General features: G+C 37.6%; 6 protein-coding genes across 15 annotated transcripts in view; 4 read left to right on the top strand and 2 right to left on the bottom strand.

Annotated features, from left to right (window-relative positions):
- Positions 1-15,171: 15,171 nt before the first annotated feature.
- Positions 15,172-16,587, top strand: LOC140814085 (dolichol-phosphate mannose synthase subunit 2). 2 transcript variants are annotated; one of them, XM_073172950.1, is made up of 4 exons: positions 15,199-15,335; positions 15,791-15,874; positions 16,033-16,139; positions 16,256-16,587. In XM_073172950.1, exons 3-4 carry the CDS (start codon positions 16,050-16,052, stop codon positions 16,406-16,408), a joined length of 243 nt encoding a protein of 80 aa, XP_073029051.1. In that variant the 5' UTR covers positions 15,199-15,335; positions 15,791-15,874; positions 16,033-16,049; the 3' UTR covers positions 16,409-16,587. The 2 variants fall into 2 exon arrangements, with proteins under 2 accessions (XP_073029050.1, XP_073029051.1); XM_073172949.1 differs by lacking the exon at positions 15,791-15,874 and having other exon boundaries at positions 15,172-15,335.
- A 6,470-nt stretch (positions 16,588-23,057) lies between these two features.
- LOC140814048 (cytochrome b5 domain-containing protein RLF) lies at positions 23,058-27,748 on the top strand. Of its 3 annotated transcripts, XM_073172911.1 has the most exons (7): positions 23,064-23,283; positions 23,385-23,431; positions 23,597-23,680; positions 24,038-24,398; positions 25,247-25,381; positions 27,250-27,300; positions 27,403-27,748. In XM_073172911.1, the coding sequence occupies exons 3-7, from the start codon at positions 23,648-23,650 to the stop codon at positions 27,477-27,479; spliced, it is 657 nt and encodes a 218-aa protein (XP_073029012.1). In that variant the 5' UTR covers positions 23,064-23,283; positions 23,385-23,431; positions 23,597-23,647; the 3' UTR covers positions 27,480-27,748. The 3 variants fall into 3 exon arrangements, with proteins under 3 accessions (XP_073029010.1, XP_073029012.1, XP_073029011.1); XM_073172909.1 differs by lacking the exon at positions 23,385-23,431 and having other exon boundaries at positions 23,058-23,237; XM_073172910.1 differs by lacking the exon at positions 23,385-23,431 and having other exon boundaries at positions 23,064-23,285; positions 23,599-23,680.
- Positions 27,749-27,903: 155 nt separating this feature from the next.
- On the bottom strand, positions 27,904-34,877 carry LOC140814047 (putative zinc transporter At3g08650). Of its 6 annotated transcripts, none has more exons than XM_073172907.1 (6): positions 34,763-34,877; positions 33,276-34,089; positions 31,867-32,151; positions 30,787-30,915; positions 29,009-29,106; positions 27,904-28,757 (listed from the first exon to the last, which is right to left on the bottom strand). In XM_073172907.1, exons 2-6 carry the CDS (start codon positions 33,738-33,740, stop codon positions 27,944-27,946), a joined length of 1,791 nt encoding a protein of 596 aa, XP_073029008.1. In that variant the 5' UTR covers positions 33,741-34,089; positions 34,763-34,877; the 3' UTR covers positions 27,904-27,943. The 6 variants fall into 6 exon arrangements, with proteins under 6 accessions (XP_073029008.1, XP_073029003.1, XP_073029004.1 ...); XM_073172902.1 differs by having other exon boundaries at positions 34,184-34,858; XM_073172903.1 differs by having other exon boundaries at positions 34,380-34,858.
- Positions 34,878-43,184: 8,307 nt separating this feature from the next.
- LOC140815404 (uncharacterized) lies at positions 43,185-44,927 on the top strand. Its single transcript, XM_073174526.1, has one exon. It carries the CDS (start codon positions 43,185-43,187, stop codon positions 44,925-44,927), a length of 1,743 nt encoding a protein of 580 aa, XP_073030627.1.
- A 1,609-nt stretch (positions 44,928-46,536) lies between these two features.
- On the top strand, positions 46,537-48,162 carry LOC140815403 (uncharacterized). The gene has a single exon (XM_073174525.1). It carries the CDS (start codon positions 46,537-46,539, stop codon positions 48,160-48,162), a length of 1,626 nt encoding a protein of 541 aa, XP_073030626.1.
- Positions 48,163-68,536: 20,374 nt separating this feature from the next.
- The window catches only part of LOC140814833 (protein OBERON 4-like), a 5,544-nt gene continuing 2,201 nt past the window's right edge, over positions 68,537-71,879 (bottom strand). For both annotated transcript variants that reach the window (XM_073173924.1, XM_073173926.1), the window contains 2 exons: positions 70,535-71,879; positions 68,537-69,431 (listed from right to left, as the gene is read on the bottom strand). The exon at positions 70,535-71,879 is cut by the window's right edge. In XM_073173924.1, coding sequence (XP_073030025.1) covers positions 68,860-69,431; positions 70,535-71,879 — 1,917 coding nt within the window. In that variant the 3' untranslated portion in view covers positions 68,537-68,859. The remainder of the gene's footprint in view (positions 69,432-70,534) is intronic.

The following is a 71,879-nucleotide window of genomic DNA, read 5'->3' as shown; positions in this document are numbered from 1 at the left end:
CTCAACTGAATTCAAGAATGATGAAACAACACTTGGTTGTTTGACTTATGAACACATTCTTTTTTGTCATGTAGATTTAATAAACAATCCAAACAATTCACATAACACTCAACAAGAACGATTTACGTGGTTCGGCACTGAATTGCCTACATCCACAAAAAACCACCACCTTTTATTAATCTTGATTAATCATAAAGAGTTTACAATACAAGATAATATAAGACTCAAGAAATTAAAACCAATTTTCTTCCCTTGATCTATAGTTTCTGTCTCGATTTCCCTCTTTGTTTCTTTTATTATGTCTTTTCTCAGTGTTTAAAATTATGAGAATCTCTTTATTGTTTTCTAGGACTCCCATCGGTATTTATTTGTAGCTCTGATAGATCCAGCAAACTTTCTGTTTTGCTAGTAAACCAACCATTTCCAACATTATTATTTTTTGAGTTAGGAGAAGAGATTGTTACAATTAAGTCTTGAATCATAGACTTTGTCTCAAACTTAAAACCTTGGTGTCAGATGAGCTACAAGTCATCAACATCATGATTACTTCTTAAAATCGTCATTTTGTTAGTAAAATTTTATTTTTTAAAAATTATGTGTGGTGTCTAATGCCTCGGTTATAATGGTTTTATTTGGTATACTCTATTTGCATTATATAAAATAATATTGAGTACCGTTTTGAAATAAATTTTTTGGGATAAAAACTTATGTGAGATGGTCTCACGGGTCGTATTTTGTGAGACGGCTCTCTTATTGGGTCATCCATGAGAATGTATTACTTTTTATGCTAAAAGTATTACTTTTTATTGTGAATATCGGTAGGGTTGACCCGAGACCGTCTCACAAGAGATCTACTCAATTTTTGGACTCGCATCATCATAAAAGTTTAAATCATATTTTTCTATACAGAGTTAAACAATATTTAATTAATCGGGAAATTTGGGTTCAGTCCCCAGCCGTCATTTTTTTTTGTGTTCAGTCCCTAGATACTTTTTTAGTACCACATTTCCACATGAAGTGTACCACATTTTGTATGACATAGTACCACAATTTTGTGGGTAGAGAGTGAAGCCAAAGAAATTTTTTGATTGGGGATTTTTCAATAACTTCCCCTAATAAATACTGGTGAGAGTTGATGCCAAATATATTATGTGGTTCATCTATATTAGACATCAAATTGATATTATTCAGATATATTGATAAATATTATATCATATTTATTCCAGTCAGTTGGCCAAAAAATATTTTTTAATAATTGAAACTAAACTATTATTATTCAAAATATTGGTAAATATTTCATCATGCTTCTTTGATAGCATTAGTAACAAATATATAATTATAATTCACATCAACTAAAAAATTTCATAAATTTTGTAAAATCTTAGATCTAATATCAAAATTTTCAGTGATATTAAAAAATATTAGAGCTAGTATATATTGAATTATAGATCTTGTCATATTATTAATATAAAATCATGTTTACTATTCCAAGAACATCAATGAATTATATAATAAAATATAATATTAAATAATAAGTTGTACTCAGAAAATTCAGAGAACACTTTTCATTATTCTTTCATTCTATATCACCCAACACAACCACATAGCACTACGCAATCAAGGAGGCTGGTGACACAAATTTGAGCCCTGAGAATGAACGACAAGAGAGGATTTTGACTAGGAAGATTTTTTTTTTTTATGTTTGGGAGGTCGACAATTTCTTTTGAGGTTGCTGAAAAATAATCATAAAACTGGATTAAATTATTTTGATGTTTTTATTTCTAATAGGGTTATCGAAATTGATAGTAGAATAATGAAATTTACTTATCTCTTGGGAGAGGCAGTAAATAATTACTTAAGAGTTCTTGATCTATAAATTACAATATGTGATATTATCAATTAATATGTTTTATATGAATGAAAATTGAGTAAAATCTTGTATATAGACTCCGTCTCAGATCATGTACCAAAAGTCTTCTTTGAAATTCCGCATTATTTACTTTATTTTATCTTATTGAAATTTTAAGCCTTGATTTTCTAAATAAAATTGATGTTATTTTAATTACATTACTTCGTGTGAATATAAATTTCAATCTTCGTGAGAACGATACTCAACTCAACTCAACTCAACTCAACATATATTAACAATTCGACATCATGTACTTACGGGAAAAAATCACGCAACAAAATTATTTTCATGAAAAAGATGAAAAGGGTGAAGAAAGTGTGGGGCCTTCAATAACTGTTGATTGGGAGAATGTAAAGATTTATGTACACTTTCTGGAAAAATTTTATGATATCACTTTGGAGCTAAGTGAATCTAAAACTCCTACATTCCAGTTGATTTACCAACCATTTAAGTTGAGATTGAGAGAAAGAGAAGTAATGATTAAAATCCAACTCTTAAAAAAGTAGCATATTCAATAAGTTTTACAAGTATTGGAGGAATTCAGATAATACGAACCTTTTGATATCTGTTGGTAATATTTTGGACCCTAGGAACAAATTTCAGATGATCAAATGAAAATTGAGTAAAATCTTGTATATAGAATCCGTCTCAGATTGTGTACCAAAAGTCGTCTTTGAAATTTCGCATTATTTTAGTTTATTGAAATCTTAAGCCTTGATTTTCTAAATAAAATTGATGTTATTTAATTACATTACTTCGTGTGAATATAAATTTTAATCTTCGTGAGAACCATACCCAACTCAACTCAACTAACATATATTAACAATTCGACATCATGTGCTTATGGGCAAAATTCACGCAATAAAATTATTTTAATGAAAAAGATGAAAAGGGTGAAGAAAGTGTGGGGCTTTCAGTAACTGTTGATTGGAAGAATGTAAAGATTTATGTACACTTTCTGGAAAAATTTTATGATATCACTTTGGAGCTAAGTGAATCTAAAACTCCTACATTCCAGTTGATTTACCAACCATTTAAGTTGAGATTGAGAGAAAGAAAAGTAATGGTTAAAATCCAACTCTTAAAAAAGTAGCATATTCAATAAGTTTTACAAGTATTGGAGGAATTCAGATAATACGAATCTTTTGATATCTGTTGGTAATATTTTGGACCCTAGGAACAAATTTCAGATGATCAAATGAAAATTGAGTAAAATCTTGTATATAGAATCAGTCTCAGATTGTGTACCAAAAGTCGTGTTTGAAATTTTGCATTATTTAATTTATTGAAATCTTAAGCCTTGATTTTCTAAATAAAATTGATGTTATTTAATTACATTACTTCGTGTGAATATAAATTTTAATCTTCGTGAGAACCATACTCAACTCAACTCAATTAACATATATTAACAATTCGACATCATGTGCTTATGGGCAAAATTCACGCAAGAAAATTATTTTAATGAAAAAGATGAAAAGGGTGAAGAAAGTGTGGGGCTTTCAGTAACTGTTGATTGGAAGAATGTAAAGATTTATGCACACTTTCTGGAAAAAAATTATGATATCACTTCGGAGCTAAGTGAATCTAAAACTCCTACATTCCACTTGATTTACCAACCATTTAAGTTGAGATTGAGAGAAAGAGAAGTAATGATTAAAATCCAACTCTTAAAAAAGTAGCATATTCAATAAGTTTTACAAGTATTGGAGGAATTCAGATAATACGAACCTTTTGATATCTGTTGGTAATATTTTGGACCCTAGGAACAAATTTCAGATGATCATATGAAAATTGAGTAAAATCTTGTATATAGAATCCGTCTCAGATTTTGTACCAAAAGTCGTCTTTGAAATTTCGCATTATTTAATTTATTTTAGTTTATTGAAATCTTAAGCCTTGATTTTCTAAATAAAATTGATGTTATTTAATTACATTACTTCGTGTGAAAATAAATTTCAATCTTCGTGAGAACCATACTCAACTCAACTCAACTAACATATATTAACAATTCGACATCATGTACTTATGGGCAAAAATCACGCAAGAAAATTATTTTAATGAAAAAGATGAAAAGGGTGAAGAAAATGTGGGGCCTTCAGTAACTGTTGATTGGGAGAATGTAAAGATTTATGTACACTTTCTGGAAAAAATTTATGATATCACTTTGGAGCAAGTGAATCTAAAACTCCTACATTCCAGTTGATTTACCAACCATTTAAGTTGAGATTGAGAGAAAGAGAAGTAACGATTAAAATCCAACTCTTAAAAAAGTAGCATATTCAAAAAGTTTTACAAGTATTGGAGGAATCAGATAATACGAACCTTTTGATATTTGTTGGTAATATTTTGGACCCTAGGAACAAATTTCAGATGATCAAATGAAAATTGAGTGAAATCTTGTATATAGAATCCGTCTCAGATTGTGTACCAAAAGTCGTCTTTGAAATTTCGCATTATTTAATTTATTTTAGTTTATTGAAATCTTAAGCCTTGATTTTCTAAATAAAATTGATGTTATTTAATTACATTACTTCGTGTGAAAATAAATTTCAATCTTCGTGAGAGCCATACTCAACTCAACTCAACTAACATATATTAACAATTCGACATCATGTACTTATGGGCAAAAATCACGCAAGAAAATTATTTTAATGAAAAAGATGAAAAGGGTGAAGAAAGTGCGGAGCCTTCAGTAACTGTTGATTGGGAGAATGTAAAGATTTATGTACACTTTCTAGAAAAATTTTAAGATATCACTTTGGAGCTAAGTGAATCTAAAACTCCTACATTCCAGTTGATTTACCAACCATTTAAGTTGAGATTGAGAGAAAGAGAAGTAATGATTAAAATCCAACTCTTAAAAAAGTAGCATATTCAATAAGTTTTACAAGTATTGGAGGAATTCAGATAATACAAACCTTTTGATATCTGTTGGTAATATTTTGGACCCTAGGAACAAATTTCAGATGATCAATGTCACGCCCCAGGGACGGGGTTGGTCGACACCGGCGTTGCTCTCAAATTTACATTCGAAAACAACGAGCCTCAAATGTACAAAATTCAGAAATCAGTCTTTTATTCATAATATTGAATAATTCATTATCTGTTACAACTCAAATAACTAATGTTTTACAGCGGAAATATAAAACCAGACATAACAGTGTCTTAACAGATACAACAAAAATAACATAAACTTGAATCATAACTGAGAAATAATAGTCTTTTTCACCAGCCCCAAAACTGAATCTGCTCTTCTTCTTCTAACATTTCCTCCTCTTTCTTATCTGAGATGGTTTTGGTGGGTGAGTGATATGGTTGTCACTCAATAAGCGGGGGCGAGAATAACTCCCAGTTTTCGAAACCATTTTCAACAGAAACAATAATACAAATAATATACAGAAACTCTTATTTTCATAACAGAAATCAGTATCCAGGAATCATTATTCAGGAATCAGTATTCAGAACAAAAATCAGATATTTAACAAGTAAGCACTGAGCACGTTTGTGAATTTCATGGCAAAACTGATATCAGTCCCCTATATGTTATCTCCTCTAAGGGGTGAGGCCAGTAATCAGTAATCAGAATTCAGTAATATTCAGAATATATATTTCTACCAAAAGTTCACTAGGTTATAGTGCTTCAAAATTCAGATATCAGAAATCAAAATACATATACTTTACTTCAAAACGGAAGTCGTCAAACGGTTTTCAAGATATTTATACATAAGCCCACTTACTATAATTTGCTAGGAGTTTCGGTTGAAGTCTGAAATCTGTTGTTCTCGCTACTGGATTATTCTGCTTGAACAAAGGCACTCTCTTAACACAAATTTTCAAGTGATACTCAAGATTTATGTAACACCAATTCAGATATTTGAGGGTGTTATTTATAGGCAAATTTATAACTGTTAGCCTCTCAAATAAATGGCCATAATCCGCCATTATGTGTCATTACAACCTTTATTCCATGATAAATGTTTCAGTTACAAGTTATAAGCAGAATCAGTAGCTGTTTGCTAGAATCTCGCGATACTGAATTCTTCTGCTGCTGGATTTATCTGCTGGAAACATACCAGCTTCTGAAATAATAGTTGTTGCTGGTCATAAGCAGAATCAATAGTTGTCTATTAGAATCTCGCGCTACTGAATTCTGCTGCTGCTGGATTCTATCTGCTGAAATTCGGGTTCTCACAATCAAAGTAAGCATTGAAAAATTGATAGTTACTCCTACAAGAATCCAATAATTCGTTCGTAAGTTCAAATAAGAATCCATAACTTTGTGGACGGATTTCAAGGGAATAATGATGTATTGAATGTTGAGAGTCAAAGTATGCAAATGACGGAGGAGGTGGTATTTTTTGTGATGAATTGTTTTATGCTGTGGTAGTACAAAACGAAGATAAAAAACTTCAAGAGATATCCAATGAAGTGGATAAATACCCCGTCGATGAGATTGAAAAACGAACTAATCAATGTTCCAATATTTTTGAGTGGTGGAGAGGAAGTGAAACTAAGTAAATAGATTTATAATCAATGTTCCAATATTTTTGAAAAACGAACTAATCAATGTTCCAATATTTTTGAAAAACGAACTAATCACTTGTCCTACATTAATTGAAAATGAAAGTTTAAAATGATTTATAAATGCTTATAATAAATTTCTATAGGAACTTTGGTTTATCATTTTTGTAAAATGCATACGAATACTAAATAATTTCTATAAAGACCTATTTTGCAATCGCAGGCTTGTGCCTGGGGCATGTGGTATCAGAGACAGGTCAACAATAGGAACGCCAGTAAATAGATGTTATGCAGGGCAAAATGTTACGTGGATGGAAGCCACGTCTTGAATGCAAAGTGCTATATCATGGGATTCATCTCTTGTGACATGAATGAATGTTTTGTTTTATTAGATAGTTTTGTCATGAAAAAAAAGACTTTGTAAAAGCTCACATTAAATATTTTTGTTTCAGGAATCATTGGCATGTTGTTTGATCAATAATTAGGCCGGCAACATGTAATTTTGTTGGCATATTGCAAACCGATCGTTTAATTAATAATTAGACAAGAACTTTAGTTTTGTTGGCATGTGATTTTATAAATAATTAGGTTGGGCTAAAGACTAAAGTTTAAAAACAATCCCAAGAGAGTAAACCATTTAACGCAAGGTCCTAACATTTTTTAATTAAATTAAAAAAATTAAATTTATTCGGTTTAACAGATAAAATCAATATTTTTCAAAATGAAAAGCGAACTAAATTTCTGAAATTGTTCGGTTCGATCGATTATTTCGGTCAAACAGAAGATTTTGCTAGCCACTACTAGTGAGGTTGTATACAAATGGACTAAGCCGGTTCATGGATTGGGCCACTCAGGATTAGGGCGATATGAGTCCATTTACTACCCTTAAGCACCGTTTGATAACCTGTATAAGTGGCTAATTTGTATTAAATTCAGATTTAGTACCATGATTGGTATGCTGACAATGTATGTGTGTTTGTCTATGGGCCCGTTACAATTCACTGTATGGCAGATATTATTAATACTAGATGCAGCCCAAGACAATTATATGCAGTATCTACAGTGACATGTAGTACACATACACATTTTACCAAAATAACCTCCAAGCCCTAGCATTTATTTTAACATTCACCGAGAAATCTGATTTATCTTCTTTCCGTAGCCGTAAATGGGAATGCAGCATCCATGAAAATCCTGTAAGAACAACATTGGAAACCATCTATTTCTTACAAAGGGTTAGATATTTTCGTATCCATCATTTTTACATAGATCTGATTATTTTGTTTGTGTTTTTTTTCCGACGTTAAGGAGGAAGAACCTAATTTGTTCACTTCTCTGTATTTGTGTTGGTTTCGTTACATTTTCTTTGTATATTTATTTTATTTTTATGGACTTTTTTTGTACAGATTATATAATTGTTGCGATATAAGTTTTTATATGGTGTTCGTGTTTTTTAGTATACCAGTTTAAATGGTTTGAACTTGTGGCATAAATCTTTCTGTCATGGCTGAAGTACATCGGCACATCGCAACATTTGTAGCGGTAAACCAACATTTGAGCAGGTCCTTCATGCTCTTAGTGCTGTTAACACGTTTCTTTACGAAGTTTGTAGCACGGTCGCCTCGTAGATACCATAGAAGAGACCGTTCTTACAATGTCACTGGGAGAATACCTGCTCAAATCAACCATCTACATAGGATTATTGAATTAGGAGATGTGCAGTGTGTTTCGAATTTGAGAATGGATCGTAATGCATTTGCATGTCTTTGTTATTTGGTAAAAAACTGTGAGTGGCGTAGTGGATTCAAGATATGTTTGTATTAAGGAGAAGGTGGCAATGTTTTTATCTATTTTAGCACATCACAAGAAAGTTAGAGTGATTGGTCATGATTATTTAGGAAGTGGACAAATAGTGAGCTCTCATTTCCACGAAGTACTCCGTTCGATTCTGAAACTACACCCCCTACTACTTGTCAAACCACTTTCTGTGGATGAGAATTGCTCCAACAATACTTGGAAATGGTTCAAGATAAATGTCTTTACTCTTATCACCATTTGTTTGCTTCCATTGTAAAACTCATTAGTTAGACGTCATGCATTTAAATTCAAGATCTGAAGACTAGCAACCACAAATGTTTTTGCGACTAATTTGAATTATATGAGCAACATACACAATAAGGTTTTTTGGGTGCATTGGATGGAACATATATAAGTGTCCAAGTACCAAATAAAGACAAAACGAAATACAGAAATAGTAAAGGAACAACAGCAATAATGTTTTGGGGATATGCAATCGTGACATGCAGATTATTTACGCACTAACCGGATGCGAAGGATCAGCGGCAGACGCTCGTCACCTACGTGATGCAGTTAATCGCCAAAATGGGCTAAATATTCCCAGATCTTAGAACTTCTCTGTCATAATTTGAGTAAGGAGTATAAATATGTTTTTGGTTATGTTTTGTTACATGAACATGTTTGATATTTTATTATTTTCTTTACGAATTTATTCTTTAGACATTTTTTTGGCATAGTTGTAATATCATTTAATATTCATTTATTTAATATGTCAAGTTTTAATGACAGGTTGTTATTACTTGTGCGACAGTGGCTACCCAAACGTTGAAGTATTCTTGATGCCGTATAGGAGAACTCGATACCATATGGACCAGTGGGTGGGCGGTTCTTTTGCACCCCAGAATTACAAAGAGTTTTTCAACTCTAAACATTGTCATGCTCGTAATGTTATTGAAAGAGCATTTGGGTTATTGAAAAGACGATGGGCTATTCTTCGTAGCCCATCGTTTTACCCCTTGAAAGTTCATAATCGTATAGTAATGACTTGCATTCTGCTACATAATTTCATTCGCTCCGAAATGGTATTTTGACCCTGTAGATGTAGATGATGAGTCATATGTTGAGCTTACAGAAACCGGAGATTTTGACTTCATTGACAATGTTGAATCTTCTCCTGAATGGGACACATGGAGGGAAAACTTAGCACTGTCTATGTACCATAGTAAATGAGAAATGATGTTGTTCATGTATTTTTCTGTATTTGTGCTATTTTCGACAATATGTGAAAGGGTGATGATTTATGTTTTCTGTTGTGATTGATGTTTAATGTCTTTATATTTCTGATATGTAAAACTTGATGTTGGTTGTGTATTTTAATAAATTTATGTATGGTGGTTCCATTTTTCGACTAAAATTGTCTACGTAAATAATTCTACATTGTACAAGGATTATTATAAATTGTTGTAGTCATCATGGATATTAGCTCACCTATTGCTACTGCAACTAGCACGGGTAAGAAATCTAAGAGAATTCGCCGAGTGTGGACACAGAAGGAGGATGAATTCCTCATTCAGGCACTTAAAGAATTAATCAATGCTGGATGGAAGAGTGAAAATGGGTTTCGCTACGGATACTTGACTGTCTTAGAGAAATCTATTGCCCAGGCTTTTCCAAACACCGATTTACGAGGGAACCCACATATTAACTCAAAGATACATGTCTGGAAAAGGACTCATGGTTCTTTGTTAACAATGCTTAGCAGGAGTGGAATTGGCTGGAACGAAACAGAGAAGAGGATTGAAGCAAAACGTGGGATTCATTTGTGAAGGTAATGCTCCCTTGCAATTTTTTCTTGTTGCGTTGTTTATTTACTTCATAAATAAGTGCATTGTGCAACTCCATTCTATTTGTCATTTAAATTTTAATTTTCTACAGTATTTAATATGCAATATACAACAGGGTGATAGCAGTGTTCGTATGTGGCGTTACAAAACATGGCCCTATTTTCCCGATTGTTGCGAAATATTTGGAAACGACAGTGCAACGGGAAAGCATGCTGAGAGCTTTGCTGATGCCCTTCAAGGAGTACTAAACATGATTGATGATAATGATATTGTGCCCGAAGAAAAAATTGGACCGACTCCTCTTTTCCAGGATACTGAGGAAGCAGGTGAATCCATGTTGGTGTCAAATGCTCCATCTGTGAACAAAGTTGGTAGTAAATCAAAGAACACTAAGAAACGGAAGAAGCATTCATATGGTAAAGAGCTATTCATTGATGCAATTAACAATTTCACTGAGATGGCAAGATCTACGATGAACGAATTTGTGAAGTGAATTGGCGTTGAGTATGATACAGTGAACGCAACAAAGGATGTGTTTGCTGCGCTAGAATCAATCCCCAAACTAAGTGCAGATAAAATTAATGTTGTTGCTGCATTGCTAGCAAAAAAACCAAAGCAACATAATCTGTTGTTTAAAGCTCCTCAACATGCAAGGCTAAAGTTGGTTCGAAGGCTACTTAAGGAAGACTGAACTAAGAAAAACGTAGTTTAAATCACGTTTCATTAGGGATGTAAATGAACCAAACCGTTTGTGAGCTATTCGAAGCTCGATTCGATAAAAGCTCGTTTGAGCTCGTTTAATGAGGCTCGTTAAGATAAACAAACAAAACTCAAGCTTTGTAGTATTCGGCTCGTTAGCTCGTGAATATATTCGTTGGTAAGTTCATGAGCAATCTTTTAGATGAAAAATAATATTTTTATATTTGATTTATTGATTTTGTCTATTATTTATGAAATATATAGAAAAATCTATTAAATTTATTTATTATAATAAATTTACAAATTTTAATAAGAATAATATATTTTTCTTTAAATATATAATTTATTTTTAATTAATTTATTAAAAATTTAAATGTATAATCCATATTTATTAAGCTTTTTTAGGCTCAATAAAGGCTTGAATAAGCTCGTGAGCCATGCATATATTCGTTAAATAAAGCTCGAGTTCGGCTCGATTATAAACGAGCCAAGCTCAAACATTCAAGAGTTCGGTTCGCCTTGACTCGATTGCATCCCTACGTTTCATACATTACACTTGACAAAAGTTCTGAAATGGGAAGAAATTTTTTGTATTTTGTTCATCACAGTGTTCAACTAACTACCACAGTATCTATTTTGTTTGTTAAATGGTCTAGTTAGTTGCTTTGATCCTCTCTTTCAAAAATGTTTGGCATATTTTGTAAATAAAACGACTGTGGCAATGTATGACTTTGTGTCTTTATTTTCTTTTGGTAATATGATGAAATTGCACTATTAAGTTTAATTCCATTACAGATTGTTCACATTGAAAAAAAAAATTGTACTTGATATTTAATGTTTTGGAACCAGTAACATTAACTTGGATGATTATGTACAATTGTTGGAATAAAAACAAAATCATTGCTGCCTATATGCACAACAGCATTAGGGACCACAGCACCCAAGACAAATTGGTGAAAACCAACAACAAAAAAGGTTCCAAAACTAATTAACTTTAGACACGGATGCAACATTTTGCCACTGCAGTTTATAGCACTTTTTGGGGCTTCGTAGCATTTGATTTGTACCGATTCTCTCTCAGCCAATGCGCTACAACATGCTCATTTGTACCATCATCATCTGCATCTGTAATCACTTTCTGCCCCTCAAAATCATTAACCACCTTAGGCTTCTTACCCTTGTGTTGTATTGATGATGAATCTTCATTCATGTTGGCAGAGAGTACTCCATTAATAGCAGTAGGTGGAACAATTTCATCAAAATTACCTGTTGTTGGAGGTGTAGCTGTTGGGAAGCCTAATATGACATCTCCATCGCTTTTGAGATCCTTATCATCGTCCGATGAAATTTGTATGATCTCTATTTCAGCTTCATCATCACTTGATATAAGCTCAATAACAGTTGGAAATACATCTTTGTAAGTGCTATTCACCGACTCCTCAGATGACACATCCAAATCTCGAGACATTTTCCCTTCAACTACATTTGTGGTGTTTACAAATTGCTTACACGTCCGAGTACAGAGGAAAGAAGGAGTTAAAATAGAAGTAGTACATGTATTTATGATGGTACACCTACCACCAATATTGCAACTCCATCTAATATGTTCCTCGGTAATCGGGTTTGACAACTAATATTTATTGTAATGTCACATCTCTATTGGAACCAGAAAAATATTAAAGACATTGCAGCATCAAATGGAGAAGCATTCAATTTGCTTCTGTATGTGTCAATTGTTTTGGCGTGGAGAAGTTCAAAATTGAGCCACGAAATCAACACAAGACAACACCAAATATTTCATATTATATGTTAATTAACAAATCAATCATTATTCAGTGATAGTAATGATATATTGATACATTGTATGAAAATTTGAGGGAGTAAACTAGCACAAATATTGTTATAAAGTCATTGAAGTCCCATTGATTTGCTTGCACTGTCCTAAAATACAAAATTTAAAAAATGAATGATACAACATACATGTACAACTAGCAAAGATCTTACAAATATTTATAATTATGTTACTTTTACAAAATAACACACAACAGTAAGAATAAGAGGAACACACTTACGAAACAGCAAGTGCACCCGAAACAACAACAAATATCGTCTGATGAAATAGGCATGGGCTTCAAGACCATTTTTTCATTGTCTCCGGTTGCTTCTTTTACGTCACTAGAAAGTACAACAAATTCTTTTGTGGGGGCGATTGGTTCTTTCTTTCTTGGGTAACAATCTTGAGTAAATGAATGTTCCTGTATTGAGGGACTTTGTGATTGATACATGTTTGCTACGTGCCACTGCTAGAGCCACTAGTATATTCCATTGACATATTAATTTTGTGTATCACGTTACTTCCTTGATACCGGTCATACCAGATGAATTTGTTTCGATGGTTAAGAGCTGCCGGAAATATGTAGTAAAACTCCCCCGAACGAGTGGATCGATCACCAGCTTTCCGTAAGAGCATCAACTCATTGCCACATTGGCATTCAGGTGTAGTCTTTGTCTCCATAACAACTAAAGAATTGAACAGGTTAACTCACAACACAAAATAAAACCATGTGTTGAGGATCGAAGTTGAGTTTAGAGGGGGGGTGAATAAACTCTACTCGTTTTTCGTTCTGATGAGGTACTAAAATCCTGTTAAGGATAGTAGTTGATCTTGTGCGAATGCTTTCACCTGATTACAATAAAACGTGCGGAAACAATCTGATGAAGTAGTTGAAAAACAATAAAACAGTAGGCAGCAGTTGTTTATGGAAGTTCGAAGATAAACTCTTCTACGTCTCCCCTTCTTCTGTTTCCAGAAGGTATAACTAAAAGACTTTGGATATTACAGTACAACTCTTGTACACACCCACTTCAGAAGGACTTACACTTCGGCCTACTGAAACTCTTAGTTTCTCAACTCACAAGAATGCGAAACACAAAGTTCTGAAAAGACTCTTTTCAGATTACAGACTCTTCTTGATAAAGTATAAATGATGTAAAGATTGTGAAGAGTATAAGAATCAGTAGCACAAGATGATCTTCGAAAGATCAGATATTTGCTATGAAGCGTGTGCTACTTTTCTTTGTGTTGAACTTTAAGTACTCAAGGAATTTTGATATTCGTCTGATAAGAGAGAAGCTTTGTTCCTTGAAGAATGATAATATGCGAAGTGTCGTGTCGAACAAGGATTTGATCCAAGTATATATAATCGACTGAGTTCAACGTTCAGAATCAGAGTATGTCTTTAGATAACTGATACAATCAGCTTTATTACCAAAGAAGTTCCTGCAGAAAAGCTATAAAACAATCAGTCTTGTTTTATACTTAATTGGGTAAAGTGCATTAAATGACTCCGTATAGTATTTAATGCTGTAATTAATACTAGTACTAGGAACTCTTTAACGGTAACAATTAAGATAGCAACGTTAGAAAACGTTCTCTACTGGTTTTGTATTGTTATCCCTTTCTACTGGTTTTGTTATAGTAGATCAGCAGCTACTGATAAGTTATTCTATTGTTCTGGTCTGCTGATCTACTGGTCTTAGTTATCATCGCCACAATAAAATTCATGTCTAACACCATGTAATTAATTAAATATAATTTATTATATACATGAAATATGTAGTGAGCTACTGAAATATACCTATTTACAAAAACAAAAATTAGATTTTAGAACAAGACAATATCAAGGTTACATACGGTATCAAATTACAGATATGAGTGATCGTATGTTGAAGATTGATTGAAGCGTAATGAAGTTAAGCAAGATTACAACAATAGCATATAATCATACTAAGACGCGAAACAAGGGGATACTCAATCTAAACTAGAATTTGGGGTTTCATTTGAAGTAAACAAAATAATACAAAAATCTGTTAAAAATAAATGTGTTAACTCACCGTTTTCAGACGACGAAATGCTTGCGTTTGTACAGAAAAAGAGTTTTGCGTGAAGATGAAGCCGTATGTACGCGGCTAGTGCGGAGAGAAATATGATTTAAGAAGGTGAACAAAAGCATCAAATATAAGAAATTTAATAAAGATCAAAGGGCTTTTTGGGTATTGACAATTTTATTTACCATTCTATTATCCAACTAAAAAAATACCAAAAAACATAATATATCTAAACCAATATACAATGATGGCAAAAACTTGTGTGAGACGGTCTCACGGGTTATATTTGTGAGACGGATCTCTTATTTGGGTAATCCATGAAAAAGTATTACTTTTTATGCTAAGAGTATTACTTTTTATTGTGAATATGGGTAGGGTTGACCCGTCTCACGGATTAAGATCCGTGAAACGGTCTCACATGAGACCCACTCTACAATAATTATCCACAACTTTGACTTTACTTATCAATGTTACTAAATTTTCTTAATTATACCAACCAATAAACCAAACGGTGCCTTAGTGATAAAGAAATTGGAGAAGGAAAGGACATGGCCGAGGGTTTAAGGAAGCCGATAGAGAAAAGCCTATAAGCAAGCCAAAGGAGACTAGGGAAGGTAGAGTCAAGGCCGCAGATATCAAATTGAAGCTCCTAAATCAACGCTTGGATCCGGTTAAAGGTAAGATTCAACTTAATAATCTGAAATCATTTGATATAATTAGTGGAGATGCACTTTTGGTATGGGAGGGCAGGGATGACAGACACAATTGGAGATGGGTATGGAGTAATGGTAATATATGTTGGATGTAGGAACTGATAAAATAAGTTTCATCTGAAATTAAAGCAGTATTCAACAATTGGCTGCGAGAAAAACGATATAATGTTTGTTGGGAATATTAGTTTCATCTAATGTTGTGAAATTGTAGCACTATGCACCAGTAATGGAACATCTTGTATTTACAATGGTGAGTGCACGTTGATTATCGTTCGTTGGAGCTGGAAAACGTCGAGAGCAACTTAATGGGTGACCTTGGGGATTCCAAAATCACAAATTTTAGTTTGTTTCCACACCTTTATTTGTGATCTGTGACGTTTAAATGAGGAGTGAAATGACAACAATGGAAATGCTTGTAGGGAGTCCCTCTTTGTCAGTTTTTGCTGTATCATACGGTGTGCGAGGCACACAGCCTGAATGTGTTGAGATATGCTAACAAACAGGTGATAGTGATGTAATTTACTCTGCATGATCACACGGTCTATGAAAACCGATCGATGTACAATTCCTCGATTCGAAACACGACTCTTCTCTTTGGTTCCCTATCTCTGACAGTTGAATGTATTCTGAGAAGTTGATCATTATTTTCACCACTCCACAGGTCAAATAATCTATGCAATGGAACTAGCAGACAGAGCCCTTGGCTTGCTTTTATCAGTCATCAGCCTATCCATATTTACCTATTATACCTTCTGGGTCATCATCCTGGTTAGCTAAATTTTCCGCGGAGTTAAAAATGTTAATTGTGCCTTTCATTTTTTTTACAAAATGTTAATTGTGCCTTTCATTTTTTTTACCTATTCATTATTTCGTTTTTCTCGCAGCCATTTGTTGAAACAGACCATTTTGTGCACAAGTACTTTCTACCCCAGGAATATGCAATTCTCATTCCGGTCTTCGCAGGTGTAACGCTCGTATGTTTCCTCGCAATGTTTATTGGATATGTGATGCTCAAGTCTAAAAAGAAGAAGGCATGAATCGAAACTGTGTGCCAGCCTTTACTGGTTCAAGTTCAGTTCATGTTTTTGGCCGCACTACTCATGATATTCGAATACCTTTTTGGATGGTACATAAGCTATCCTTGCATTCCTATGGGACATTGCTGACAGATTTTTTAGTTTTTAAGGCATAATAAATGGCACCATGTTTTTTACTCGGACATCTGCCGCGACCCATGTGTGCGCAATGTTCAAATCAGGGATGATGGCTTAATGTTTGTGTGTGTGGGCAGGAAGGGGTTGTTTTTGGGAGGTTGGGGTAAGCCTTGCCAAGGTTCCAAAACTATAATTCTTATTATGTAACCGACACTTCCGGTTCGAATAAAAGGTGGAACAGGAACTGAACAGCTTTGGTATGGTTCCGAATCTGGTTCATGACAGTTTTGGTCACAGTTTAAGCCTATTAAAACTAAAATTTATTCAATTAAATTTTAATGATCAAGAAAAAAATAATGATAAAATTCGTGATAGTTTAGGAACCGGAATCAAATAGTAAAATCATGGTAACGGAAAAAATGGTTTAAGTTATGGTTTTTGAGAGATTGTTTCTGGTTTGGTTTATGGTTCCAAAAGATCTGCGATCGGGTCTAGAATGGGTAGTCACATTTTTAAAAGATAGCATACGACATTACTATCTAAAATATCCTGGAGAATGAGGTGCAAAATCTGTTGAAACGGTCGGAAAATCTCGCGGAGCTGAGCCAATCGCGCGTCGTCTAACTTCCCCGCCGCCTCTTTACTATTCATAATGCCTTCTCTTCGAATTTGAATCCAAATCTGGGACGGAATTCCCTCCTTTTTCCAGGTTTGATGATTTAGCAGCCGATCCACATAAAATTTGAAGAATGGAGTGATTTTTGTTGGGTTTTTAATGGGGAAAATATGAAGTATAGCTAATCAATCGGGATTCTTTTGCTTATTTATACTATATTATTAAGGGCAAAAACTTGTGTGAGGCGGTCTCACGGGTCGTATTTGTGAAACGAATCTCTTATTTGGGTCACCCATGAAAAAATATTAGTTTTTATGTTAAGAGTATTACTTTTTATTGTGAATATCGGTAGGGTTGATCCGTCTCACAGAGTAAAATCCGTGAGACGGTCTCACATGAAACTCACTCATTAAAGTGTGAGACCCTTAGAATAACTATCTTATAAGACATCAAAATATTTAATTTTATAATTATCCTTCTTACCTTACTAAAAATCTCCTCAAATATATTTTACATAGAAAAAAATCTAAACAAAACTTCCATTTAAATCGAATAACTCTTCTAAATTGAAAATAATTTTGTGTCTATTGTTTAGTATTATTTGATCAAATTAAAAATAATAATAACACATCCAATGTGTGTGCATTTTTTTATTAGTGGAGAAGAAATTGTGTCTATGTATGTTGGTGTGAATTTGATTACTTATTAATTTCAAATTATAAATAAATAAATTGGTGGGAAACTTGTTGAAAGCGTGCAAGAGAAGGTAAAAACATGACATGAAACATGAAGAATACACACAAAATCTGGGAACTTTTGAAGTATTATTCATTTAAATTTTTTTTATTAAATTTTAAAATGTTTTCTTAAATTTCTTTAAACATGTTTTGATAAATTATTAGAATTATTATTTAAATATGATAACATTTAAGTTTATTATTTTTATAATAAATTTTCGAGTGATGTTATCATTTAAAAATTCAAAATATAGATAAAGATAAAAAAAATTGTTTGGATATAATAATTATAGATAAGTTACAAACTTATTAAAATAAATTTTTATAATACTTTGTTATTAAATCAATATAGACTAGTTTTTGTAATTTGAGATAAGTATTTTTGACATATAATAAAAAATTAGTACATGAAAACAAATAGGGATGTCAAACACGAACCCGATCCATCAATGATCAACCTGAAAAATTTTCTCCCTCTCCTCTCACAAATAATTTCGGTCACCTTAGTTTTCACAAGAAAAATCCACGGCCACACCGGCGCAAGATATTTGAAATTCAGGCGATCTAGTCTTGACACAAAATTATTTAATATCTAAACAAGGAATCCAATCTTCGATCGTAGACCTGATTTGATGGTCGAAGAAGGAGGAAGAACCGTTCGTAGAAATATATATTTTTCATGAAATAATTTCATCAAAAGAAGGTAAAAATGTTTGTTACAAGTAACTGGATATACAATGAAATGTAATAATCTTTAACTTTTCTAAAGATGTGCTCTGAGCAAGGCACTTCTTTTTCAAAAATGACTCTATTTCTGATGTTCCAAATGTTACTGATACATGCTGCTAAGCCAATGCTCCTCAACTTGGACATAGCAGATCTGATACATGCTTCTAAATTTGCGATGATTTATACAAAAACTGTCTCAAATAATAAAACCGTCGCAAATATTAGCGACAGTAACCGTCGCTAATTAGCGACGTTTATTGATAAACCGTCGCTCATTAACGACATTGCAAGGGAGCCGTCAAACCTATCGCTAATGAGCTACATGTTGTGCTAAAACTGTCGCTAATTAGCGACGATTTTTCTCAAACCGTCGCTAATTAGCGACTTTTTTTCAAAAACCCGTCGTGAAAAGCTACGGTTTTATGCATCGTCGTCGATTATATCGACCGTCGCAAATTATCTATAAATTTGGGCATTTCAATCCATTTTATCACAACTCTTCATCTATGTAATATAGTTTTCTCTCTTAAGCAATTTTGTTTACTTATTATCAGAATATTTAATTGTTTCATACATTATTTATGAATTTGAAATTCATTAATTTATATAAGTTCAGTAAATTATTTAAATATTTGTATAAATAATTTTTAAAATAAATTTTATTTTAAGAAATTATAAAACAAATTTTTTTTATTATGAAAGTGAAACAATTAGCGACGAAATATGAAAACAACTGTCATTGTGTTTTACTTACCAATGGTTTTTATTTAACCCATCGCTAAATGGAATTTTTCGAAAATGAGGTGTTTTTATACGCCGAGTCTTATCTTAAACTGGTATTCAATTTTCAATAAGAATATGACTTTTTGAGAACTCGGCTATTATTTTCACAAACTTTCCTCAATAAAATATTTTAAATATTGACTAATAGGCTTAATGGACCTATTATACTAGGTTAATGGGCATAAGCTTGCAATATGTATTATATATTAAATTTTAAGCTAATAAACCCTACCCATAAACACCAAAACTCACGCCCCACCCTAGAATAATACAAGGACTCTTCCTCCATCAGCATACACGATCACACACATAATTTTCAAGCAAAGTCACGTGAAGTTTGAAGGGAAAATTCAGCAAGGTCATCCCCGCGTCGACGTCCTCGCATTGCAAATAGTTTTCATGCGTAATATACGCAAAGACACACCTTAATCTTCCATCACAATATTTCACACCATATTATGTAAATTTAATTATCCTTGCATGAAAAATAAGTTGCACTACTTATATTTTCGTTTTAATGGCTAAATATGCATAAAAGTAGATTTTTCTTTTTTTTAAACTCTTCCTAATGATGTACATGGAGGATGCCATTGTAGGGATACTTGAAGGACTCTAGATGCATAGGGGTTGGACAAGGAGGCAATAAAGCTGAATGAAAATTAGGAGGTTCGTGGACTATGATTTCTGTTTTTGCTTCCTAGGTGCAGGTGGCTGCTAGCTGTTGTTAGGGCTCGTCCAGGGGTCTCAAGAAGGCTGAGCCATTATTGGAAACTGAATTTCGAAAGTTTGACAAACTGAGCATTTAATAGATTGAACTAACTGATCAAGAAGACTGACAGTAATTGATTTAATATACCGACAGATTGTACAAAGAACAGCAGAAACATCGCATTTCATAAATGCTACAGTGTACGACTGTCAGATGAACGTTGACGTGGCAAACAATGGATAGAAAGATTCAAATCAACGGTAAGCCTATAAATAACAGAGAAGAGCAGTTGAAAAATAACTTTGGAACATAACACAATCAACCGATCTATTTACTATTCTGTTACTCTGCTGAAATCCTTGCAAACATCAAAACTCACGCATATTGTATACATTCATAGCTTTCAGGCTATACTTCGAGCTTTCAAACACAAACTGTAATACTTGATCTTGATGAGATCAGTTGTACTAAATTATTTCAGTTCTATGGAGTTACTGTAAACAAGTTTGTAATTAAGAGTTTCAGTTTAACATTGTTAAGTACAAGACACTGTTTGTATTGATCAAAATCTTTAAGTGAATATCATATCTTCGAGATAAAAAGGGTGACGTAGGAGTGATTGAAATCTCCGAACATCCGTAAAATCTTGTGTGTTATTATTTCAGTTTTTATTCTATTAATCAGTCAGTTTATTTACTATTACTGTTAACTGATTGATATCGACTAACAAGATTCCCGAGTTTCAATTTATCACTAAACTGACTCATCAATATCCGAAAATGTTTTGAAAATCGTCAGTGTTTATTCAACTCCCCTTCTAAACACTCTTTCACCCCCTAACCGATCCAATCAGCCATGATCCTAGGTAGGCTGGACGAGGGCTAGTTCAAGGGCTAGGCCTAGGAGCGGAGGGATCGGCACGTATGGCTTATGGGCAACGGGTTGAGTGGCTGCGGCTTCTAGGCTGGGTAGGTGCTGTCCAGTAGGGTCCCTAGGGGTTGGTCATGGTCCTAGGATGGGTAACTAGGGGTTGGACATTGTGGCTTAGGGGCTGGAGTCGAGGCAAGCTAGGGATCGAACCAATTAGGGCTAGGGTTTTGTGCATAAAATTTCAGAAGGTTCCTAGGCTTGTTCTATGGTTCTAAATGGCTTGGTTTAGGTTGAATAAGGTATGGTTAGGTGCTAATAAGCTTTGGTAAAGTTTGGTTAAATTTCGAGTTAATACGAGTCAAAAACCGGAATGTACGTCTAAGTTCAAAAACGAATTGAGAAATTAGTCGAGAAGCCTAAGTTTACATCTAAGAAATATTTATGAGTGTCTTTTGAGGTGATATGTTAAGTTTGGAATGATTTGGGTCGTCGTTTTAAGGTTTAAGGATAAATTGAGAAAGTTAGGGTTTCAAGGGCAAAATGATCATTTTACACCTGAAAAATTTTAGACGTTCTGGCAGTACCTTGAATGCTGTAATAAATATTAAAATGTTTATGTCAAATTTTTATGGAATTTTATGATGAAACGTTAATACTAAAAGGCATGTTGCATGATTGGTTTAAAAGAAAAATGATTTATATGTTCATGAATTTTTATAAGTGATGGAAATATAAAAAGTCGAAGTAGGTGAATTGATTGTGACTAATACGATGATACGATGATATGTAAGACCAAAGCTCAGTTGATGGTTGAGACTTGAGAGTGTCGTTGATGTCTCCGCCGCCGGTACCGTGGTAATACATAGATGGATCTATCGACCTACAACTAATACGAAAGTTACAATTGAGAATCTGAATTCAATAAAAAAAGAAAACGTCTATGTATATGATGAAAAGAAATATGATATGATATGTTAAAAGAAAAATGTTAAAGTTTATGATCATAAAAAGCAATTTTATTAAAAGTATTTTCATTGTTGCTTGTGAATGTATATGTATTACTTATTATCATGATTAACGTTTGTTGAGTCAATAGACTCACTAGATATGATCGATGCAAGTGAGCATGATATTGATGTTAATGGATGTATTGATGGTTGAACTAGCTGGACTGAATGTACACACAACCTGAGGACCATCGCTAGTTTTTCGAAAATAAAACTATGTTTATGATTTATGATTATTTAAAAAAATTTATGACTTAATGATGCTTTTGAGATGATGTTATAATTAAGTTTATTTTTGACATAATGTTAGTTTAGGATGATTGACATTTACGATTTTATGTTTTAAATTACTTGGATTTTCAAATAATAGTTTGTTGGTTTATTTTAAATAGTGCAAAATATTTATATTTTAAATGTTTAGTGTTTCGGTCAAATGAATTAAAAAGGAAAAAATTTCTAGAATATTTTAAAGAAAAACGAGTAGTGGACGTTTCAATAATTAGACTTAAATTATTTTTTCCATTAATTAATTGGAAAAAAATCGATTATCTAGCTTCATCACAATTAAGGACACAACCAATATTCAACTATCTAATATAGAATGGGTCTCATGTGAGACCGTCTCACATATCTTAATCTGTGAGACGGGTCAACTCTACCCATATTTACAATAAACTGTAATACTCTTAGCATACAAAGTAACACTTTTTTATGGATGACCCAAATAAGAGATCCGTCTCACAAATACGACCGGTGAGACCGTCTCACACAAGTTTTTGTCTCTAATATATCACCAAAATTCTTTATGAAACATTCTTATTAATCAATTTTATAAGACGAATCATCAAGTCAACTCAATTCATGAAAAATTATTACTTTTTATATCAAAATATTAATTTTTTTTGTAAAAATGAAACACATCAATCCATATCATTTATAAATATGTGAGATCGTCTCACATGAACCGACATCCATTTAACATCATTTGCCGGTGGAATTTGATTATATATATATGTTAGATGATGCAATGATATTGAAAAAAATAAAGACAACTCCTCATGTTAGATGTTAGATGATGCAATGATATTCATCATTCACAATTTCACACCAAAAGTGCCTTATGTCTACTTGAAGTAGAAGATTTTGTATTATATAGTAATAATATTCAATTTGTTCCAATTTGGTCAAATATTTTGTGATATTTTGGAGAGGCGGAGAGTAACCAGGAAAATCCACGCGCCACCACATCCAATTCAACGAAGTACGCCGCCAGCCACGCCTTGTCCCTCTGCCTACATATATTATCGGTGTGTATGTGGGATCTATATTCTTGTGGAAGTTTCTTTGTTTATGTAAATGGGCCAGAATATTTTTTTTATTGAATTTTGACAAATACCGTTTTGTTTAGTTAACAACCCGGGAGAGGATTATTGTATGGTTAATCGTGGTAGATAGGTAATTTTCGGAAGTTTGGTTTTGCTCTGTCTGAATGCTGTTGTTAGAGTTCGACGGCCGATGCATATTAATTTGATCCTGTGATGGGTTGTTGAATTCGATGTTTTGTAGTTGAATTATTCGATGCATAGGTCCATTATTTACATAATCCTTCTGTTTTTGTAGAGTGATTGAATCCTCTACCTAACAGTTGTTGGAGTCGTCATTCAGGCTACGATGGCTGATTCGGATGATTTCACCTTTTGTCAAGTAAGTGCTCTGTGTTTTCATGATAGATTTTTCTTCTTCTTGATAAATTATCGGTCTTAAAAATAATCTGATACTTCTTGATATGGGCAGTAGTGATGCGCTAACTTTTGTCAAGGGGTGTTTTCTTTGGCTAGGCTAACTAATGAGGGCGATTTCTAGTATGTTCCCAATAGACGGAATTGTGTTATTTTTTTAACATGAATATCTCTTTTCGTTTGAGGGGAACAAGTGGACAACTGCCTTGCTCACTCCCTCTTGGCCTTTGCCAAATTTCAGCCATCACACAAGTTCATCCATTTTTTTTTTTACCTTTCGGTTGTTTTTCTATTATAATTTTAATTTGGTTCACGTAATTAGGTTGAGAAGCCTGTAGATGGTGTTGAAGAACAGCATGTGGCCACGGGTATTGGTGGAATTTGTATGGATGATAAAAATGCTAATGGTAATTTGGATAGTGGTAGTATATGGAAAGTTGGTGTTTCTTCTCAGAAAACTGTTGGCACGTTGACGTTTAATGTCATTGATGCATCCACTCAGAAAATAACGAATGAACATCCCAAATTGGATGCAAAAGAGGTTGCTGGAAGTTCAAGTAAGGCACCGCTGGAACAGAAAACTCTTGTGAAGAAGCCTATGCCCCGAAAAAAGGTTCCTTACGAGATAGGGTATAGCCCACTGGACTGGCTTAAGCTCTCAAGAACACATCCTGACCTGGCAGGTTATGACCATTTTGTGGAGTTTTATTTGGGTGTTTGGTGTTGCACGAATCCTATGATCCCAATTTACCGATGAAATTTAACTATCCGCATTTTTTTTAAAATATGGGAACTCAGTTGTTTTGCCATTACATTTGTAAACAAAATTATTTTAATAGTGATTTTATGAGATGGTGCTAGATGTTAAAATGCTGTAAGCTAAATAATTGGTGATCAGTTACTCGTTTGAATACTTAAGAATTCCATTAAATTTTTCTATGTTTCTAGTCTTTCCTCTGAGAAGCACTGTTGGCCATTTTTTCCTCATGTAGTTTTCTTTAAATCACTCCTAATTACCGTGAGTTTCCCTAAAGTCCACAGATCAGCTTGAAAATGATGAAATCAGATTGAGGACTGAGATGTATCGGAACTGATTATTCTGGGTTGAGATGATTGGCATTTTCTTTGTGGCACTACCAATTTTGGCATGCTTTATGCCAGTTCGTCTGCTTACTTTTTGTACTGTTTTCTTGGGTATCTACCTTATGTTTGGAGAAATATTTGGCCTATGTAGTAATAGATTTATAATGTCATATCGAATCAAAATATTTCTGGTTTTCACATTATATTATCAAAGTTTTATATTTCCATCACCTGTACTTCTGATTAGAACATGCAGTTGTGTCTTTTTTGGGACTTTATCTGAAGAGAGCTGATTGAACATATTAAATATCTAGAATTACTTCCAATGTCTATATTTTTAGTAGGATGACCCCTTTTATGCTGTTTCCATGAAAGTTGAAGTTGAAAAAATTTCTAGAGCAAGTATCTGTAGCTGAATTCTTTTGGTTTTAAATTACATTTTTGTCAGGATTGAATGGACAATCAAATAGAAGACTTATAACTATGGATGAAGTTAAACAACACAAATCTGAGGGCTCCATGTGGACTGCTCTTAAAGGCCGTGTCTATAATATTGGACCATACATGAAGTTTCATCCTGGAGGTAGCTATTAATTGTGTTCGATCGATTTTTTTCCTTCTAAAGTGGAGTTTGGATATAAAATCGTGAATTTCTCACTTTTATGTTTGTGTTTGCCTTATATCAATGTTTCCCTTATAAAAGTATTTGTTGCATGGGATGCTCAAAAACCTATGAGATATTATTCCTTTTTAACCTGTAACCGTATGACTACTCAATTGGGGTGCCTAAGCATTTTTCACTATGGATGCCACCCCATTAACTTGGACTGTCGTTTAGTTTAACATTGCCTATGATTGAGTTTTTGTCTTGACATTTTTTTTAAGATTTGGGTCTTGTTTCTATCACATGTTGAAAATTTGGCTCTTTGATGCTCAAATCACAGTATCGCTTTTTTCATTTAAAATGGTACATTAATAATTTGATTATATGTTTCAGCCGGTCCAGATTAGGACTTCTAATTCGCCTTAGGTCAGCAATGTTTCCACGTTAGTCAACTAATTATCTAATTTGTACTGTTTACACTCTTTAATTTCTTTGTCAAATGACTCAAATTTTACTTTCTAAACCGTGAATCCGTGATTGAACTTTGAAATATGGTTTACATTTTTCGATTAGTTCATATTGAGTTTCTATATATATATATATATAGACACAAATATTTTATATATGAGTTTCTATATTTTGAGTGTAAGATTTTGGAATGAGTAATTAGGTTTTTAGGTAGAAGCACTACCGGAGGCTTTCGTCTCAAGCCTTTACCGTTTATCATCCTTAAAAAGTTCCCAATTACTTTCGACTCTATAACACTCATGTATTTCTTTATCCTCGTATGAATTGTGAATTGACGTGAACATATCAGAGTTTTTATATTTCCTTCTGCCTTTTAATTGGCTCATGCCCTTAAATTTGACTACGAAAGGTAAATTGCAGGGAAAATTTTACTCAGTTTCTTCAAATCCTAAAACAATGATTAAACAAAAGTAAATAGACAACAAATGTGAAAGCGGAGTCAGGTGCCTAAGAATGGAGAGATTGATTAGATATTGTTGAAAGGGGGAATTGTTTCTTTTTCACCATTGACTGATGGAAGAAATACCATGTTTAGGTGCCTTCAAATCATCTATCGTTTTTATTGCTAGTCTCCATGATGCTCATGTGCTTGAATTAATTGTTATCCTCATTTCTATCTATTCTGTTTTTTTTTCTGTTTGTCTAGCTTGGCTAGGTGAGATGGTCAAGGCCTGTTTCTATGCTTTTTTCTTCTCCATATTATGATTTCAAAATTTATTAACAGACTCACTCGAAATGGCATAAGTGCACGACACGGATGTTTTGCAAGGGCAAGGAGCTATGAGCCATTAGTGGCATATTTTTTTAAACTCGAATCATATGATTTACCCATGAACACTGCTGGTTTAAGGGTGTCGTGTCTTTTTTCCCCATGAGTGACATATCATTTTTTTTATGTCATTTTATCTTTATCATTTTAGTTTCCCATTTAAAAAACATTAGAGTAGGTGATGAGATGACTGTTTCAAGTATTAACTGGAGTCCTTCTCCTAGACAAATTTCTTAAAAAATTCGAGGAGCCTTTTAGTTTGTTTCATGCTATTTATTTCCTGTTGATTGTGTCTTCTAAATTGTGGCTGCTTAATTTTTAAGTGTTCGAAAGTTAAATGAGTTTTTATTGTTTTTTTCTTCTGAAAGCATCGATGTAGCATCCTTTGCTTACTTGTACTCTGATTTTTGTATAGTGATGCCACAATTATTGCAATGTCTGGAGTGAAGGTGTTGAGCATATTAATTTGTTTGAACTGGTTCCCATATATTGATACGAGATGCATTCGGCTCACAAGGCTTTTCACCATGATTTTATGTTCTTTTGTTAGGTGAGGACATGCTGAAGAAGGCTGTTGGGAGAAACAGCACATTGTTATTTAGTATCCTTTTACCACTACCTAATTCTTTCTCAGTTTCAGTTCGAGTAAATTATATACATCATCTGGGGCTTGTAAAAGTTGCGATCCTGATTCTTTATACAGATAAACACCATGCTTGGGTTAATGCCGAAGTTTTATTGGAGAAATGTCTCGTGGGCATTTTAGACGAGAGCAAGTAGAGATACGATATTCTTTCTATAGTTCCAGAAGAAGCAATGGAGATTGCAAGAGATCAGTTATTTCCATTTGTCATCGTCTGGAAGATAGATGCAAGCATTCAAGAATGTAGCATGTGTTGATGTTGTTTGTAATGCTAAAATAGAGGAAAACTTATTCAAATGCAAATAATTTTTTGTTATGGAGACGTTATTTCGATGTATATCGTGACGGTGAAACATTCAATGACTTGTGCTTCTAACAATGGTGACCAAGGGTGAATTTGTTTTTACTACATTGGGGCATCTTTTTTATACGATAGCCAAGTCCAATGACCTAGGAGGGAATCCAAAATCAAGGTTGAACAGCACAAAACGGTTCAGAAGAATCATCCCCATTCTCATATAGAATTATAACGAAAAATAACTTGCATCCATTGTGGATATATTACAATTTGAATACGCTTATATCCAAGATTCTACCATTATCACCTGACTGCTTCCGGCGCAGAATTGCAGTAAGGTGTATGCAAACATACTAATTTTGTGCATGTTAGACACAAACTTGCAAAGAATATACCGATTACAACACCAAAAAAACTCTTCCGTCTATCCAAATTAATCGCTCTCTTAACAACGATCCAAAAACAGGGGAAAAGTGCGCCACACGCGAATATCATACCATGATCTAGACCCCTATAGTCGATTCCAGCAAGTATTGCTACTATAGCCGATAATGGGCCCACGAATCCGATAAGTGCAGCTGATAAAAGGGATCCATGCCAACTGTCAGTTGCACCAAAAATGCAACTAGCGACTGCTGCACCACGAGGAAATCCATGGAGGGACACGGGAAGAACCATGTGCCTTCCGAGCCCATATGCTTTGGGTGCAGCCACTCCCAATGCCAACCCCTCAGAAAGAGCATGGAGGGCTATTGCCAAACAAGACACAAATGATTGAAGTGTGGGCGCACTAATCGAAAATCCAGTTATATCAGTTATCGTATTTGCTGATGTCTTTTTGCGACTTCCAAGCTTCATAGCACTAGATATGACCATGTGGGCAAATATCGATCCTGCTGTGAGAAGAAACAATAGTGGAAAAAGGCCCATTTTTGAAGATAGGAGTAGTTGAAGTGGTCGCCAAGCACCAAGGACAAAGGCGATGCCAGAGGCCACACCAGTGAGGACAGCATGCTGAAGGTGGAAAGCAAGAGCAAATGCAACAAGAGCAATGCCACCAAGCAATGGACCCAGGCCAAAAAGTAAGGAAACTAAGAGACCAGAAGCATCCTCTGGGCTGCAAAGTAAAGATTTGGTTACAAATGCGGATTTCATAAACCAGTTTTTGCACTGTGAACTGTAACTGTCATATGACAAGTGTTTACACAGGAAAATGTAGAAAAAAGATTTAAATTTAACGATTGCCAATGAAAGGTAAAGTCACTCTAATAGGCTTCTACGGTAAAAAAAAAAAATAGTGTATTTCTTAGCCCCCTCCAATAATAATAAAAAATCTCGCACACACAAATGGAGAGAGAGAAAGATTACTTGTAATTGTGGCTGAAATTATCAAACACGACACTCAGAGCTTCCATAAAAGCTACGGAAAGTGTAGCAGCTGATGCAACTTGAGATGGGGAAGTTTCCTGCAATCCGAAAAGATAAGAAAATCATCAATCACAGTCCAAATACAAACAAAATCAAAATTAATTTCCCTAGCGGTTGAATTTGATCATTTGACAACAAGTATGTTGGCATCAACGACAATACAGCTTTTTCTTTCTCTCTCCCTCTTTTTTCTTTTCTTTTTTCCCCAGATAAGACAAATTTTCTTTATTTGACACGTGGGCTTTTTCGGGCATTATTCAATCTGAGGCAGCAGATATTTTCTTTGATAACCATAAGAGTTAACCAGCATAATTTCCTCAACTGATTGAATGATTTGAAATCAAAATTTCAAATCTGTGATTCTCAATCCATTTTACTCATTTGGAAAAACCCGAGTAACCGACAATATCCAGACACAATGCATGTCTTGCCAAAATAACTCTTTGGAAATTCTATACTCTTTACCACTAGGCTTATTGGTCGGCCATATAAAGCATGTCCATGGGTAAAACCCAAGCTCTTACCTATTACCAACATTATATTGTTCTACAAAGACTATGACTCCAAATACAAGAGTTGAAATATCTTCCCCTCGTGCATACATTGACAAACTATTAAACTATTCCTCATCTCATATCCATTACATCAACTTCAAAATTATATAAACTGTTAAACCAGAAAGTACAATTCACTTGCGCAGAATATCTAGCGCATTATACACCTAGCATGCCTTAGAAATCAATACTGCGTGCAAAAAGTGTGGGCTATCCAAGATGTTTGACATTTTTTCTTCCTCTTTCTTTGGCCTGGACTAATGCACTAAATCTAGTTTATCAGAGTTGGTAATTCTTTAAATAAAGATTAGGCAGAACGTATTAATTTGACCAGTTATTCATTAAAAGGCTAGGACTAAATAGGTATCCAAAATCCACAGCAATTGAGAAGAAAATGAGTTATATGTTGAGTCTTCCCTAATTAGGAAAAGGAATATATTTTTGCTATTGTGTACTGCATAAAAAAACAAAAAATAAAAAACAGAGAATTACGAAGTTATACTGTTCATACACTCAGAAAGAAAAGGATTGATACGCTAGCAAAATTTGAACTTTACAAGATTAAACTTTCAAGCACATATACTTTGAATCAATCTGTTTGACAAACTGTAAAGACTGAGTTAGAAGGGTAATGACCTTGTATAATAAATATGAATCAAGAATAAATTTACTTCTTTTATGCAGAAATATTCTATAAGAATTACTTAATGTAAGTCTTCATTTTTTTTCTTGTTTGTAATGTTGTATCGTTGATAAAACTCTGTCCAGTAATTTGAACTTCCAACAAAGCTAAACAAGGAAAAAATCCAGTGTCAGTCTTTAGCTCGCACGGAGGATAGAAAATACAAAAGATCTCAATTCTCAATAGAAATCAGGTAATCAAAGTGATGCTAAAGATTATTTTACAAGTACACAAAATTCCGTACATCTATATTTATTCAATTCAAGAGCACCAAATCCTAATTGGAGTAGAAATGTACAATAGAGAAGTTTAGGATTCTCAAACTACATGCTTACATAGGAGGCAATATCGAAAAAATTATTGGGCAGAAATTTTTTTTGTTTCTAAATGTTGACTCCATATCAAGTATGAAAATTTTGCTTCATTATTTAGGAACAAAGAGAATGTCGTAGTTCTGTGCAAATGAAAACGAATAACTTTACCTTGAATCCCTCTGGAAGAATCTCAGTGATAACCATCCAAATCATACACCCAGCAGCAAATCCGGTAGCAAATGGCAGGAACTTATTGAATGCATCGGCACAAATAAATGATGGAACCGCTACAAGAGGCTGCAGCAAGAGATCATATGCTGCAATTCATCATAATAATATCCAACCAAAGAAATAAACAAATACAAGAATTAAAACATCACATCTGTCCCTCAAAAACCATTCAGCCACACTGAAACGTCTATATCATTTGCTTTTCTAGCCATGAATATCACTGGTTCAGATCAGGCACTAAATAACTGTTTTACACGGGCAACGAAAATGGATAACACACTGGAATTTACTTCCTCTGGCTTCAGCAGCAAAACATTCATCACTATTCAAGTCACAAAGATGACGACTTAATCAAAATGTATAGATTACTCATCAATAAAGGTGCATTATCACATGAAAATTTTCAATGAATAATGATTCCCGATGACCTTACCTAACAGGTTGCGTGTCTCGCTTTGAACATTGGACATTGGAACACCAAAAAAGTTCAAACACCCAGTATCATGAATCTAATAAAAGGTATACTGGTAGACAAAGAAATTCACCCATGATGCGACACATTGTGCATATTCCCAAAGTTATAGCATCCACTTACAGACTAACAAACTGTACTACATGTCTCGATTGGATCATAAAGATTTTAAATATATAACAACTAGGTGGAAAATTTTAATGATAGAGTAGTCACGGAAACACGATGTATACATACACACATACACGTACAAGCACCTCAATTTAAAACATCTACTCAACTGAATACTGATTATACAGTATACGCCCATAATATTTCTTTAGGATCTTACACTTTGCAACTACATTTGAATATTATATTTTAAGGTGATAGTATATGCCACAACGATCCATTTACACTGCTCTAGATTCTTTCCATGCAAAGAATCATCTTAGAGGAGACTATTGCAGAGTTAGTCACGCCACCATAGTGGATATTAGAAAACAGAAAACTATCTGCAATTTTATAAGTCTCGTCTAGTCATAGAAATGAACAAACTAAATTACCTGTGGCAGCGACGTAATCACACTCCATAACATGGCATTCTGTGGAGATACTCCTCTCGATGCAAGCACCATACTAACAGCCAATCCCTCGGGTATATTGTGCACAGCAATGGCCATCGTCACCAATATCCCCTGATATAAACCCTTGGAGCCAGCGAAGGATACTCCAACACCAGATCCCTCCCCAAAAGAATGAAGAGTCATGATACCAACAACTAGAATGATTTTAGTAGCTTCTGCTCCTTTTATGTCCAGCATGCTTACTTCACCATATTGCTCAAGGAACTGGGCATAGGAGAAAAGTAAATTAAACTCTAAAGTGCACCGAAGAATATTCAGGACCATATCCTAGGTGACAATTTAAAAAAGGGGTACTCAACGCTAATGGTCACTGATATTTAGGCCAACTACAAAAAAACTACATGAAGAAAGCCATTAGTTTACAAGTGCACACGACACAATGTGCTCCCAGAACAGATGTGAAAAAAAAATATTTCAATGCTTCAATTTTACCAACCAACAGTTGAGAAAAGAGTATGAGAGGATGACCATATACTGTTTCCAACCGTATTATACACTTCTACCAATAGATGAACTATATGAATAAAAAATCGGATATTGTAACTACTTGAAGACAATTGAAGAGCGCCAGATGGACATATTGTCAGTAACAGCATAACACAAAGGCACAAAACGGACATCTTTATGCATACCTTATTCACGTGCAAAATCATATAGATAAATAAAAGACAGTCTATCTTTAGGGGATCACCCCAAAGAATGACATCAGCTGCTACGAAATTGCACCAGTTGCCTTGGATTGAACTATTGGCAAACATATAACAAGTTTAAAACAAAAAATAAAGATGGGCAAGCATTTCACACATTGGTAAACAATATCAGCAGACTCCATTAAACCAGACTGTTAGCATCAGATTTCTAAAGTTTCCAATAAGACAGAACATGAAATAAATAATTTCATTTGCCGTGGAATGCTTTTAACTAAGTAGACTTCCCATAACACAGAAATTTTTGTTTCGTTACAATAATAGGCACATAAACTACGCTCGATGACAACTTGTTTCCAAAATGAAGAATGATTCGTGAAAACACAAAAACAAAAAGACTAAGTTGAAAGCATATTGCTAGTTGCAGACTTATAATTAATGAACCAGTCATCAACAAATGCACCACAAGAGTCAAGAAAACCAAAAATGCAGAAAAGGTAAACAGTTGCACTCTGCAGAAGTAAAGAGTCTGGGGCCTCAGGACAATAGGCAAAGGAATTAAATCGGAACTAAAAAGTAAAAACCATTCATACTATCACCATTATAAAATAAAATAGGCAAAAACATATTCATAACCATGTCTCAAAGGAAAAAATATCATGATAGGTCTAAGAGCTTAACCTTCTTGCAAAGCCATATGAAAATGCCACCAGCGAAAATGCCAATAACAACCCAACTGCCGCTTCCATGGTCCTGCCCTTCCTGTATTAGGTCAAAGCTAGCAGCCAACATCACTCCTGCAGCCATTCCATTGCATATTCCAGCCCATTGAGAATCAAGCTCCACAAAGAAAAACGGGACAGCACCTAAACCAGTAGCAGCAGCCATTGCCAGCGTTAAAAATGTAACTGTTGACACTGAAACTTTATTCCCACCCTGCCACCGTTCACCTCTTTCTCTACCAGTGCTTTCAACATTAAAGATGTGCTCTGCGCCCGAGCCATCTATCACACCAACCCCTGCATTCCTTCGTGGAGCAGTTGCTAATGTTTCTGAAGTTCCTTTCTCATTTTCTGCTATTACACTATAACTTAACATAGCTACAAAGAGAAAAAGAGAAAGAATTGGCTTAACTCCTAAACTCATTTTCAGCCTATTTACGCCACCAAACGTTGTACAGTTAAAAGAAAAAGGTAGAATTGAATGGTTTCTTTACTGCAGTATTCTCATCTCCAGTCAAGAGAACATGTTCAGACCATATATAGCTATTCAACCATCTTCAATTCTCGTGCATAGATGTTTTCTTTACTGCAGTATTCTCATCTCCAGTCAATAGAACATGTTTAGACCATATATAGCTATTCAACCATCTTTTGTTCTCGTAGATATAGCGTGGTCGTCAATTCAACTGAACACAGGACACCCACTTATGAATGATGAATATCTTTAAGACACCACACAGTTTAAACTTACGCTTGATGCCCCAGCTCCTTCTCTACAATGAAACGATGTAAGTAAGAGATTCATAAACAAATAAGAACTCCAAACACAAAAAGCACCGAAAGAACAAACACAAGAAATGTACGAACATGAATTCTATATTTCTTTCTTTTACTCCTCTCTCATCATTGAGCATGAAAGACTGGATAAGTGGGACAACCACTCACAAAGGAGAGGAAACCATTGTTCAGAACTAGATGCTAGTTTCAAGAATGAAGAATATGTTAATGTACTCTCTACGACTCTTAGATTACTCAAAAAAAGAGAGCCAAATTCATAGTTTACATTTTACGTTTCAGCTATTAGGCAGTTAGTCGCGTGCAAGTTAACTCTTCAGCTGCATAACATTTAGATTTGCCTAAACACAGAAATAAACCGCAAGTATGATTCTTTACAAAATTCACATAGAGCAATTCACAACAACAGTAGATGGATTAGAAGAATAAACAAGGAACAACCCACTCCGGGCTATCTGTTAAGAATTGTAAATCCTTACACAAAATGCCATGACAAAAATCATAAAGACAGGGTCAATCAAAAAAAAAATTAATGGATCAGAGGCAAAATCTTCACGAAACCTAAAACCCCCCCAAAAAAAGAGATTCAAATCACAAAATTCTACGCAACTGCATAAAACCAGTAAAAGAAAACCATCTCCACATACATACTTATAAACAGGAAAATTACAAAATCAGATAGAATGGGGAAGCACCCATCAAATTAAACACAGTCGTTCTTCAATTTCCCGGAAAAATCTGTTTAGAAAATAAAACTCATGAGAAGATATGGAATATAGCATTTTATGTAAAATAATAACTTTTTATTGTATTAATTCGATGTGGTTTGGTTCGTACGAGACAAATGGTACGAGGATAAAAAAAATATTTTTTAATAATAAAATATATAAAAATATAGTTAGTATAATATTTGATTTGATTGAATAATTTGATTAAATTTGAGATAATATAATATTATAGTTTTGTTTTTTTGAAAATATTTATAATATTATTTATTAAGGGTAATATTGTAATTTCAATTTAATGATTTGATGTGAGATAAAATGATTGATGATTTGATTGTAAATAAATGATTGGTAGATGTATAAATAATGGCAAAAACTTGTGTGAGACGGTCTCACGGGTCGTATTTGTGAGACGGATCTCTTATTTGGGTAACCATGAAAAAGTATTATTTTTTATGCTAAACGTATTATTTTTTATTGTGAATATGGGTAGGGTTGACCCGTCTCACAGATTAAGATCCGTGAGACGGTCTCACATGAGACTCACTCATAAATAATATGATGCGTCAAACATGAGATTAAATTGAATAAAAATATAGATAAATAATATAACCAACCAAACGATATCCAGGATAGTGAACCAAACGGTGCATCAAACCTTTTGGGTATATATGTATAACCAAACGGTGCATCAAATTTTTTGTTGTACGAAATGTTTAACCATTGAGATATGATTTTGAATTCTCTTTAAATTAAAGATATATCTCAAAATTTTGGGGATATATATTAATCTTCGTTGCTTTAAAATTTAAGAGTTTTACTTTCGTAGAGATTCTATAGTTATAAATTAGAGGATGGTGAGTTTCAAAAGTGTATATATATTTATATTTAGAGTGAGTTTCATGTGAGACCATCTCACATATCTTAATATATGAGACAGGTCAACCCTACTCATATTCACAATAAAAAGTAATACTCTTATGATAAAGCATAATATTTTTTTTGGATGACTCAAATAAGAGATCTGTCTCACAAATACGACCCGTGAGACTGTCTCACACAAATTTTTGTCTTATATTTATGAGACAGGTTGACTCGATTCATATTTACAATGAAATGTAATATTATTTTTAACATAAAAAGTAATAATTTTTTCATAGAAAAATGAAGTTGGAAATTTATATCATAAAATTGACGACGACCTCATATTAATTTTTATGAAATACTATCAGCCTATGTTTTTTTTTCTCTATAATTTTAGATCTATCAGAGGGGTTTTTATCAATACAACTTGAAAACTCTTTACATGTAAAAAAAAAGTTTTTTTTTTTATCGATCTACACATCTTCCATCAACAACAAATTTCAGCTATTAAAAATGTTTATACAAATGAAACTTGTCTTTATTAACAAATTGACATCCCTCCCAAAACCATGTGCCTGTCATTGTTTATACTTTGTGCCAGTTGATCTTTCTGATATCCGATAAATAAAAGAATTATGAATTATGAGCAATATTAATGGAGTCTTTATGTACAAAATGGTAAAAACTTGTGTGAGATGATCTCACGGATCATATTTTGTGAGACGTATCTCTTATTTGGATCATCCATGAAAAAATATTACTTTTTATGCTAATAATATTACTTGTTATTGTGATTATCGGCAAGGTTGACCTATCTCACAGATAAAGATTCGTGAGACCGTCTCACAAGAAACATATTCGTTTAAAATAAGTTATAATTTTTTAAAATATATATGCTTTTTTTTAAAAATTCAGAAAATATATATATTTTATAAAGCATGTGGTTGATGATTAATGTGGAAATATTATTTATAATTTCAATTGTATATTGGTATATTTTCTATCATCAAATAGCAGTCATGTGTTTTGAAAATTTATAAATAGGCATAATAGCACTGAATCATATATATGCAAAAAATAATAATATTATCGTGATCGAATTACATCAAAGGTATGCGGAGACTTTGGGTCTTTCCAGGGGAAGAATTTTTCCTTGAGATGACCAAAAAATATATTTGTCATTTTCATGCTTTCGATTCGAATAAAAATTTATTGTCATAGGGTTTTTGTGATTGTTAGAAAAAAAAAATGGAAGAAATTTCTTTCAAAACATTTCATGTTTTCAACTCTGAAATAAAAATTCATGGTCATCAAGTTTTTGTGTTTGTTAAATAAAGAAAAGGGAAGAAATTTCTTTCAAAACACAATCTCACGCTTTCAACTCTCTAATAAAAATCCATCTGCCATCGAATTTTTGTGTTTGTTAGTTATTTTTATCGATAATATCTACGTCTAATATCTGTCACCGCAAGTTCTTCTGAAGAACTAAATAATATCTATAGTGATGCCTCATTAATCCAATACATTCTTACACTTACATGCTGTCCAAATTAAAAGAAACTTGTTGAAAACCAATTCTCCAACACAATCTCCAAAAACATAGTACCGACAATGCCGGAACGGAACCAACCTGGATAACATGATGCTGAGGGGAATTCAGAAACTGGATTCTTAGTAGAAATCTCCTGTTACTGAAACTAATACCATTTTGGCAACAATTGCTCCAGTAAAGCAGGAAAACAATTGCACAAATACTCAAAACATGAGTTTTTAAAAGCCAAAATAATAAATTCTTTGAAAAACTTGGCATGTTACTGGAGATTTATGATAGCAGCTGCACACCAGATGGATGAAGAGTGAAAATGCCATCCTGCTCTAAACTTTTTATACTATTAGAATGGAAGGATGTGGAAAATACTATATTTTTGGGAAGCAAACCGGAGATATGCCCATGATGCAGATCAAAACAATGGAACAATGCCATATGAACTAAGGAAGATGCGACGATTATTTTCATTTGTTGGTAGTCTAAGCCCTGTATGTATTTTCATTACCGACTTCTATACTTCAGACATACAAAGAAAAACAAGCAGTATCATACTTATTAGAACCACGAGACATACTAAGGCTTGAAGTACTGTAAAGCCTATGCGTAAGGCGCAGTTTGACAAGCACGCTTTATTGGAGCAAAGCATCCTAAATGATCATGTGCTAAAATCAAAATGTCTGAAGAAAATGTTATGACATAAAACGTCATGTATACTTTACAAATGACTAAACTAAAATAAAACAAATACTCAATTAATAATTTATTTGCAAAAATTAATGATTATCATCTTGCATTTTATGTTGGATTTATTGTCCGCAGATTGAAAGCATACTTAACAATCGGACCAAGGATCCAGCTTTCTTGTTAAGGAACGGCTTTCTTAGAAACACATACCTACCTTGAGTAAAGGGACTCGAGAAGCGCAAGAATGGTGGAGCCTCCATGAATCCTAAGTCTAGGCATCACACGAATGTCTCTTTCATCATACCTTGATCAATACATACAACATAAGCTCAGAGTGACAGCCTACTTGTTACATCATATTATTCCTCGTAAGGAGTAACTGAAAGTGCTCGAATCATAAAAGAAAAGACACATTTCATTTCTTTTATCCCAAATTCATTTACTCCATTTGTCTCCTTTATCAGCCTAGAAGATAAAAAACCTATATCGGTGACCTACAACGACAAATCACTCTCTGAAGGCGTGGTTTGTGTAATTTTTTTGTCAGAATTTCCACAGTGAAGTCTCTATTAGAATATCTGGTCAAAATAAGTGAAAATTGTATTCAATTATAGATGGAAATGGATTTTTGCGAATTCTCACTCGAATATCATTTCGAGATCTTCGAACGTATTTGAGGGCTCCATGTGACTATTGTCACTTCGTCCAACACACAAGATGAGACTTTACCATCATGGTGTGGCTTTTTGCAAAATTGGAGATAGTTGTTATAAAATTGATTGAACCTAAAGTGGATGAAACACCACACAGATGAAGACTAGATATTGTTAAATCAACTGCTCCTCCAGGATGGCTGGTAATACCACTAAGGGTGGATATAGACGTCCACCAGTGCAGCTATCCACTTCTACTAAGGTTAAGCTTAATAGGAGCAAGAGATTGGTGGAAACAACCAGAAGTCTGACATAAAACAAAATATTAACGAGTCTTTCTAGGACATGACATTTTTTGAATAACCAAATGCTTGATTAAGAATAAACATAATATGATTGAATTCAAATAATTTGTCAGATGTTAAATCTATCTACTGCTTTGTTAGCTACATTCACAATCATGAACATAAAAAGGTGCATTAATATCACATATTTAGATGTTTGCATGTTAGCATGCTTTCAGCTGCGTAGTTGTCTCATTTCCAAAAGTTTTTCACTTGTACAACATCAATATATCCATGTTGGGCATAACAAAAAATACAAAAATATAGTTGGGGGTAATGCCATGCTTTTCCTAAGCTCGTCACAGATGACAATTTACCAACTGAAGTTTATCTTCAATCAAGAAGTTATACTGGTTTATTTTTGTTCAGCACAGAGCTCATGGCTGACAATTCCTCACATGGGATTGAGCCATTGGGCAAAAATATGGTGTCAAAACATCACCTCTCCATATGTTTAGTAAACCTAAACAAAATTCTATTTTAACTACACCCAAAATACTATAATCAATAAGATCGGCATTTTAACTAGGAGTAGTCACTAGAGACAACTTGTCATACTAAAAATGCTTAACCATTGCTATAGAATCTTCACGCAATAAGAATCAGTAATCAACCTTCTTCTTAGCATAATCTTCACAGAACTCCATTCGATTAACTTCAAACATCATATCCTGTCCTCATGAGTGAAGAAAATATTTCTGGGAGACCGATAGGAAAACTTTGCAGAAGAACAGAGTAAGCAATAACAATTTATTCAAAAACCAATTCGGGTATGAGGAAAATATGAACTCAAGCAAGAAAATATCTATAATGTGGTACAAAAAATAGTACTTGTACACAAAATTATTACAAAGCGCCGCAGTTAATATTCAAAAAGAAAAGGCAAACGACGCTGTTATCAAACACTAAAACAATCATTCAAGAATCTCAAACTCATCTTCCCTCAAGTGTGCAGTGAATTTCGCCGGTTTACCGTCACGCCCCAAAACCTGGTCTGTCTCGAACTCCACTTTATACGGCAAGTTTGCCGAGATCCGTTTCCCCTTATGAAAACCAACATACTGCTTCAACACACCAACCTTGTCCGTCAACTCAAGTTCAGGCAATTTCGGCACATGGTACACCATGAGTGGAACCGTGACCCGGACTTTCGACCCCAATTTCGATTCAGCTTTCTCAACTTCCTCGTCATTAACATTACCGAAATCGAGAGTTACTGAATTTGCGATGGTGGCTGAATTGCAAGAACCCGATGACGAGGGGTAGTTATCCGCAATTGGGACAGATTTCTTGGGGCGAAAACGGGGAAAATATTTCTTGCCCAATAAAAAGTAGATCTTGGAGAAACCCACATCCGAATTCGTGATTCTTGAATCAGAAATGTTGATAAGTGAAGAGAAAGCTGGACAAGTGGTCATAATTTATCGGCAAAATCAAGGTTTTCTGGCTGGTATGGGGGGTAAATTAACAAAGGCAGACTTCGTGTGGCGAGTTTTTATACGCGTATCTGTGATCTAAAAATGGGATATTTGGTGCTGCGGTTCTATCCGATTTACATGGCTGCAGAGATTTGGACAAAACGTGAATCTTGACTGCTCATCTCTGGATGGAAACGTTATAAATATATTCCACTTCGTTTTCAAATGTATTCAATAGATTAATAGCTAGACGCTCATTAATATAGACCAGTCATGTCTTTACAATAATAAATATATTTTTAATATAAAAATAATATTTTTTATTAACGACTCAAATAAGATATTCATGTCACAAAATTAACTCGTAAAACTATTTTACAAAAATTTGTGTGATAATATAGTCATATTAGTTTTCTTGAAGGTTATTTACAGAATGAATTAGGATTATCTTTCTCTTGTTTTTTAGGTCAATGTCAGGAGTATGACATTGGTGGAAATGAAGTTTAAAATGATAGAACTTTTTAGTTTGTGGGGTATTATTACAAAATATATATATATATATACTGTTTCTCATGAAAATTTATGGGCGTTTTAAGTACGTGATTGTGTCAAATATAGAATGATCTGACTTCTTTACCAAACGTTGTGTGTCTTGATTCGACCGTTAGTTATAATTCTTTCAGTATGACTTTAAAGCGAAAAAATATAAATGGGGGAATATGATGAAATTGTAGAAAAAATCTATGATCAACATCAAATTTAATTCAGTTGTTATGAACTAGAAGGACATTTTTACAAGAAAGCTGGAAGTATCAAAATCTAAAGAAACTAGAATGCTGGAAAATTGAAAAATATACATGTAAACTATTGAGAGAAATTGAAGAAGTTTTGCTGCTACTTTTGTTGAATGTTTTGTTATGTGTTTTTCTGATTCTTTCTCTCAGCTTTTGTTTCACTTCACTGAACAATTTAGTCATCTGCCACGATCATTCATCGTGGATCGTGGACCAACTCCTCTCATCGTGATATTCAACTGACCTTTTCTTGAGCTTGTCTACTAGACTTCTCACATTCTATGAGATTCTACTTTTAGTGGACTTCAAAAATTTGGACTAAACACATGCATAACCATATGAATAATTTTTAGAACTATAATTAAAAATGTATGAAACAAAAATATGTAGCAATTTAATATTTTGTCATCCAAATGAATTGATGTTATTTTTATACTGTGTTATCCAAAATAAAGTGGAGAAAAGTTGAATGAAGATGGAATTTCTAGTTGAGAATAAAACAAATTGGTGCTAAAAGATGAAAAACTAAAATGAAATTCCCCGAGTCGGTCAAATTAATGAAACTCTAATATTGTATTTGGATGAACAGACAAAATATCGATTCATTAACATTCAGGAGTGGGTCTCATGTGAGACCGTCTCACGGATCATAATCTGTGTGAGACGGTAAACCCTACTCATATTCACAATAAAAAGTAATACTCTTAGCATAAAAAGTAATACTTTTGCATGGATGACCCAAATAAGAGATCAGTCTCACAAATACGATCCGTGAAACCGTCTCACACAAGTTTTTGCCAACATTCAGAACCCAAGAATGACTAAATATTGAAAGCAGACGCATCGTCGAGCAAATTGCACGGAAGGAAATCAGCAAACAAACAAAACCAATACAGTATCAATAGAAGCAAGACCGAAACGTATAAAACAATAATGTAAACCAACAAAACAAACAAAAGAAAAAGACACGAACGTGGGCCTTCAACCACGAGCCATGGATCCAAATCAAAGGAGAACCGATCGAGAGAGCAAGCGGAGGGAAAAATCAACAATAAAAAAAATAAAGCAATATATTATTCTTCTCTTTTTCTTGATTTGTGATCAAACCACTCTTGATTTATGTTATTTTGTGCATATTAACTGACCTTTTTTGTGTAGCCTGGCCTTCAACGTCGCCATTTCCTCGTCATCAATTTAGCTATCTGGTGATGCCCCCAAGGGCATCCGGGCTCGGGTAAAGCTCCCGACCCGAAGAGTATTTGAACTCGGGCGAGATGAGAGCAGGGAGGAGATCCCAAATTACGACTACATGCAGAGAACCGTTATGAAAGGAGGATCCCGGAACTTCAGATATCAGGCGAGTTACGCACCCAAGTGTCAGAAGAATTCCCAATGAACTACTCGGCAAGCCATCACCCGGGGTAAAAGCTTCCCGGTCCCAGAGACACCTCAGGGGTACCCGGGTGGAAAGCGCCCGAGAAAGAGGCTCAGTCTCTCCCTTACCGTCACGTCTTCCGGAAATATCGTAACCCCTCATCCCACATTCTATGACAAGGTCAACACTTAATACGTGGCCCACTACTTTACCACGTGGCCCACCATCCCGAATCGTGGCCACCACCCGAACTTTGCGGGCAAGTCATCTACCTGACTCATTTATAAATACCCCCTGTAGATACTACACAAGGAGGTAACTCTTCTCTGGATACTCACAAGCACTCACAAATATTCTTATTCTCTATAAGTTTTCCTTTGCGTGCACCACTGACTTGAGCGTCGGAGTGGATACGCCGGAACAACTTCCGGCGCCCCCCCTTAACGTTCTGTGATTTCAGGATTAATACTCAGGTCATCCCGGGCGTTAGTCCTCAGGCGACATGGAACTCAATCTTCCCAGACCACCAGCAACTCGCAATAAAGCATTCAGAGCGCACATATATCCAAACACCCGACTTGGCAGATTGCACACCCGGCTACTATCCAATTTGCCCGGTCGACATCATTGGCGCCGTCTGTGGGAAATTTTTTCTAAAGACGTAGATATGGTTACTACTCGTAAAACTACTGGGAACCACTCTGGTCCTCACAATCCTGAAGGAGGTCAAGAAAATCCATCGCCCAGTCACCTCCCAGAGGAGTTGGCTCAGTTGATAGCTGCTGCGGTCCAAAAAGCCCTCGCCGAAAGGGCCCTACCCGAACCCAGCCAGTCAAAAGAAAATGAGGCAATGGGAGAATCTCCTCCCGAGAAAGAAAGAGACAGAGAAGAAAATTCCCAGGCGTTTTCCAAAGCTCCTACCCTTACTATGGCCCAGGAGCTGGAAGATTTGAAGAAAAAAGTGAAAGAGTTGGAAGCCAAAGTCGGGTCATCTCATATTTCAACCCCAGCTGGTTCCCAGGGATGCCTCTTCTCCCTGGAGATTGTAAGTGAGCCTCTCCCTGCTCATTTCAAAGCTACCAAAATCCGGGAGTATGATGGAAACTCAGACCCTGATGAGCATCTCACCCGGTTTGAGAATATGGCCATGTTACATTGCTATTCTGACAAAATCAAGTGCAAGGTATTCCTAACCACCCTGGTGGACTCTGCCCAGAGGTGGTTCGAGAAATTGGAGCCTCGGAGCATACAATCTTTTGCAGGTTTCAGAGACACCTTCTTGCACCACTTTAGCAGCAGCAAGAGGTACAAGAAGACTGCTTTCAGCCTGTTCGAGGTAAAACAAGCAGGTGATGAGTCTCTTCGGGCGTACATTCGCCGGTTCAATAAAGCATCCCTGGAGGTGCCGGCTTGTGCTCCTGAGACCAAAACTACAGCGTTCACGCAGGGACTCAGGGAAGGAGATTTTTTCAGGTCCTTGGTGAAGAAGCAGCCCGGGAATTTTGAAGATCTGCTGTCCCAAGCAGAAAAGTACATAAACATGGAGGAAGCACAGCGGCAGAAAAGGGAGTCCACCCGCAGAGAAAGAAGTGACCGAGTTGGGAAAGTTGATGACAACGCCCGGGGAAATAATCTCGGGCGTTTCTCTCGATACGTCCCCATGAAGCCGCATCGTGGGGAAGGAGTCCATCTTTGCGACGGTGATCGGAGAGTCAAACTATACCGGTCACCTCCAAGCCTGCCACCTACTCCCAAGATGTGCTCCTATCATGGAGAGTGTGCTCACAGCACGAGTGAATGCCGGAGATTGAAGCGGGCCCCTTCCCAGTCGGGCCCTGGTGATCAGGAGCAATTAACAAAGAAATCCCAGAGACCACCGTGGGTAAAAAGAGATGCAGGGTATAGGCCGGGGGACATAGGCCCGGTCAGACAAGAGAGGAAAGATAACGCCGGTCAAACATCTCAAAGCCGGGAAAATAAAGACGGAGGAAGGTCACCAACCCTCGGGGTGATCAAAATGATCTCGGGAGGATCAACAGATGGAGACTCCAACCGAGCCCGGAAAGCGCATTCCCGGCACGAGAGTTTTGGAGTGGATGGTGCAGTAAGGGGTGAGGGGCCGGTTATAAGTTTTGGCCCTCGGGATCTTCAGGGAGTCAGCCTCCCACACAATGACGCTTTGGTCATCCAGGCAAAAGTGGCGAATTACGATATTCGCCGGGTTTTTGTCGATTCTGGAAGCTCGGTGAACATTATTTTTCAGGAGGCCTTGGACCAGATGAATTTGGAGGATTATCAGTTGCGGCCAGTGGAAACAGCCTTATTCGGATTTGCCGGCCACACTGTCTATCCTCGAGGGGAAATCACTCTGCCCCTCCAATGGGAGCCGAGGAGCTCAGAAAGACTGTGATGACGGTTTTCACCGTGGTAAATGCCCTTACCTCTTATAATATCATTTTGGGCAGGCCAGTAATGAACGCCCTTCGGGCCGTGGCCTCGACTTACCACCAGAAGCTAAAGTTCCCGGTGGGGAATAGAATTGGAGAAGTAAGGGGGGACCAGCCATCCTCCCGCAAGTGCTATGCAGAAACTGTCAAGATCGAAAATAAAAGAGCCCGACGAGATGGAAAAAGCAGGAGGTCACGGAAGGAGGAGATGCATTCTATCCAACAGGTGCACATGGTGGAAGGTGATGAGCAGGAAGAAGTAGACGTCTTACCCGGACAGCCCATGAAGACAACGAAAATAGCCCGGGATCTTGAGCCAGCCACCCGGGCCCACCTGTTACGATGCCTAGAGAAGAATGCGGACATCTTCGCATGGTCTTCATCAGAGTTGGTAGGGGTCTCCCCTCACGTGGCGGAACACCGGTTAAATATCATCCCGGGCTCCCGAGTGGTAAAGCAGAGAAAGAGACACTTTGGTCCCGAAAAAGACAAGGTGATTGCTGGCCACGTGGAAGAGCTATTGAAAGTCGGACAGATCAGAGAGGTACAGTTTCCCATCTGGTTATCCAACGTAGTCTTGGTTCCCAAATCAGCCGGCAAGTGGCGAATGTGTGTTGACTTCAGGGATCTGAATAAAGCTTGCTCAAAGGACTGCTACCCCCTGCCCTGGATTGATCAGCTGGTGGACTCGACATCAGGGTATGAGTTGTTATGTTTCATGGATGCATATCAGGGGTATCATCAAATCCCCTTGGCTCGGGAGGACCAGGAGAAAGTTAGCTTCATTACCTCGGGGGGGACTTTTTGCTATGTGGTCATGCCTTTTGGGTTAAAGAATGTCGGGGCCACATACCAGAGGTTGATGGACCGGATATTCGTCAAGCAGGCCGGAAGGAATATCGAAGTCTACGTAGATGTTATCTTGGTGAAATCCCGGGCGTACCCTGACTTCATCCCAGACCTCGAAGAGACCTTCTCTACTCTTAGGGAGTATGGGGTGAAGCTAAACCCAGCCAAATGCACATTTGGGGTTAAGAGTGGCAAGTTCCTCGGGTTCATGGTCACCGAGAGAGGAATTGAGCTTAACCCGGAGAAAGTCAGGTCTATCACTGAAATGACATCCCCTAAGTCAATTAAGGATGTGCAGAGACTCACGGGAAAAATCGCAGCCCTGTCACGTTTCATTTCACGATCTGCGCACCGGAGCTACCCTTTCTTTCAGGCTCTGAGGAGGGCCCAAAAATTTGGCTGGGATGAAAAATGTGAAAGGGCTTTCGAGGAATTGAAGAATCATCTAGCAGGGCTCCCGGTACTGGAGAAGCCCGGACTCGGGGAGAAGCTTTGGGTGTACCTTTCTGCCACCGAGTACGCTGTCAGCTCTGTGCTGGTCCGAGAAGAAGAACTGACCAAAGGCCGGTCTATTATGTGAGTCATGCGCTCAAAGGGCCCGAGATCAGATGTACAGAGGTAGAGAAGGTGGCCCTTGCCCTGGTGATTACAGCACGAAAACTGCGCCCATACTTCTTGTCCCATCCCATCACTGTGCTGACCAACACCCCTCTCGGGAGGATCATGACCCAGCCAGAGATCTCGGGAAGGTTGGTAAAGTGGACTGTGGAGTTGGGAGAGTATGACATCGAGTACCAGCCCCAGCGGGCTATTAAGGCCCAGGCCTTATCAGATTTTGTCACCGAGATGGTTGTCCCCGATACCGGGGGGATTTGGAGGATATTCGCAGACGGGGCTTCTTGCAAAGACGGCAGTGGTGTGGGAGTATGGCTGATATCACCCACCGAGGAAAAAATACGGCTGGCAGTTAGGTTGGACTTCCGGGCTTCTAACAATGAAGCCGAATACGAGGCTGTTATCGTCGGAATCAAAGCAGCCCGTAATGTTGGAGCTAACCAGGTCATTATTTACACGGATTCACAGCTGGTAGCCCAACAGGTAAAAGGAGTATACGAGGTTCGGGAGGAGAAGTTTGTGAAATATCTAGCTATCATCAAAGAGTTGTCCACACATTTCGTAAGTTGGAGCATAGAGCAAATTCCCCGAGAGGAAAATACTGAAGTGGATGCCTTGGCAAAGATGGCAGCTTCTCTTTCCGATTACCAGGAGCCGGGCATATCTTATCACACTAACCTGGTATCTTCGGTAGACACCGGGCCTCCTCGCGCCCGGGAAAATAACTGGACCACCCCCATCCTCGACTACATCTCCCTATCCTATCTGTCCGAGGATATCAAGGAGGCCAGCCAGATCAAGAGGAGGGCAGCACGTTTTGTTGTGATTGATGACCGTATATACCGCCGATCTTTCCAGGGTCCCCTTCTCAAATGCATCTCGGGAGATGAGTCCATTTATGTCCTAAGGGAAATCCACGAGGGCTGCTGCGGAGATCATATTGGAGCAACTCATCTGGCTAGGAAAGCTTTGCTTGCCGGGTTCTGGTGGCCTACTATGCATCAAGATGCCGCCCGGGTAGTCCGCTCTTGCGAGGGATGCCAAAGGCATAGCAACATTAACCATCACCCGACTACCCTGATGCAGCCCATCTGGGCATCTTACCCTTTTGACCAGTGGGGCCTGGATATTGTGGGATCTTTTCCTACAGCCCGAGCTCAGAAAAAATTCCTATTAGTAGGGATTGACTACTTCTCCAAATGGGTAGAGGCAGAACCCCTGGCCAAAATCACGGAGGAAGAAGTTCTTAAATTCCTGTGGAAAAATATTGTCTGCCGATTCGGGATACCCCGGAAGCTTATATCTGACAATGGCAGGCAATTCCAGGGGAATAAAGTCAGAACTTGGTGTGAGGAGATGAAGATTACTCAGTCTTTTACCTCCGTTGCCTACCCACAGGCTAATGGACAGACCGAGGTAACCAACCGCACTATTGTCCAAGCTCTCAGAGCCCGATTATTTGGAGTTGGTAAGGATTGGGTAGAGGAGCTGTCCAGTGTTCTCTGGGCATACCGGACTACACCTCGAACAGCTACCGGGGAAATACTATTTAGCTTAGTGTATGGCTCTGAAGCAGTGCTCCCAGCTGAAATCGGGCAAACTTCAGCTCGGGTAAAAACATATCCGGAAGACAATGATAACGCCCGTGCCAGTGAACTTGATCTCATCGAAGAAAGGAGAGAGAACGGCAATCAGAATGGAGGCTTATCGGCGTCGGGTGATGAAAGCTTATAACCAGAGGGTCCGACACCGAGAATTCCAGATCGGAGAGATGGTCCTCAAAAGAGCGAACCCGGCCGGAGATGTTGGCAAACTTGATGCCCGATGGGAAGGACCCTACAAAGTGGTGCGCAGAGTCAGCTCGGGCACCTATTATCTTGAAGATGGGCAAGGCCGTCCTCTCAAAAGACCTTGGAATGCTCTCCATCTTAAGAAATACTTTCCTTAGAAACTCTTGTAAATTTTTTAATTATTTGACAATAAAGGGAGATCAAGTTCTTGGGAATAATATTCTTAAAGCCCGGTAGGTCCCGAACCCCGGCACATATAAAGGGCCCGGGTGATACCATGCCCCGGCTTCCCTTCAAATTATAAAGGGCCCGGGTGATACCATGCCCCGGCTTCCCTTCAAATTATTATTGAGGGCCCGGGTGATACCATGCCCCGGCTTCCCTTCAAATTATAAAGGGCCCGGGTGATACCATGCCCCGGCTTCCCTTCAAATTATTATTGAGGGCCCGGATGATACCATGCCCCGGCTTCCCTTCAAATTATAAAGGGCCCGGGCGATACCATGCCCCGGCTTCCCTTCAAATTATTATTAAGGGCACGGGTGATACTATGCCCCGGCTTCCCTTCAATTTATTATCAAATCAGGGGGTCCGAAGTCTCGGTTGCCTAAGTTGATTAATCCTCGGTACCAAACAACACTAAGTGTTATCATTCAAATGTTATCATAACCAGGTTATCTTCCTACACTTGGTAAATTTTTCTTATTCACAAGATAACACGAAGACACCGGGGTGAATGGAAGAAATCTCATTAGATTAAGTAAAATTATTACAACTACCAGAAACAGAAAAAGTACTAAACATCTAAGCGGCAGGCTCTGGCTCTGAGTCCTCTTCCGCCTCGGATTCTTCTTCGTCCGGGAGCTCAGCACCATCAATCGGCAAGGAGTTGACAGCACGGGCCAAGTCTAGCAGGCCTTTTTTCTCCAAAGGAAGAAGACCGGCTTCTTTCACCTGCTCTTTGCATTTATTAAAGCCCGCCTTGAAGTAGGGAAAGGCTTTATCTATCACTATCTGCTGGAACCCTGCAGTAGCGAGGAAAGAAGCCCGCCACCCCTCCTCCAAGGTGGCCCGAGCCGCAAGATCCGCCTCCCGGGTTGCGAGAGTAGCCTCCAGCTCACCCACCGTCTCGGTGACCAGCACGAAATCATCCAGGGCAGCCCGGGCATCCAAATCTAGTTTCTCGGCCCGGGCCTCTGTCTTCTCCAGTTTAGCTTTCAGCGAAATGATCTCTGCCCGGGCCTCCTCGAGCTGGGCCTGCAGGAAATTTATTGTGGTGCCCTGGCCAAGGAGGGCCTCCTAATGAAGGTCTCTAATCTGAGCCAGGCGTGCCAGGGCATCCTCATGAAGAGCCGTGGCGGAGGCGGCCCTTGCCCCTGTGCTCTTTTGCAAAGAGCCCATCTTCTCAAAGGCAGCTCTAGCCATCTGCCCGCTCTGCAAATAAACGAAAAGTACATAAGGAAGAAAGCCTACCAATAGGGCAAAGAAACAGAGGTGGAGAAGAAGATACTTACAGCCAGTATGAGGTTAAAGCTCTCCAGCATGAGATCTCCTGCCTTCGCAGCCTGAAGGATGGACTCTTCGGCAGGAGTCGCCACCCGCTTCAACAGTTGGAAGCCCATCTTTGAGCTTCCAGCCGAGAATATTGTCTTGGGCACTGCAGGGGGAGTGGAAGTAGTGATAGAAGGGACCTGAGGAGGGTCGGCGGAAGACACTAGTGGGGCAGGCGCAGACCCCTGAGCCACCCGGGTAATCACCCGAGGCTCAACACGGACAAGCTCTTTTGAAGCTTTCCTTTCTTTGGTGGTCTGGAGGGGCTGGTCCGGGGACTCGTCCTCCTCCTCAATCAGAATAACCCCATGGTCCTGGGGCTCGGTGGCCTCGGCAGTCCGAACGCTCGGAGGAGTACCAGCCTGCCCAGCCTCAGCAGGGGCCCGAGTCTCCTTTTCAGCAGGCGCTGGTGGTGCCAGCCCCCCCTCGACCGGGTCTTCAGTAGTCACCTGGGATGTAGACCCCTGGCGCTCCTTGGCCTTTCTCTCAGCAGCAGCGGCCTTTCGGGCAGCCTTCTTAGCTGCCCGTTCCTCAGCCAGCTTTTGGGCGAAAGCCTCTTTCATCTCGGCGTCTGCAGGAAATAAAACCACTCATCAGAAACAAGTAAAGCAGAAAGTAAAGGAAGTACGATAGTGGCTAACCAAGGAAACCTACCGGGGCGGGAGGCATCGAACTCCTCGATAATGCGGTCGGTAGGATCCCCCGCCCCGAGGCTCAGCCCATAGGCCACCAGTAGCTTTTCACTAAGGAGGGCAGAGGAGTTATACACTGTACCACCTACCACCTCCTCACTTTAGGTGTAGGAGTCAAGTGTGCGATAATTTTTGGGAAGACCCGGTTGATGGGGAAGGGCAGAAATGAACCCAACCGGACATTCGGGGAGATGGGCAGGACGGATGTAAAAGAACCGGCGTTTCCAGTCCTTGACGAAAGAGGGAATATCTCCGAAAAGTTTCTGATGAGACCGGGTTTTGAAGGAAAAGGCGTAATCGCCAATATAGCAGATAAAGAAAAAATTAAAGAGGGAAGGCTCGAGGGTGATATCGGGATGCATAGACATCAGCGTAAAAAAGCAGGTCATCATCCTAATGGCATTAGGATGGAATTGATTAAGAGGAATACCCAGAAGGGAAGATATCCCAATGAAGAAGGGATGAAGGGGAAACCTGAGGCCATTGGCCACCTGGTCCCGGAAGAAAGTATGGTATCCTTCTGGTGGTTGGTCAGCCCGGTTGCTAGGGCCCAGGATGACAATATCATGGGTTGTGGGGATGAAACCAAGGATGCGGATCTCCTCGGCTGATTTGTCCCGAAGGGAGCTTACCATGGTAGAAAACCATGGCAAGGGGCTAGGATCAGCAGACCGGGCGGGGGAAGGAATAACCCGGGCTGGGGATTTTGAAGAGGTTGCCTTTTTATTTTTCTTATGGGTGCTTGAAGGCCCAGTCCCATGGGAAATTTTGAGTTTTTTAAGGGAAGGAGGAGAAGAAGTTGGATTTTGGGGGCTATAGGTGGAAACAGGGGAGGCGGAAAGCGGGGAACTATCGCGCAGGGCATCTGACTCAAAGTCTGAGGAGCCCCTGCGATTCTTATCCGATGTAGAAGACGTGTTGGAAGAAGACATGATTATGAAAAGAAGAACTTACACGGATGGGAGGAAGAATGGTAGTGGGAACGCCGGGGAGTGATCGGAATTTTGGCAGAGTTGCAGACGCGGAAGCTTGGTTAAATTTGACGAAAGTAATGAAGGTTTGGGGAAGGAAATATATATAGGAGTAGGGAAGCGATCCAGACCATCGATCTAGCCATGATCCGAGGGTCCACATTGGTTTTGAAAGACGCACTCGTATCATGGATCTCAGCCGTTGAAGTGGATAGGTATTAACGATCGGGATGCATCTCGTAAGTTGTGCAAGGCGCATGAAAGGACGTGTAATCATGAAGGGGTCAGACTTATCGGATCCTCGGGAGAAGGAACGCTGCCGACCGTTGGAAAGAAAAAGGGGGGCACGTATCATCATGGCATCATGCGTATCATTCAAAAAAGATAACCGGCATGTTACTTCAAGCCCGGGAGGTTTAAGGCCCCGGCATGTTATTTCAAGCCCGGGAGGTTTAAGGCCCCGGCAAGTTATTTGAAGCCCGGGAGGTTTTAGGCCCCGGCAAGTTATTTCAAGCCCGGGAGGTTTAAGGCTCCGGCGTGTTATTTTTAGCCCGGGAGGTTTAAGTCCCCGACAAGTTATTTTAAGCCCAGGAGGTTTAAGGCCCCGGCAGGTTATTTCAAGCCCGGGAGGTTTTAGGCCCCGGCAAGTTATTTTTAGCCCGGGAGGTTTTAAACCCCGGTTTTTTACTTTAAAACCCATAAACTTGAAGGAAGTACACAAGCAAAGTGCGCAAAGTAAAATGTTATTAATAGAATCGGTGAAATATTGCAGTGGCTAGCCTAGAGCCTACATGATCCTCCCACTCCGACATCCAGCTATGCAGCTCAGGGAAGGGGAGGTTGGCAAAGGACTCGGTAGCAGCAAGCTTGCGCAGCTATTTCCACTCCTTCCGCAGCATTGCCTGCAGCAGAACTTGATCAGTGGCTAGCTCGGCCATGTGCGTCACATAAAATTTCCGTTTGTATCTCCTGGCCAGTGCTCTATGTGGCCTGGTGAAAGCCAGACCATCTTGGTATGATTGCACAAGATTATGAATCTTATGCCAAGTGGACATGACTTTCGCCAGAATAAACTCCTCGATGGTCCTCTTCAACGACTCTAAATGAGCACGCGTGGAGGGTGGCAAGTGGCCATACGGGCTGCTGCTGACAGTGGATTCGCTTGAACTCGGCATGTTGAAACGATTGCTCTCACTTCGCCTTCATCTACGTATTTATAGGCAGAGGGTAGGTAGTATGTAGGAAGCCCAAAAGTTTCCGACCATGCGAAACGACTCTGAATTTATGGAGGAGAGAGATTAATCGCAACCGTTGGCTTAAGCATACGTGTCTGATCAGGAAGCGCCTCGTAAATTGTTCCAACATAAAAAATTTATATGGTTATGACACCAGACCACGGACCGGGAAACCTTAGGAAATCGACATTGTGTGAAGCCCGGGGAGCAGGAAGCCCCGGCATTTCGTAAAGCCAGGGAAGCCCAGGCCCCGGCGTGTTGTTCACAACCCGGGAAGCTTGAGACCCTGGCATTTTGTGTTGATTTCCAGGGAGGTATTAAGCTCAGGATATCTAGTAAATTATTTCATCAGATACTTCTAAGCAATCCGTGATATGTGTGTAAATTAATAGACCTAAAGCGTTACATCCGAGCAGTGACAGAAAAAGGGGAACCGAGATAAATTTTTATTCAACCATATACATTGGCCCGTACTACATCGTTATATTTCTCTTCTATGACAATTATTCGTATCTTCAACCAGGCAGACAGAGGGGCGGTGGAGCCTTGCATGAAGCTGGGAGAGTCGAAAATACGCTTCAGGAGCTTCAGTTCCTTCCGGAGCATCAGCTGATAGACATGGCCATCTGTGAAGATGTCCGCCCACTCAGCCATGCGTAGTTGTTTGCGCACTTTCTTCAGTTTGGATACCAGGGTAGGGGTGGTGGCTTCCCCAGAATCGTAAAGAAGTTTCAGCCATTGGAGCTCTTCCCAGTAGCCAATAATTTTATTAAGCACTTCATCTTCTATAATGGATTTTTGAACTTCCAGATTGGGCTCCGTAAGGGCTTCAGTCACCCCTGGAGTTCTCGAACTGCTGGCACCGGCCATGATAGCTGTTGGAGTAATCTGCTAGTGATGAGGAAAAGATCGGGAGGATGCCATCTATATAGGATGAAGAAGAGTATCTTGATCATTGATTCTCGAAGGTGTGAACGGCTAAGATGAATATGGGAAGTTGGACCAAGCAGGCGAAAAGACAGGCGTGAATCTCGAGATATCATAATGGTCCTCGAAGCGCGAAAGCTTGCGGATAAGTTTGAATTTTAGGGCTTACGGCAGCACTGACGGTAGTTTCCGCATCTTTAAAATTCTAAAAGGCTCCGCTGTCATTGGAAGTGGACTCTTTTTTACTAATCGGGACAGCGAGATAGACTCTAGCCCGACTTTTTTAGGAGGGAGTGGTGATGCCCCCAAGGGCATCCGGGCCCGGGTAAAGCTCCCGACCCGAAGAGTATTTGAACTCGGGCGAGATGAGAGCAGGGAGGAGATCCCAAATTACGACTACATGCAGAGAACCGTTATGAAAGGAGGATCCCGGATCTTCAAATATCAGGCGAGTTACGCACCCAAGTGTCAGAAGAATTCCCAATGAACTACTCGGCAAGCCATCACCCGGGGTAAAAGCTTCCCGGTCCCAGAGACACCTCAGGGGTACCCGGGTGGAAAGCGCCCGGGAAAGAGGCTCCGTCTCTCCCTTACCGTCACGTTTTCCGGAAATATCGGAACCCCTCATCCCACATTCTATGACAAGGTCAAAACTTAATACGTGGCCCACTACTTTACCACGTGGCCCACCATCCCGAATCGTGGCCACCACCCGAACTTTGAGGGCAAGTCATCTACCTGACTCATTTATAAATACCCCCTGTAGATACTACACAAGGAGGTAACTCTTCTCTGGATACTCACAAGCACTCACAAATATTCTTATTCTTTGCGTGCACCACTGACTTGAGCGTCGGAGTGGATACGCCGGAACAACTTCCGGCGCCCCCCCTTAACGTTCTGTGATTTCAGGATTAATACCCAGGTCATCCCGGGCGTTAGTCCTCAGGCGACAGGGAACTCAATCTTCCCAGACCACCAGCAACGCGCAATAAAGCATTCAGAGCGCACATATATCCAAACACCCGACTTGGCAGATTGCACACCCGGCTACTACCCAATTTGCCCGGTCGACATCACTATCTAAATAATTAATTAATTTGATTTTTATTTCATCGTATTGATGCACCGGTTTAAGTAAATATGTCCTGCAACATTAGTCCTTACGACCTGGGATAACACCGATGCTCTATATGCTAGGGCTGTGCTTTGACTCGTTTACCGGCTCCAGGAGAGTCATCAGGTGGCGAGATTGGGTACAGTTGTGACACATGTAGGAGCCAGTGCATTGTAATCGGGGATTCACCGCTCACCTACGGGTGTGGATATCCTATGTGATCTGATGAAATAATAGAGCATGGAATCTCTGGCCAGAGTATTAGATGTACATTAGAGAAGGAGTTCTCTAGTTGTACATGCGATGCCACTATTTATTCTCAAAGATGTGTCACATAGTTATCGAATTATTATGCAACACTCGATGAACCAATGGTTGCAGATTCGATCGGAATATATGAGATGAAGGGACCGTACTGTACGTTATTCATAACCGACTAATTCTTGCAGGCACTATCAGTGATACCTAGGGAATCATGGGGCGATGCTGCTAGACGCTCTTACCATGCTTCGATGGGTTTAATCAGAAAATGGTTTCTGACATTCTCATGATCAAATGTTGGTGCATGGAATGTGAGAAAATTAGGGTAAGCCCGAATAAAGGATTATGTCCTGAATCACAAAGAGTTGTGAACTCACGGCTAGCTGCATCCTTGAACCATTGATAGTCACACAAGCACTGGTTTACTTGTTCCCATTGAGATAATAAGTTCAATGAGTTGAATTTATAAGAAATAAGTTTGATTTGATCAATCGATAATCTTATATATAAAGTTTATAAAATTTTATAAAAATTTTGAGAGCATGACTGTTAAGACAGTCAAAGGATTACACTTGTCTTATTTAGACTTTTGTGATCTAGAAATTAAAGTGTGCATCATAATAACAAACAAGTTGAAATTGTCACATCGATGATATTGGATCGTCGATCGGGATTGTGATGAGATTAATGTAATGAGAGCATAGATCATGAGCTTGTAAGAGTATAAGCTCATCATGCAAATTTATTAAAGTTCAAATGGACTTTAATAATTAATTATATTTTAATTGAGTTAAAATATAGCCTATTAAGTTTTTATTAAATATGTTATTGATGTGATATGGAGATATCCATGATAACATAATTTAAAAGCTTGCACACAAAGAAAATATTAATGCATGATTAGTGGTGTGCCATTCTCGCGAGTCAAGGATTTATTGAAATTTATTAACTTAATTAATATGATATATATATATATATGTAAAAAGCTTCGGTGGCCATGGCCCATTCTCAAAGTAGTGTGTATATATATATATATATATATATATATATATATATGTATATATATATATATATATATATATGTAAAAAGCTTCGGTGGCCATGGCCCATTCTCAAAGTAGTGTGTATATATATATATATATATATATATATATATATATACTACTTTGAGAATGGGCTATGGCCACCGAAGCTTTTTACATAAAAATAAGGATTTATTATTCTTATATTAACAGCTTGCATTCGAAGGAAATCAAGGGGATGGATTTTAGAATCTATAGTTTACTTAATTAATTAGATTAATTAAGTAAATGATGGATTAAAGAAATAATTAGATTTCTTTTGTTCTTATTGCATAGCATTCGAGACATTCACTCCCAAGATTTGAAAGAAAAGTTTCGGCTATTCCAAAAGTTGTTCTCAAAATCTCTTTTTCTTTTGCAAAAAAATTCGGCTTATAGTATTGAGTCGATTTCTTCTTCGTGTTCTATCTCTGTGCAAAACATCTTCTAATTTTCTAGTGTAAATTAGAAGAGGAACAAATAATCCGGTCGTAGACCTGATTTGGAGATCGAAAAACGTTCGTACAGATTTACAACAAGAGCTACGTCCGCTAATACCCGTGTAGTTGGAGCCAAGTCAAAATTTCAGGTAAGTGCTCAAACAAATATTTTGATCGTCAAAATAAAATAAAAATTTTAAAACTTCCGCTGCGTTTTGGGCACGAGGAAACTCGAGATCCAACAGATTTTTGGGTCTTACAATTACAATAAATGCTATAGAAACAAACAAGGAAGAAATAGTTCAGCCATAGAGCAAGCAATATGGGCAATTCCTAGGGCCGTCTTCAGAAATTTGGAGGCCCTATGCTATTTTTAAGGTGAATGTTTTATATAATTTTTTTTAAACATTAAATATACAAATATCACATAAAAACTGATGATTAAATGCACATAATTAATCAACGATATCTAATATGCTACATAAATTTATTTAATTATAGGAAATGACATATATAAACAAAATCAAATAATGAGTTTTTTTTCCGGGCTTGATTTTCTTATTGATTAAGTCCACTTTCAAATTTAAAAAAGCCCAAAACTAAAGCCCTGATTATATCAGAGGCCCTAACAAAAAGAGAGGTCCTAGGCGGCTGCCTAGGGCGCCTACCCCTAGAGCCGGGTCTGGCAATTCCTATGAACTTTGCATGAAATTATTGATCATTAACGTCGAGGGATCATGGCCGTCTTCAGAAATTTGGAGGCTCTAGGCTAGTTTTTTAGGTGAATGTTTTATATAATTTTTTTTAAAATTAAATATACAAATATCACATAAAAACTGATAATTAAAAGCCCAAAACTAAAGCCCTAATTATATTAGAGACCCTAACAAAAAGAGAGGCACTAGGCGGCTGCCTAGGGCGCCTACCCCTAGAGCCGGGTCTGCGAGGGATCAAGATTTTCATTGGCCAAGTGCTACTGTTTTTCATGGATTCTAGACAGAGTTACTCCGATACGCAGTCAGTCAGTCAGTTGTTTATATGATTGCATGAATTGATATTGGAAACCATTAGATCAAGAGTGTAGTTTATAATGATCTCTCGAATTTCAGGCTTCAACAATATTGATAATGTCCCATTTCAACGTTCAAGAGGCATCCGGTGACGATGAAATTCATGAAATGCAGAAGAACATGACGAACTTAAATTACTGAAAGCCAAAAATATAACAAATCTTACCGACCAAAACATAAAATAGGTAGACTGATGAGACCATTTTGATTATTTTCATCTTAGCAGTTGTTACCTTCCATTTAGATTTTAAAACGAATATCAAGCCTATCTTTTAATCGACCAATTCAAATTGCTGTGTAGATGTGGTTATTTGAATTTATGAACTTTCCTCCACATCTACTCACAAAAATGCCATTTTACAGTTGAAAAATATATGATCAAGGCAACATTGATGCGGATTTATTTTCAGATTGTTGGTACACAGGTTTCCATCGTGTCCTTCGAGATGATCAAGGCCTTTTGCTAGCGGTTGTTCACGGCAATATGACAGGTTATCACTCCTCAACTATGGCAGAAATTTTAGGTATCTGCGAAGCACTATGCTGGCTCAAAGCAAAACATATAAGGAATGTGATCGTCGAATCTCATGCACAAATGATTGCCAATGCTCTTCAGTCTTCATAGCCCCGATTCAGAATCTTCCAAGGCTCTAACATTTGGTTTGACGTCAAATTTTCTTGATGATACTTCTGTTTTTTTCTTAATCATACTTCTGTTTTTGTTCAGCGTGTTAGAGTAGGTGCCCGGCAAGCCAACTTATGGCTTGGGCTTTATTGACTCTAATGTAAAACAATCTTTATTTTAATATTATTTTACGATTTTATTCGATTATGGCATTATACTTTATCTGTATACCCATGCAAGCTGCATAGATAAAGTCCTTGAATATACAATAGGTACCATGAAGTCTGCGACTCAACGTAAGATCATGAAACTCATTAGGAAGTGTACCGTATATTCTAAACAGGTTCCTAGTCGATTCAGCCGCCTAAAACAAGGATAAAGGTCGCTCGAGCTTGAGACTAGCATCTGTGGAGTAAACATCATGTTTCATTGGTAAGGGCATGGAGATGTCCATTCACACAGATGGGTGATCATATGATGATGCACTGAACAACCCTCCCTCGGACTGTCCAAGTGGTTCTCACTTATCGAGTGGAATAGTCCGAAGTTATGGTTGTACACCATTAGTCCTTTGACCCGAGACAATGTAGAGGCTATACGTACTAGCATGCACTTTGATCCGTTTACCGACTCCATCGAGGGTCATCAGGTGGCGAGGTTGGGTGTAGTTTCGAAATACGTAGGAGCAAATGCATTGTAGTCGGGGATTCACCGTTCGCCTACGGGGGAAGATATCCTATGTGATCTGATGAGTTAATAGTGCAAGGAGTCTCTGGCTAGAGCAAGAAATGTGCTTTAGGGAAAGGTGTTTTCCTAGTTGCACATACCATGCCACTATTAATACTCAAAGATAAATCGCATCGTTATCGAATTCATATGCAACTCTCGATGTACCAATGGTTGCAGATTCGATCGGGATATATGTGTTGAAGGGACCGTACTGTACGCTAACCATGACTAAAGGTTCTTGCAGGCACTATCAGTGATACCTAGGGGATCATGGGGCGATGCTACTAGACGCTCTTACCATGATCCGACGGGTGCAATCAGAAATGAGTTCTGACATTCTTGATCAAGGTGTTGATGAAAAGAATGGGGTTAACTAGGGTAAGCCCGAATAAGAATGAATGTTATTCTGAATCACATGGAGATGTGAACCCACGGCTAGCTGTATCCCTGAACCATTGAGGGTCACACAAGTATCGGATTCTGTGTTCCCGTTGAGATAGTCAAATTTCAAGGAGTTGAAATTTGACGATTATAGTTTGATGGAGATCAAACAAGAAGCTTATAAAGGAGTTTATGAGCTGATTCCATAGGATGGAAGAAGTGGAAGTTAGCATGATTGCTAAATAAGGAAGGAGAGTGGAACTGCCTATTTTGTGAAGGAGTTCACTAAAACTGGCAGCTGCCAAATATGATAACTGCCATATATGGTAAGTTCTAAATTTGGCAAATGAAAATTTTGATCTTCGAAATTTTTAATTTTCATTATATGAACAAGATTTGTATCCTTGGTACATCGGCGCTCTCGGATCGTCGATCGGGGTTATAATGAGTTCAGAATCATTTTTTTAGCGAATTTGGAATTTACTAATTAAATGATTGTGCTAGTAATGGTGACTACTAACATGAATAAATTCTCATAAATATTCTAGAGGAGTCTAGAATTAAATTTACTAAGGAGTTAGTTTATAAATTAAATAATAGTTATTTAATTTAATATACATATACATGTATATATTTTATATGGTAATATAAAATATATGTATATGATATTATTATATCATGTATTATTAAAAGTTAATAAATACATTATATAATAATTATATGAGAGTTTTAATATAATGAAATTATAAGAGTCCTTGTGGGAGAGGGACTCCTAATTAGATTAGGAGTCTCACTCTATAAATAGACCAATTAGGGCTCATAGTTGGAGATGAATTTTGGCACACAAAACAAAAGGAAAATTCTCTCCAATCCCAAGCCAACTCTCGGCCAACAACTTGAAGATTTGAAGAAATTTTGCAACACAAAAAGCAAATTAGATTTGCTTAATTATGGATTAAGAATATATAATATTTTCTTAATGAATGATTGTGAATCAATTAAGCAAAATTCATGTTTATGCTTCAAGGAACCCACGGCCACTTTGCAATTAATTTTGTTAAAGTTTTGGCTACTTTGTCCTTCCACCGCCGCGCCGTTTCATGTCCGGATTTTGGAAATTCGGAGCTGCAGTCTCAACGCACAAATCGTTTGTGATTTCTAGTGCAATCCAAGCGAGGAACAAAGTTTCTGATTGTGGACCTAATTAGGCGATAATATTTGAAGAGTCGTTCGAAGGGATTTACAAGAAGGGCTATCTCCGCTTAAACACCGGAATAGTTTGGAGTCCAAGCGTTAAGAACGCAAAGGTATAATTCTAAACGCCCTATGCATGTTTTAAACACACGACGCCCAAACAAAAATATTTTTAAACTTCCGCTGCGTCTTGGGTGCGAGAATACGATGTCCCAACAGTGGTATCAAGCCAGGTTATTCTCTATCGTGTGTTTTAATTAAAATGTGTTGAGTTTATTATTTCTAACCGCGTAAGAATTTTTATGAAAAACGCCCCTAAAATTATTTTTGAAAAATCTGTTTTTGAAAAAAAAAATATTTTTTTTTGGGTCTGCCCGGAACTGTTCCGGGCAGACGAGTGCGCACAGCGCGCCCGCAGGCGCGGCATGGCAGGCGCACAGCGCGCGCGCACGGTGCCGCACGGCGGGCGCGCAGCGCGCGCGCGGCGCCCGCACGGCAGGCGCAGGCGCGCGCGCACGGCGCCTGCACGCCTGTGCGCGCGGCCAGCGCACAGCGCGCCCGCCAGCGCCCGATCGGATCAGGGCAGCGGGCGGGCAGCGCGGGCGGGTGCCCGGGAATGTCTCGGGTACCGTGCTGGGTCGTGGGCTTGAATTGTTCGGGCCCGGGGCGGTTTTTCTGATTTTTTTAAAAGTTGGGGCTAAATTGATATTTTATGAAAATACGGACGATTTTACCCCTATAATAATTTTTATAAAATCAATTTCTTACAAAATAAATAATTGAAATATGATTTTAATTATTTATGGTAAAAAATGTTTTACAAGAAATTTAATTATTTGAAATTAAACAAAAGTGTTTATTTAATTTGATAATTATGGCGGTTAGTGATAATTTACGAGATACACGATTTATTGATGATATGTGATATTATCGGATTTATATAATATATGATATTATATTTTAAAAGGATGATCGAGAGCCATGACCAATTTGCTAGGTGTATGTTAGGTTTTTACATGTTGTAAATTTTAATTATTTGATAATTATAAAGTGGGCTTGGTTTATGGCTCGTTCCCACCCCTGAAATTTGTATCCCAATGTGCCATGAAAATTTAATGTAAATATTAGATTTAGTGGGAGATCAAGATTTGAAGACGGTGGGCCCGAGATCCTCGAAAGGAGTTTTGAAGATCGAAGACATGTAAATTTTGGAAGCTTATGTAATAGTTGCATTTGCATCCCTGCATTTCCCTAGGCTATGGACATGGATCCGTATGTGGTTCGTACGGATCAATTAGCTCTCGGTTATCGATCATCTTTTATTATTATTTGTGATGTATGTGATATATTATAAATAATCAGTATGTGCGTTATTATTTACATAATGACAAGAGTTGCATGATTCCGGCAATCATACAAACAATCATGGCACATGTTTTAAAATTAATGATGAGACAAATTTTTAAAATTAAAATCCCTCATTTTGGATGAGATCCAAAATTTAAATCAAGCCCATTAAAAGGATAATTAAAAGAAAGTTTAATAATTCCTTGCCTTCCATCAACGGTGGTTGCATGATGAACGCTACCCGCGGTCAGTGTCTGTCTCATATTATTGGGGAGGCCTGGACGCCGGAAAGCTGTGACTTCCACTGATATATTTGATGTGAACTACGTGGAACTCCCATGACTTCGGCTCATATTATTGGGGGATCTCATGGCGACCGTCCACTAAGGTTCAACATTGATGGGCCGGGCTCGACACGTGAAGAGAAAGGGGATCATATTATTGGACCCTCCTCAAACGTGAGGCAAAATTACGTAAGTGTTGCAAGGAGTTGCAATTGGGCTCTACCTTTTGGAAGTTATGATTGACTGATATTATTCGGGATCATAATTTCGCAATTGGGCCTTGCGTACTCACTAAGGAAATTGGATTTCCCGTTTGTCATTAGAGGGTGGTGAAAATGTCAAAATAGTGGGAGGCGATTCGTAAAAACAAAAGTCCATATTTTACGTCTTACAAAGTATTTTAAAATAATCGGTAACGTTTATTCTGTTTCCATATCAGTATATTTACGATTTCGTCATGTAATCCATTTCTATCATTAAAACAAGCTAACCGAACACTAATTTTCAAGATTGGCTGAGAAAATTGTTCTAAATTCGGAGAGAATATCATACACACTAATGTCAGTCTTGCTGAACTGACATAGCATGCAAGATGGTAGGACCATAGTATGCAAGCTAAAGTGTTATATGCTCGCGCCTATGTCAAATGAACTGTAGAGACAGTTTGAGGAAATATTGAATGCTGCTGACATTCGAATAACACATGCAAGAGTTGCATGGTGCATGAAACTCGCATAATGATGCACACTACTTTCAAAGAGCTCATGACCACACGTATGCAAGATGGGGCTCTTGCCCATGAGCATGGTGTAAGTATGATTGGGCCTATTGAGAAGGTGGTGGGCCTGGAATTTGACATGGCCTAATAATTTAGAACATTTATATTTCACTGCTTGAAGCAAAGACATAAGAAATTATCTAGGCCAGAAATGTTTTGGCAATGATAAGTGAATGTCCAAGTAAACACGATTTTCAACAACGATAAACAAAAGAAAACAAGATAGTCTAAACCAAGCACATTTGTGACACGTTAGGCTATGACATATTTCTCAAAGAAGGATCCACAAGCTAGTGGGAGAGGACATGTTTGACTCGTCAGACATAAACTCTCTAAGAGACATGTGAGTCCTGTCTGAAAGGAAAAATGACCAAAGCCCATTTCCTAGGGAAAGTGGAACGTGCACATGATCTATTGGATTTGATCCATACAGATGTGTGTGGCCCGCTAAGTGTTAGCACAAGATTTGGCCATTCCTACTTCGTTACCTTTACCGATGACCATTCGAGGTTTGGGTATGTGTATTTGATGAAATACAAGTCTGAAGCCTTTGAAAAGTTCAAAGAATACAGATCAGAAGTAGAGAAACAATTAGGAAAGAGTATTAAAACACTACGATTAGATCGAGGTGGAGAGTACTTGAGTACTGAGTTTCAAGACTACCTTAACGAGAATAAGATTCTCTCACAGTGAACTCCGCCTGCCACACCCCAGTTGAGTGGTGTGTCAAAACGTCGTAACCGGACATTGATGGACATGGTCCGATCTATGATGGGATTCAGTGAGTTGCCGCCATCCCTTAAGGGATATGCGCTTGAAACAGCGGCAAGGTTGTTGAATCAAGTCCATACAAAGGCAGTGAATAAAACTCCATATGAGATATGGATGAGAAATATTCTTTCTTAATAATATGAGGATGCCCTGCTTACGTGAAGCAGGCAGTGGGAGATAAATTGGATAGTAGAGCCAATTTGTGCTACTTTGTGGAATATCCAAAGAACTCTGTTGGATAGTACTCCTATTTATCCTAGTGAAACAAAGTGGTTTGTTTCAAAGAATGTCACCTTATTAGAGAAGGAGTTTCTATTAGATAGAAAAGGCATGATGATAGAACTCGATCAGATTCGAGAACCACCCGTGACACAAATAGCATAACCCACACACCAACAGCCAATAAAAGAAACATAAGCTCTTAGAAGATCCGAAAGGATCTCAAAGGCCGCCTAAAAGGTTGAGCCTGCTTCTTGAAGAGGGCCAAGGTGAGCCCATTCTTAGATGTGATCCAAGAAATTTCAAGGAAGTATTGTCTGATGCCGATTCATCTAGATGGCTTGAAGCCATGCAGTCCGAGATGGACTCCATGTATTCGAACCAAGTATGGTCCTTAGTAGATCCACCTGAGGAAATTGTTCCCATAGGATGCAAATGGATTACAACAGGAAACTTGGAACAGATGAGAAGGTGGTGACCTTCAAAGCTAGATTGGTAGCAAAAAGATATACTCAAAGACAATGTGTTGACTATGAGGAAACCTTTTCTCCAATCGCGATGTTCAAGTCCATTAGGATACTGCTAGCCATAACAGCATAGTATGACTATGAAATATGACAGATGGATGTGAAAACAAGCGTTCCTTAATGGGGATATTAAGGAAGAGATTTACATGTCTCAACCTGAAGGATTCACATCAGAAGGAAGTGAGCATAATGTATGCAAACTTCAGAAATCCATTTATGGAATCAAACAGGCATCAAAGAGTTGAAACCTCAGATTTGACAACACTATCAAAGAGTTTGATTTTTCCAAAAATCCTGAGGAACCTTGTGTATAAAAGAAGGTTAGTGGGAGTGCAGTGACATTCCTAGTGCTTTATGTTGATAACATACTAATCATTGGGAATGATGTAGGGATGTTGCATTCAACTAAAGTATGGTTAGTTGCTAAGTTCTCCATGAAGGATATGGGTGAAGCATCATATGTATTAGGAATACAGATCTATAGGGATAGATCAAAGAGAATGCTAGGGCTCACCCAATCCACATATATCGATACCATACTGAGGAGATTCTCTATGGAGGAGTCTATGAGAGGATATCTCCCAATGACTCATGGTGTGAATCTAACAAAGTCTATGTGCCCTAAGACTAATGAAAAGATAGAAACCATGAGCCGCATTCCATATGCGTCTGCCATAGGCAGTATTATGTATGGTATGATATCTACTCGACCTGATGTGGCATATGCACTGAGTATTGCAAGCCGATATCAGTCGAATCCTGGTCCACTGCATTGGAAAGCAGTGAAGGACATTCTTAAGTACTTGAGAAGACCTAAGAATTTGTTCTTGGTATACGAAAGTGAAGAACTAAAATTGGAAGGCTACACTGATTCTAGCTTTCAATCAGATGTGGATGATTCGAAATTGACCTTTGGATTTGTATTCAAGCTCAATGGTGGTGCTGTCTCTTGGAAGAGTTCCAAGCAAGACACCACAGCGGATTCAACCACTGAGGCCGAATACATAGCTACATCGGATGTGGCAAAGGAGGGTGTTTGGATGAGGAATTTCATCCAAGAGTTGGGTGTCATTCCTCAAACAGTTGATCCAGTCACGGTCTACTGTGACAACACCGGTTCCGTAGCGCAAGCGAAGGAACCGAGGTCTCATCAGTGATCCAAACATATACTGAGGAAGTTCCACAAAATCCGGGAGATTGTGGGAAGAGGAGACATATCGGTAGAGAGAGTATCCTCCGCAGATAACGTTCCTGATCCACTAACGAAGCCCCTGCCAGGACCATTGTTTGAGTAGCATCGCGAAGCAATGAGTCTAAGATCTATGGGTAGTTGGCTATAGGGCAAGTGGGAGATTGTTAGAGTAGGTGCCCGGCAAGCCAACTTATGGCTTGGGCTTTATTGACTCTAATGTAAAACAATCTTTATTTTAATATTATTTTACGATTTTATTCGATTATGGCATTATACTTTATCTGTATACCCATGCAAGCTGCATAGATAAAGTCCTTGAATATACAATAGGTACCATGAAGTCTGCGACTCAACGTAAGATCATGAAACTCATTAGGAAGTGTACCGTATATTCTAAACAGGTTCCTAGTCGATTCAGCCGCCTAAAACAAGGATAAAGGTCGCTCGAGCTTGAGACTAGCATCTGTGGAGTAAACATCATGTTTCATTGGTAAGGGCATGGAGATGTCCATTCACACAGATGGGTGATCATATGATGATGCACTGAACAACCCTCTCTCGGACTGTCCAAGTGGTTCTCACTTATCGAGTGGAATAGTCCGAAGTTATGGTTGTACACCATTAGTCCTTTGACCCGAGACAATGTAGAGGCTATACGTACTAGCATGCACTTTGATCCGTTTACCGACTCCATCGAGGGTCATCAGGTGGCGAGGTTGGGTGTAGTTTCGAAATCCGTAGGAGCAAATGCATTGTAGTCGGGGATTCACCGTTCGCTTACGGGGGAAGATATCCTATGTAATCTGATGAGTTAATAGTGCAAGGAGTCTCTGGCCAGAGCAAGAAATGTGCTTTAGGGAAAGGTGTTTTCCTAGTTGCACATACCATGCCACTATTAATACTCAAAGATAAATCGCATCGTTATCGAATTCATATGCAACTCTCGATGTACCAATGGTTGCAGATTCGATCGGGATATATGTGTTGAAGGGACCGTACTGTACGCTAACCATGACTAAAGGTTCTTGCAGGCACTATCAGTGATACCTAGGGGATCATGGGGCGATGCTACTAGACGCTCTTACCATGATCCGACGGGTGCAATCAGAAATGAGTTCTGACATTCTTGATCAAGGTGTTGATGAAAAGAATGGGGTTAACTAGGGTAAGCCCGAATAAGAATGAATGTTATTCTGAATCACATGGAGATGTGAACCCACGGCTAGCTGTATCCCTGAACCATTGAGGGTCACACAAGTATCGGATTCTGTGTTCCCGTTGAGATAGTCAAATTTCAAGGAGTTGAAATTTGACGATTATAGTTTGATGGAGATCAAACAAGAAGCTTATAAAGGAGTTTATGAACTGATTCCATAGGATGGAAGAAGTGGAAGTTAGCATGATTGCTAAATAAGGAAGGAGAGTGGAACTGCCTATTTTGTGAAGGAGTTCACTAAAACTGGCAGCTGCCAAATATGATAACTGCCATATATGGTAAGTTCTAAATTTGGCAAATGAAAATTTTGATCTTCGAAATTTTTAATTTTCATTATATGAACAAGATTTGTATCCTTGGTACATCGGCGCTCTCGGATCGTCGATCGGGGTTATAATGAGTTCAGAATCATTTTTTTAGCGAATTTGGAATTTACTAATTAAATGATTGTGCTAGTAATGGTGACTACTAACATGAATAAATTCTCATAAATATTCTAGAGGAGTCTAGAATTAAATTTACTAAGGAGTTAGTTTATAAATTAAATAATAGTTATTTAATTTAATATACATATACATGTATATATTTTATATGGTGATATAAAATATATGTATATGATATTATTATATCATGTATTATTAAAAATTAATAAATACATTATATAATAATTATATGAGAGTTTTAATATAATGAAATTATAAGAGTCCTTGTGGGAGAGGGACTCCTAATTAGATTAGGAGTCTCACTCTATAAATAGACCAATTAGGGCTCATAGTTGGAGATGAATTTTGGCACACAAAACAAAAGGAAAATTCTCTCCAATCCCAAGCCAACTCTCGGCCAACAACTTGAAGATTTGAAGAAATTTTGCAACACAAAAAGCAAATTAGATTTGCTTAATTATGGATTAAGAATATATAATATTTTCTTAATGAATGATTGTGAATCAATTAAGCAAAATTCATGTTTATGCTTCAAGGAACCCACGGCCACTTTGCAATTAATTTTGTTAAAGTTTTGGCTACTTTGTCCTTTCACCGCCGCGCCGTTTCATGTCCGGATTTTGGAAATTCGGAGCTGCAGTCTCAACGCACAAATCGTTTGTGGTTTCTAGTGCAATCCAAACGAGGAACAAAGTTTCTGATTGTGGACCTAATTAGGCGATAATATTTGAAGAGCCGTTCGTAGGGATTTACAAGAAGGGCTATCTCCGCTTAAACACCGGAATAGTTTGGAGTCCAAGCGTTAAGAACGCAAAGGTATAATTCTAAACGCCCTATGCATGTTTTAAACACACGACGCCCAAACAAAAATATTTTTAAACTTCCGCTGCATCTTAAATGCGAGAATACGATGTCCCAACACAGCGAACCAGATATCTAAGAACCACTGATTTTATGTCTGGTCAAAGTCGGGTGGACTTATATCCCCACTTCTATTATTTATGATATATTGGCTTTTTTTTTATTTAAGTTAATGACATATTTATTTTTAATAAATAAATTTGTGTAAAATCAGTAACCCAATTCTGCAGTATAAAAGACATACTGAATATTGGTTAAACTAGAGGAAATTCAAATTCACACTACAGCCATTTAGCTTTGTTTTCATTTTTCTTGTTTCATCAATATAAAATCACAGAAGAAATGAAAGACAGAAATCCAAGAGGAATAACAAGATGTTTCATCAATATAAAATCACAGAAGAAATGAAAGACAGAAATCCAAGAGGAATAACAAGATAGATTATCTGTTCTTTTTGTTGAAAGAAAGGAGCTTAACTTTAGTTTCAGATACTGATTACAAACAACAGTGACTATGAACTTAGACCTCTCATTTCTTACCGAATTTTATCGAAGAAAATCGGGGTAGCTACCTTCTGCATGGATTCTAGTCAGCTACTCAGCACTGCACTGCACTGCACTGCACAGTAGTGAATTTGGGAAAAGATATACTTAGTAGAGCACCTAATAGATACAAAATGCAAAGATAATTGCAGGCGAAACTTCAGAAATATCGAGGGATTTGCAGTAAGATGAAAAGCAGCATGTTGATCACGTTGGAAGGTTCCTTCTCGTTGCTTCCATTTTCAACAGAAGGTCTTTGATGTCTGATTCCATTCTGATTCTCATGTTGAAATATTCTTGATAAGCTCGGTCCAGAGCTTGGAGCTCTTCCACCTTTTGTTTTCGCATTTCCTCAGCTTCTGACAAACGCAGCTTTGCGATTCGGCTCTTGTACTCTTCTTCAATCAGTTCATCTTTTTTTATGGAAATACGCTTCAGTGCTTCAGCTTCCCTTCGAGCATCGTCAGCTCGTGTTTGAAACATATTTGCCTCCGCTTGTTTGACTTTTACAATGCTCTCTAATTCATCGAACATCGGTTCTTTTTTAGTATTCTTTAACAAGTCCATGGTCATCGAGTATTTGTCATTCCTTTTGCTGTCAAAATCAGGAAGCAAATGGATAGAGTTTTCAAGGGGCGCAACCTTAGTTGGACGAATGGGTTTTATCCACCCAGTCCCTTGACTCCCCCCGGCACTGCCATTGCTGATATTTTGGTTTCTTGTCGACAAGTCCTTTCCAGCTTCGATAGAAATACTTTTAGTCCTGAGTTTTTGGCTTTCTGCAATCAAAAGAAGTGATTTTAGCAAAATATATGAACAAAATAAAAACAACACTACTATTCATTTCATATAATTCACTTTCTTTCAATATAATATTACTTTTAATTTTACCTTTACATCCATCCCAAAAAATAATAATAACAGTTGTTAAAATTTATAACTAGCAAATATAATATTGAAAAATCATACCGTGTTGTTAAAAACATAAACAAACACATGTTTCTTTCTCTATACATGTTCTGAAAACTCATTTTTCAGAAACACAAAGCTCCAGAAATGCCAGAAACATAAGCAAACAAAGCCAAAGATATTTCGAGGCCATACAAAGTGGGGAGAGTATCGATAGAACATGAGAAGCTCTCATGTTCAAGGATATCTCCCAGGCTGATACAGAGGTTTAATATTATCACTAATTCAAACATTACAAGCTCGGCAAACCAGTAAAATCTCAAAACTAGCTCCATAACGTATCAAAGAAAAGAATTTCAAACTAGATGAACATAATCCAGAAACTTGGTTTCAATGACTTCATTTCCTCATATTTGAAGTCTTGATAAGAATTTTTTTTTGAGTTTCAAGTAAGTAATTCGTAGCAGTGTTGATGAAATAATCACAAGAAAAAAATAACAAGAAAAGAAAGTAAGGTACAAATAGGAGAAGTGGCTTCAATTGTTCAAATAAAATCTTGATGTTTTTCTTTCCCTGTGCGTAGCAGCTTGCACAAGTCAGGAAAATGTAGAGGGTTAAAAATAAAGGATAATGAAGATCACCAAGATTTTACAGAGAAAGAGCATATTATTTGTGGCCTGTCAAGTATCCTGGTCCGCGTGAAACCACAACAAATTTACCATTGTTTTATATTGCTCATGGTCATAAAAAACTTGGGTTTCAGAACTTTAATTAAGAAAGATGTTAAACACAAAAGAAAAAGAAAATATAGATTTAGTCTTGATTGATAGTGACACCATTTTCTTAAAAATACATGTTAAATTTGCTGCTTAAACTCCTACGTAGTATGTGTAACAGAAGTTGGTCATGCACCAGAGGTACTCAAACAAGATGAAAGTGTTGCAAGACAAATTAACTCAAAGGCTAATCTCACCAGAGAAAAAACTCAAAATTTGATTTTGCACATCCTGAAGCGCAGCTCCATCAGCTAATTTCGATGACATCTGGTTGGCAATTTCATGTAGCTGTTTACCTCTTGCATCCTCACTTGCACAGAATATTCGTCTCACATATTCAAGTTCCCTCAAGAGGTTCTCAGTCGTCCATTCTTTCAAAAAGTTACTGAAAACTTCCTTCACAAAACCAAACATCTCGGAAGGATGCTCACAGGCAAGACAATGGAATTGCATTTCCATGATGCCATGAGCACCTGTTGCACTCCGTCCGTTCCTGATACGTGATTCTCTTAATCCACAATCTGTATGGCACCAATGTAGGCATACATCGCAACCAACCCAACTGCACGTGTTGGATGCCATGTCAAACATCAAACATACAAGACACATGCACTCCCGGCAGAAACCATTCTGATGCACACATATTTTGCAGTCACACTCATCGGCAGGTAGAAGGCTCCGGCAAGTGATATTTCTACATCTACTGTATAGAAATATCTCGGCCAGATCGGCAGATGGGATTTCGAATCCCTGTAGAAGATATTCTCGAAGCCCTGTTTTCAACGCCACCAAGATCTCCAACTGAACACGATGCGCATTAGTTAACGAATCCAAGGTAAAGTCTACCCTTTTCCTCAATGACTTCTGCAAAGCACTCAGCTGCCACTGCTTAGCTTGATTCAAGAAGATGTCAGAGACAAACTCCTTCAACAGCGTCATGTGCTGTCCAGTCATATCATTGAATCTCTGGGCCATTGTACGTATAGGTTCAGAAACTATCATAGTAATTATAGACTCGGCAAAGTCAGATCCAACAACTGATCCATGGTCTTTTTCATCTGGGTTATAATTATTGATTCTTAGTGATCCACCACCATCTTTCTCGGGCAATAATTGCCTCCTATCTCTGTGATATTCTGGTCCATTTTCAAACGATCCAACAGCCTGTGCTCCAGATAAGTGCTTGTTAAAACTCAACTGTCTATCAAGCCCTATTGGTAATTTCTTGCATTTCCCCATTTTCAGCTGCTGTAGCTCAGCTTGTCCTGTAGAATTACCTTGAGATATTTGAGACTGGCCGTACAAATTATTTCCTCTGGATGATGTGCCTAGATAAGCTGGAACTTCTTTATTCTTATTCTCATCTACTGACAAAGCGTTCCAATCGACCCCCTGAAACAAAGGTTTACTGCCAACAGATTGCTCAAAATCAAATGCATTATGGGTCAAGGAACAGCTGGGATTATGAGTGAACTGCTGAGAACCAGAGAAGGACATTGAAGCAGTAAATCCATCAGAATTTGTCTGAAAGGAGCTATGAAA

The sequence above is a fragment of the Primulina eburnea genome, chromosome 15, assembly GCF_022965805.1.
Source record: "Primulina eburnea isolate SZY01 chromosome 15, ASM2296580v1, whole genome shotgun sequence".
Taxonomy (NCBI): Eukaryota; Viridiplantae; Streptophyta; class Magnoliopsida; order Lamiales; family Gesneriaceae; genus Primulina; species Primulina eburnea.
This window is presented reverse-complemented; position numbering and strand designations above follow the sequence as displayed.

What these genes read in the sequence shown, in the direction of transcription:
- LOC140814085 (XM_073172949.1), top strand. Translation starts at nt 16,050, where the DNA reads ATGGAACTAGCAGACAGAGCCCTTGGCTTGCTTTTATCAGTCATCAGC. An exon ending in CCTTCTGGGTCATCATCCTG is followed by an intron (nt 16,140 to 16,255) that starts GTTAGCTAAATT and finishes TTTTTCTCGCAG; the next exon opens with CCATTTGTTGAAACAGACCA.
- LOC140814048 (XM_073172909.1), top strand. Translation starts at nt 23,648, where the DNA reads ATGGCTGATTCGGATGATTTCACCTTTTGTCAA. An exon ending in ATGATTTCACCTTTTGTCAA is followed by an intron (nt 23,681 to 24,037) that starts GTAAGTGCTCTG and finishes TCACGTAATTAG; the next exon opens with GTTGAGAAGCCTGTAGATGG. An exon ending in AAACAGCACATTGTTATTTA is followed by an intron (nt 27,301 to 27,402) that starts GTATCCTTTTAC and finishes TTCTTTATACAG; the next exon opens with ATAAACACCATGCTTGGGTT.
- LOC140815404 (XM_073174526.1), top strand. Translation starts at nt 43,185, where the DNA reads ATGGTTACTACTCGTAAAACTACTGGGAACCACTCTGGTCCTCACAAT.
- LOC140814047 (XM_073172907.1), bottom strand. Translation starts at nt 33,740, where the DNA reads ATGAGTTTAGGAGTTAAGCCAATTCTTTCTCTTTTTCTCTTTGTAGCT. An exon ending in TTCTTCCAGAGGGATTCAAG is followed by an intron (nt 29,107 to 30,786) that starts GTAAAGTTATTC and finishes TTCGGATTGCAG; the next exon opens with GAAACTTCCCCATCTCAAGT. An exon ending in AATTTCAGCCACAATTACAA is followed by an intron (nt 28,758 to 29,008) that starts GTAATCTTTCTC and finishes TTTACTTTGCAG; the next exon opens with CCCAGAGGATGCTTCTGGTC.
- LOC140815403 (XM_073174525.1), top strand. Translation starts at nt 46,537, where the DNA reads ATGACCCAGCCAGAGATCTCGGGAAGGTTGGTAAAGTGGACTGTGGAG.